The 60,948-nt window shown below is 47.1% G+C and overlaps 1 protein-coding gene and 1 long non-coding RNA gene across 2 annotated transcripts; one reads left to right on the top strand and one right to left on the bottom strand.

Annotated features, from left to right (window-relative positions):
* The first annotated feature begins 4,075 nt into the window (after positions 1–4,075).
* LOC112547379 (uncharacterized) lies at positions 4,076–33,863 on the top strand. The gene is made up of 3 exons (XR_003091118.3): positions 4,076–4,425; positions 5,235–5,368; positions 33,776–33,863. It is a non-coding gene; the product is annotated as an uncharacterized LOC112547379 (long non-coding RNA).
* NPBWR2 (neuropeptides B and W receptor 2) lies at positions 10,656–17,925 on the bottom strand. The gene is made up of 2 exons (XM_006132479.5): positions 15,438–17,925; positions 10,656–14,914 (listed from the first exon to the last, which is right to left on the bottom strand). Exon 2 carries the CDS (start codon positions 14,270–14,272, stop codon positions 13,274–13,276), a length of 999 nt encoding a protein of 332 aa, XP_006132541.2. The 5' UTR covers positions 14,273–14,914; positions 15,438–17,925; the 3' UTR covers positions 10,656–13,273.
* Positions 33,864–60,948: the final 27,085 nt, after the last annotated feature.

Genomic DNA, 60,948 nt, shown 5'->3' with positions numbered 1-60,948 from the left:
TTGAAATAATTACATTCAACTTAATAACTCCCAAAATAAGAAAATGAAAATCGCATGTCCCCACTACGGAAGAGCCTCAAAATGAGTCCGAGGCAGGCTCCGTTATTGTGGACACGCTACCTCAAGTTAGAGCCCCAGGAAGCACTGGGGAGTAATTCCTATGACTGACTCTGGCGAGTAGTTGTTTTGAAATAGCAGCAGCAGAATGTCCCCACGACGGCCATCTCGAAATAAGCGTTATTCCCCGAGGAAAGCAGGAGTACAGATTTCAAAATAACGCTGCTTATTATTTTAAAATAACGAGCTTAGTGTGGACACTCCTCTTATTATTTCAGAATAAGGGGGGTTATTTCAAAAGAACTCCCTTGTGTAGACCAGGGCCTGGTCACCCTACGTGTGGGTCTCAGTCACCCCTCCCATCTCTTCGTGCCACTATCTAAGTCCATGGGACACCTGCACCCAGAGTACTCTGTCCTGTTGTGGTTGGCACATCTCAAAGAGCAGATAGTGGACCTGGAAAAGATTCAGCGAAGGGCAGGGGCTTGGCACTGGGGGTCTACAGAGGCTCTCAGGGATTAACTGTTTAAATAATTATCAATGAACTGGACGAAAATACAGAATCCCGGCTGGTTCCACGTGTGGGTGACAAACTTCCAGCCAAGTAGGAAACAAGGCTGAGGCCAAGGCAGTGACGTGAAGCGAGCTGGGTCCCTTGGGAAGCTGGGCCCATGCGAACAAAACAGGTTTTCCCAGAGCCAAATGCAGGGTCCTACCTTAGCCCCAAAGCCTGCAGGCCACACCCCCGGGAGGGGGAACTGACCCCAGGCAAGCAGGGACTCTGAGAAGGATTTAGGGTCATGCTGGGCAAGCCGCTCAAGAGGATCCCCCAGGGGATGCTGTGGTGAATACGGCTACAGCCATCACTAGTCACACGACCAGAGGAGGGAGCAGGGCAGGCAGGTGTCTCAGAATCCGTGAGACTGAGACTGGACCCTGCAGCCTGCTCTTTTTCAAAAAGAGGTTGAAAAATTGGAGATGGGGCAGCAAAGAGCCCAGCGTTGTGAAGGCTGAGGAAAAACGCCTTCTTGTGCGCTATCAAGTGGAGCCCAGGTCTGTTTAGCTTCTATAAAGGGAAGCTGAGAGGTGACTTCATTGAAGTGTCTAAGTGTCTTCCTGGAGAGAAAATGTCATGTTAAAGGGCTGTTTAATGTTGCAGAAAAAGGCAGCACAAGGCCAGTGGTTGGAAGGTGAAAACAGACGCATTCATATTAGAAATAAAGCACAAATATTTCACAGTGAGAGTGACAGATTCTCCGTCTCTTGATGGCTTCCAATAAAGACGAGATGTCTCTCTGGTGTGTGCTTGGATCAAAACTTAGCTACTATGATCTACAGGAAGGCTGGGATGTGAAGGGGTCTGATTTCATGCTCTAATGGTCCCTTCTGGCCTTAAAGTCTACTAGTTAATGAAAAACTTAGTGTGGCCTAGGGCTCAGCCTCTGGAGTTTTAGGGTACATCTACACAGCAGCTAACTACCATGATTCCAAAATAACAGAGTGTGTATCTACACTACAAGCCTTTACAGGCAGTCCCCGGGTTACGTACAAGATAGGGACTGTAGGTTTGTTCTTAAGTTGAATCTGTATGTAAGTCGGAACTGGCGTCCAGATTCAGACACTGCTGAAACTGACCGCCAGTTCTGACTTACATACAGAATCAACTTAAGAACCCCAGGCGTCCCCAAGTCAGCTGCTGCTGAAACTGATCAGCAGCTGATTCCAGGAAGCCCGGGGCAGAGCAACTCTGCCTAGGGCTTCCTGTAGTCAGCGCTGGTCAGTTTCAGCAGAAGCTGACTTGGGGACGCCTGGGGAAGAGCAGCTGGGGTGCTGCTGGGTTGCTCCAGTAGCGCCGCTCCTGGGTGCTACTGGACCAACCTAGCAGCACCCCATCTGCTCTGCCCCAGGCGTCCTGATTCAGCCGCTGCTGAAACTGACCAGCAGCGGCTGAATCAGGACCTGGGGCAGAGCAGCTGGGGTGCTGCCGGTTGGTCCAGTAGTGCCCAGAGCGGGCGCTGCAGGACCAATCGGCAGCGCCCCAGCTGCTCTGCCCCAGAGTCCAAAACAAAAGCCTGGTCTGCTGGGGGGGGGGGGAGCACTCTAGCTGCCCCCCCCCCTCCCCAGCAGACCAGGGACACGGGGAGCAGAGCCTCTGAGGCTTTGCTCTGGCAAAGCCTCAGAGGCGAGGGACCCCGCCGCGGCTGCGGCTTCAGTCCGGGAGCCTGTGGTCTGCTGGGGACGGTCCCCAGCAGACCACAGGCACCCAGATTGAGGCGGCAGCAGCGGCGGTTCCCCGCGCCTCTGAGGCTTTGCTCTCGCAAAGCCTCAGAAGCGCGGGAACCCGCCCGGTGCCCCTGGTCTGTTGGATACGGTCTTCCGGGGCGAGAAAGCCCCGTTCGTAAGTGCGGATCCGACGTAAGTCGGATCCGCGTAAGTCGGGGACTGCCTGTATTTCATAATAATGTTGAGCTGGAGGATTTCTTACTCCAACTCCTGGTATCCCTCATTTCCAAGGCTCGACAAATTATACAATCTACTCGCTCGTGGCGAGTAGATTTTAACTCGGAAGAGCCGGGTTCCGGCAATCTGCGCATGCGTAGATCGCTGAACAGCGCGGCTGGCAAGCTGGGCTTACCGCGGTTCGGCGAGCCCTGCTCATTTCACTGGCGTAAGGGAAGACGGAGAAAGAGTGATCTTCCTTCGACTTCCTGCTGTGTAGACAGTGTCAAAAGCTGAGTTAAGCTAGTTTGACTTAAGCTACACAACTGACGTAGATGAAGTTGTGTAGCTTAATTCGACTTCAGCCCGGCTGTGTCAACGTGCCCTTACTGTGCAGCCAGCTTGATCCCCAGACTCAGCTGTCATGAACTGGGATGATCCCGGGGAAGCCGCTCAAACATCCAGAGAGGCGGACCAGGGTCAGGACACCAGCCTTCCGAGGGAGGGGTGGGTGTGGCAGTGACATCACAAAGGCCTGTTGCAGGACCTCAGCCAATTGGGGGACAGTGGTGGGGAGGCGCTGACCACATAGAGGGACCCTGACATCAGCCAGGCAGGACAGAGGGGCAAGGCAGGGGCAACCTCAGCGACTCCTATGGTTTTGCAACAGCAAGACCCCTTCTCAGGGTCTCTTCTTGGGGACTGAGAGACAATTAGTATGAAGAGCAACCTCATTGGGGTTTTATCCTCCTTTCCTACTACTGGTTTTGTAGTTCCTGTTTAGAAGGTAAGAGCCTCAGAACCTGTCCCATCTGGTCCACCTGGTGCCAGCTGAATTCTAGGCATAGAAAACACTAGGGTAAAGTGATTTGATTTCCTACCTAAAACTTTGTCCCACAGAATTGCTGGGGGCATTGGGGGTTTGTCCGTTTAGATTTCCCTTTTCCTCCTTCCATCCCTCTTTCTCTTCTTCTCTTGATTCTTTTCTCCCTTTTCCATTCTTCCCTGCCTCCACCAAGGAGAGGTGTGTGTATCAAGGTGGGGGGGGGGGGGGAGTTGCTGTCTCTGTGGGAGGCCTTCACAAAGAGGTGCAAGAGTACTCAGAGCCTGGAACCTGGGCCATCTTTTTGGACTTCTGCTGAGACTTCCCCACCTCCCAGGTCTCAGAATCTTGATGTTGATTGGCAGAGCAGTAGGTACTGACAGGGAAGACTCGGGTCCTTTTGTTCTCTTTAAGGCCAAGCAATCACTTTAAGTCACAAACAATCACATATTTGATCGTGCTGCTTCTCGGCCGTTATTGTCTGTGGGCAGTTGCTGATTCTCTCTATTGTTCCAGTTCTTCTCCAATACTTGCCTGAATATTGACGATGAGCAATGGTTGGTTTGCAGCTCATCTGAGAGCACTTTATTCTGATGAGTCAGTGAGTCCCAAAGGGCTGGCGAGGGCAGGACATCAGCCTTGTAGCAGAAGGGTGGGTGTGGTAGTGACATCACAAAGGCCTGTTACAGGACCACAGCCTATTGGAGGACAGTGGCGGGGAGGTGGTGACCTCACAGAGAGACCCTGACATCAGCCAGGCAGGACAGAGGTGACTTCAGAGATACCCCTTATGGCTTTGTAGGAGGCCGTCCCACATAGGTGGGGTGGAAGTGCTCTGAGACTGATCCCCTCTGGTGGTGACCTGGCCCATCCTTTGGGACATCTGCTGAGACCTCTCAGCCTCCCAGTTCTTAGAGTCTTGATGCTGATTGGCCAAGCAGGGGGCTTTTAACAGGAATCAGTTTTCCCAACTTCCCAACTGTGAGCCATGGCTGTTCCTGCCTTTGTGGGCTCTGCACAAGCCCTTGTCTGACCTCAGGCAGGCCAGGCTGGGGCACCTGTTGGCAGAGTCCTCAGACACAGGCAGGCTCTGCTACATCTTGGAAGTGAGCATGGTCAGGAGAGGCAGGAGCAGTTTTACCTTAGTGCTGGATGGGGGGACCTGGAAAGGGGAGACTGGAAACCCATTTTCTAGTCTGTCCTTCTAGCCTGCACCCCAGTGGGCCATCCTTGGTCAGAGCCATCGGGGTGTGTAGGGCTCTTCCTTCTTCAGGGACAGGGGAAGGAGATGGAATTTTGTCAGGGCCCTGGCTGGCTTGAGGAGTGAGAGTCTCAAATCCCCTGCCCAAACTTCCCCGCTGCCACCAGGGGGTCCAGGAGATGGAGACTCCTTCCGAGAGAACCAGGTGGGCCCGAAGGGAATCGGCTCTTCTACCAGCACTGAGACTGGGGGGGAGGATGGGGACTGTCCTCACAGTCATTCCCTTCTTCTGACCAAGGGCTTTTGAGCCAGTGAAGGGCGAGGGGTCTGTCAACATCCTGTTGAGCTTTCCCTGATGAGCCCCCCCCCTTCCCTTCCATTAGAGCTCAGCACCGTTCCCCAAACTAGGGAGCTTGGTGGCTTCACTGCAACTGTTCATCAGTGACTGAGCCATGGATACCGGCCGGCTGGCAGGGAGGGGATCTACTGGATCTACAAACAGCTGCTCCACCAGCAGTAAGGAAACCCCCTGGGACATGGGCCCCAATAGAAAAGTGACACTGACAGAAACCAGGCAATGGGACGATCCACCTCCCCTCTGAGACTGTCCCCCACTGGGTGATGGGAGCCCTCTTGAGACTCACCAAATACTCTGAGATTGGCCCCAGCTGGAGGATGAGTCTGTCTCTCTCCTTCTCCCCCTGCTCCATTTAGGATCAACCCCCCTCCCCAGGCACCAAGGACACTCCACCCACCCTAGAGAGCCCTGTTCTCTAGGATGCACCCCAATGGGAGTGGAAGAACACGGCCACCAACACCAGACCAAGCAATTGGACAGCGAGAAGCTGGTAAGGAACAGGTGTCATAGGGAGATGAGGGAATGGAGGCAGGGGCTCCTCCTAAGTGGGGTGTATGTGGGGGGGGGGGTCTGGCTCTGGAGGTTACTAGAGAGGAAGACGAATCCATCCCAGGGTGCCAGTTGCCTTTAATCCTTCCTGGTTCCTCGGGGCAGCCAAACCTTTGACCCGCCCTTGTTCTCGTGAGACAGGAGGACGTCAGGGCCCCAGTGATGCGCCAGCTCCGCTCCATCTCATCCTGTCAGCAGGTGTCCGAGGCTCTGCAGGGGCTGCCCCTTTTAGGGTGCCTCTGGTGGGCTGTAGAGCCCCCCATGGAGCCAGGCGGGGTTAGGAAGCAGGCCTGCGCCACTGGGATCCTGCCCCGCTGCCCTTACAGAACCTGCTCCAGCTGGAGGAAGAGTTTCAAAGCGAGCCTTCCATGGAGCGTATCTGTCCACACGCTAGCTCAGAAACCAAAGGGTTAATCCAGGCACTGCCAGCCACTGCTGATTGGCCGGCTAACGGCAGCAGGGTGGACCAAAGGGCTGGGAATGCGACTGGCAGGGCTGCCGAAGAGGGGTGAGCAGGCAGGAGAAAGGAACTCCGGTCAGCAGCCTGCTAGAGCACTATCCCGGGATAGACCCCAGCAAGGGGCGAAGAGGCCAACAGACCAACCCCCTGACCGGCCTGAGCACACGGTGGGTCTCCAGATTCCTGGGCACGAGGAGCGGATTGACAGCCCCACTGAGCTGAGTGAGCCGGAGTCACGTCCTCCCCATTTTGGCCAGGGGATGCCCCATTGCACTGGCACCCTGCCCCGCCGAGCCAGACAGCTCTGAATGGGGAGACAGCAGAAAACCAGAGACTGGCCGGGGAAGATGCTGGAGAAGGTGCAGCAGGAGTCCCGGCTGCAGGAGAGGTTCTGCCAGCAGTAGCTGCCACAGGTCTGAGAGCAGGGCTGGCCTTTGCCTAAGAGCAGGGGCGGATGATAATTTTGCGGGGCCCAAGGCAGTTCTGCAGGACCCAGGGGCGCACAATTTCGCGCATGCGCCTCGGCAGCAGCTGACTGGAAATAGCGTTTCGCGCAGGCGCCTCGGCAGCAGCCAACCAGAAGTAGCGTTTCGCGCAGGCGCCTCGGCAGCAGCCAACCAGAAGTAGCGTTTCGCGCAGGCGCCTCGGCAGCAGCTGACCAGAAGTAGCGTGCGTGGGGCCTATTGAGGGCAGCCGCCCCGCTCGCTCTGCCCTATATCCGCCGCTGCCTAAGAGTATGGACCCCTTTGTTCTGACAGCTGGAGGATCCTGGGGGAGGCATGTGCCCAGTGGAGAGGGAGGACCCAGGCTCTTACACTAACCACCCATTTCATGGGGGGATCCAGGACCCTTTCCCCTCCATGGGGGAGGAGGAGCGGGCAGAGGTGTGATAAGCCCTGAGCCATTCACAGGAACCAGAGGGGGCTGCAGGCCCTTCCCTCTGTGGGGACACTGGGGATGGCGCATTGTGTTGCACTCTGTGAATCTGCAATTCAATTGGTGAACCAGCCAGAAGGCCAAAGCCTCAGATCCCCATCACCCAGCCTGGTTTATCCCTTGCTGCCCCTTTCCCCCGTTCTATGAGAGGCAGCCCCACATGAGCCTCGATCTCCTCTGCAAGGCATGGGAGGAGCCAGGTCAAGGAACAACCAACATGGTACAGTCCAAGTCCTGTCAAAGGGAAAACGTGGAGCCCCCACAGGGTTTTGTTGTGGGAGAACGCGCTGACATCTCAGAATCAGGAACAGGCTGACAACAAAGGGACAGAATGTAAAACTTGAAGCCCAGGGAGAGGGTTGATTGATGCTGCCAACCTTGAAGTCAAAACTGCTGGCCAAGGGACGAGGATCATTCAAGGCTATCAACAGGGCAAGAGCAGTTGATGATGAAATCCACCATGCAGGGAAAAGAAACAAGACATAGGCCATCGCACACAGATCTGCTGAAGACTTGAAAAGACCAAGAGGGCCTCCTCCTCATGCTTTTTTCACCAGAGCTTGAGCTGCCGGCATCCTTAATCCATGCTGCTGGAAAGACAGAAACAGCACATGCCGTGGATTGAAGACCTCCCCTTGGAGTTCGTAGCATGGCCAGAACATTCTAAAGGAATCTACCATCAAGTGCAGATCATTATGGGGAAAAAGGTCCGTGAAGACCTGACAAGGGCCCTATCAATTTCACAGCTGTGAAAAAAGTGAAATCTGCCCTGCACCGTAAAATCCGATCTCCCCATACTGCTAGGAGCCTTGGGCACCCAGCTGCTAGTCTGGCCAGGCTGAGGAGAGACAGGAGTTGTCCTTCCCCTACACAGTCACTCTTGGTGGGGGAGATCAGTGAGGCCATGTCCAGACTCAGGGGTTTTTTCGGGAAAAGTAGCCTTTTCCCGAAAAAACTTCCCCTGCGTCCAGACTCAAGCCGCGTTCTTTCGAAATTATTTCGAAAGAACACGGCTTTTCTTTCGATGGCAGTAAACCTCAATTTACGAGGAAGAACGCCTTCTTTCGAAAGTTCCTCTTTCGAAAGAAGGCGTTCTTCAATGTAAAGAGGCTGTCTTCGAAAGAGAGCATCCAGACTCGCTGGGTGCTCTCTTTCGAAAAAGCGGATTTCTCTTTCGAAAGATCCGCCTGCAGTCTAGACGCGATCTTTTGAAAGAGGCTCTTTCGAAAGATGCTTTCGAAAGAACCTCTTTTGAAAGAAGCCTGTAGTCTAGACATAGCCTGAGAGGCAGTGTAGAAATGAGGATGGAACCTCATTTACACCTGTCCTGAGGGCTGCACAGAAGCGAAGGTGGCATTTTTGGGACCCCCTTTGCAAAACAACTTTGGAAACTTCTCACCCCCACCGCGCACAATCCTGTTTTGGATTAAGGTCCACATGGTTAGAATGTCATGACATTTCTGAGGCAAACTTCTGAAATTGTGGATTGTCCAATCTGGAAAACCTCTGGTGGTGAAACTGATGAGCATGCATGATGAATTTGGTAGAGCCCTACCTATTGAGTGGAAATCGCGGGAAATCGTTTACCAGAAACTTTTGGCTATGTTGGACCTCAGGGTTATTGGGGAGTACCCAAGTACAGCTTTTCTCCATCTGCGGGCTCCCAACTCAGAAAGGGGTCACAAGGTGAGTGTAGGGAGGTCATGAGTAGGATCACTAGCCACCCAGGTTTTCCCAGTCATGACCTCTTTTTTGGTCTTCAAATCTTCCTCTGAGCAGATTTTGGAAATATTAAAAAAAATCTGTGATTTTTCTGGTGTTCCAAACTGGATGTCTGAAAGAGGTCACATCCAGGAAAACCCAGATGCATGGTGTATGCCTGTCAAACATCAGCAATCTCACAAAGAAACTTGTTACTTACCGAGGGACAAAAATATTGTCTACATGCCACTTGTATCAACCAGAATGTATACAACCTTCTGCTAACTCCGTAGCCTCCTGCCACCTGCTGCCTCCTCCTTAATTTCCTGGAATAACAAAAATGAAACTTAGTCTCCCAGCAATGATATGTCAGTGCAAAATTCTTTGTCCTGGGAACACGGCCAACCTCAGGTGCACCAGCATCAGGAGACAAATAAAAAAAATCATGAGACTGGCTTAAAATAATGAGTTGAAAAAGAAATACATAATTTATTTTTGGGTCTTTTATGTGTCTTTGCTTTCTGAGCCTAGAGGATGCACTCAGGTCATGTTTTTAGCTCTTTCTCTGCAAACCTGAGGACTTGAAATGCTTTTCATATGAAAGGTGAGGGTGCATCTTCACTCCAGAGACTATGTTGACACAGCTGTGCCAGCATAGTCCTCTAGCTTAGATGCAGCCCACACACAAAGTCATTTTTCTGTTGGCATAACAACACAACCTCCCCAAACAAAGCCCTCTTAGACTCATAGCTTGAGCAGTCATGCCTAGCAGTCAGAGCAGTGGCAGTGCGAGACCAGGAGATGGGTTGCTTCACCGAACCTCATCCATCCACTCCTGTAATAGACACACAGTTTCTGTTTGAGTTGAAACCAGCAAGTGACCCATGCTCCAGGCTTCAGAAGAAGGCAACCTTGCCCACCCAACCCCCAAGACCGCTGCAAATCTGACCCATCAAAAATTCCTTCCCGACCCCAAACGTGGGGTCAGTCAGACCATGAGTATTTTGGCAAAACCCACCAGCCAGTCACCTGAGAAAAAATTCTCTGCTCTCTAATGATTCATGCCTAGCACAACACTTAGTTATCTTGGATTAAAGTAGTGTTTCTCAAACTGTGGGTCCCGACCCCCAGGGGGGTCGCGAGTGACTTAGAGGGGGATCACAAACAAATTAGAGGGGGGTCGCGAGCAACTGAGAGGTATCACAAGTTTGAGAACCCCTGGATTAAGGTTTGAGCCCTTTCCTGTAATTAGTGCAGCATGAGGATCAGCTCAGCTAAGGATTCAACATCTGTTTTGTGAGACAACTTGCTAATTAGAGCTGGTCAAAATTTTCCCACTGGAAAAGTGTTGAAATTGACATTTTGCACAGAAAACATGTTTTGGATATTTTTTTTCAGTTTTCTGCCTGTAAGAACTAAGAACTGAAATGACAAACGTCACTAACACATCAAATCAATTTGTTTTGACGGCAATGTCTACATTTTCTGTTTCAGTATCTCTGATTTAAAACCTTTTCGAATTTTTCAGTTTGCACATTTTTTTTTTGTCATCTCAACTTTTCATTCCCATGCAAAATGGGATCTGGTTTGGGAATGTGGAAATTTCCCACAACATGTCATTTTTCTGCCACCAGAGCTAGGAGTTAGGGTGGGATTGTTAGCAATGCTGTGCACCAACCCCAAACCACGGTACTCTGCACTTAAACACTGCCTTCCATGCAGGGGAGGGAAGATAGAGATGTGCAGGCTGAACCTCTCTAGTCTGGCACCCTCGGGACCTGACCGATGCCGAATCACAGAATTTGCCAGATCAGAGGAAGGCAATATTGTCTAGCAACATTACCAACACTTGCACAGCTTACTGGGCTCTTAGAAGACATTATGGGCACATTACAGATAATAATGTGTCTAGACTGGCATGATTTTCTGGAAATGCTTTTAATGGAAAAGTTTTCCGTTAAAAGCATTTGCGGAAAAGAGTGTCTAGATTGGCACGGACGCTTTTCTGCAAAAGCACTTTTTCGGAAAAGCGTCCGTGCCAATCTAGATGCGCTTTTCCGCAAAAAAGCCCCGATCGCCATTTTCACCATCAGGGCTTTTTTGCGGAAAACAAATCTGAGCTGTCTACACTGGCCCTTTTGCGCAAAATTTTTGCGCAATAGGACTTTTGCCTGAACGGGAGCAGCATAGTATTTCTGCAAGAAGCACTGATTTCAGACAGTAGGAAGTCAGTGCTTTTGCGGAAATTCAAGCGGCCAGTGTAGACAGCTGGCAAGTTTTTCCGGAAAAGCGGCTGATTTTCCGGAAAAACTGGCCAGTCTAGACACAGCCTGAGAGCCAGGACTGGTGGCTGTAAACAAACTTTACCGGACTGCAGGAAACTTGGCTACATTCGAGTGAAGTGGACAACCCCCAACTAAAATCATGCCAGACCACGGATGTTGCTGGACCAGAGAGTGCCGGACTAGAGAGTTTCAACATATAAGAACAGCAATAATGGGTCAGACCAAAGGTCCATCCAGCCCAGTATCCTGTCTGCCAACAGTGGCCAATACCAGATTCCCCAGAGGGAGGGAACACAACAGTTAAACCTCACATGATCCGTCTCCTGTCACAGAGGCTAGGAACACTATTCCTACCCATCCTGGCTAATAGCCATTGATGGACCTAACCTCCATGAATCTATCTAGCTCTTTTTTGAGCCCTGTTAAAGTCCTAGTCTTCACCACATCCTCTGGCAAGGAGTTCCACAGGTTGACTGTGCACTGAGTGAATAATGAAAGGTGTAGAGAACCAACAGGTATCCCAATTGAGCCAATCCCATGACACTAGCACAAAGGAAAACTCAATGAAACTGATCAGCAACAGATTTTTCTCACTGGGCTTTCTTAAGCTATGCCGATGCTTGCGCTGCAGCATGGAAAGGCTCTGCTAGGGGGAGGCAGCTGGGAAAGGATCCGGCCATGGCAGCAGGATACCACACTGCTAAAAATAACCATGTCACTATGGGAGGCGTAGTGTAGGGCACATAAACGGGTCAGGGGGTATGCTGGGCACTCTGCTTGTCTAAGCAATGCTTCTCTGTCTACACTGCTGCTCCTATCCATGCCAGCTGGGCATGCTGTGTTCACGTCTGCATGCCCACAGAAGGGTAGACCTATCCAGCATCCTAGTGTCATGCTGCCAGGCAGAACCAAACCTGGGCTCTCTGGAGCTTTGCGTATGAGCGTCTACAGCCTGAGCTAAAAGCCAGCTGTAGAGCAGACTCATTCTCTCTCTCTGTCTCTCTGTAAGTGGTCTAAATGCCACTACATGGGACAGTGAACCATGCCCAGCCAGGTGTGTGGGTTACACTAGCACTAAAACATGCTCGAGTTATGTTGCTCTTAGCTTTTGATTGCCTCCTGGACTGCATCAGGGCACCTCAGACGGGGACCTGCAGAAAGGTTCTAATAACCACTCTTCATCCACAGAGCTCAGAGCACTTTACTTGGGTGCTGAAGTGTCACCAGCCTAGTTTTAGAAGGGGGAAGCTCTTTTACTGGCAATTCTTTTACTACCTGAAATCGATCTTCCTTTCTCCCTGAGATATTGATGATACAGTGCCTACCACAGCAGGGCCGTGGCTCATGACAAAGACTCCTAAGCACTACAATAATACAAATAATAAATATGAATATTAACAGATCAACTCACCTGTTTCAAGTTAAGCATTTGCTGGGTGGAATGAAAGTCTCTCGGTGACACTTTTTCTAGGGCTGTTCTTGTGATATGTAGCATGTCTTTGCTCTGTTATAAGAAACAATGCAGGGTTATAAATCAGGTGACATGACATTTACATGGCAGCGATGATTGGGATGAGTAAGGTAACCATGTTTCCTAAAAAATGTTGCTTCTAGTAGAAAGACCAGACACTTTTTCAAGGTCATTTATTTCATCACACACTTGAACGTAGATTATCTTTCTAAACATTAAAAAAGAAAAGAAACTTCTTGGCATTGCTACTACACAAATTATCACCACAATATTTGTATATTGTTTAGTTCAGATATTGCAACTTTCAGACACTTCTTTTTACTTTGTTTCACGTGAGCAGATGAGGTAAGGCGAAATCTTAGGGGAAAACAGACTCTCCTCTGAAATCAAATTATGTCCAACACACACACACACACACACACACACACACACACACACACACACACACACACACACAGATGCAGGTTTCTTCATATGCACCATTTTATCTCATCATTAAAGTCCATTTTTATAATGTGGAAATGTATCTGGCAACTCCTCCTACAGCATTATAACAATTTGGCCTACAGCAGGTAGATTAATAACAAAAAGCTAAGCACACCTTTAAAAGGCTGATCTTTTTAGCGTGATAGCTTCAGCCCTTTGAGCGACCCGGTTCTTCTGCGATTGTACAGCAGGTGGCAACACAAGACCATGAGATGGCAAGAGTACATTTTCTAAAAAGGTTGCCTTCAGTATTTCAGAATGTGCCCCCTAAACAAGACAACAACCTCCCCCCACTTTGATTGTGAGAGTCATACAAAGAAGATGAAACTTTATTATTAGTTATGAAAATGCAAAAGAAACAGCACAGACATACATAGTCATTCAACAAAAAGCCTAACGAAACAAGACGTATAGCTTGTCTATTTTTCAGCCAGACACGGAAAAGTTTGCGAGGTCGCCCCTGCAAAGCCACGAGAGGGAAGGGAACAGAGTGGCACGGCCCATCTTTTAAGCCGCTCTGCATTCCAGCATCTTTCTAAAACTTTTCCGGAAACTGTCATCCAGGAAAGCGTACAAGAAAGGATTCAAGCATGAATTGGCATAGCTCAAACTGGTGATGAAGTAGGCGATCCCAATGACCAGGGAGGTTTGAGTTAAGTCAGTGGTCAAAGCCACGATGGTGGACAGGTGGAAGGGGGTCCAGCAGAAGAGACACACGGCCAGGACGATGAAGACCATGATGGTGACCTTTTTCTTGGCTTTGTCCAGGGCTTTCGCGTTTGAATTCAAGTGCATATTCCTCAGTTTGTACAGCATCATGGTGTACAGAATGCAGATGGTGGACACGGGAATGGCAAAGCCAAGGATAAGGGTGTAGATCCTGCTGGCTTTGAACCAAAACTTCTCGGGTTTGGGGAAGTTTAGACCACAGCTCTTGATCTGTAGGTTATCTACATAGACGTTGGCAAAGATGAAGAAAGGGAGAATGATGATGGTAACCAAGGCCCAGATGCATAGGCTGACAATTCGTGCTGCGCGGTAGGTGCGATGGGGCATCCTTTTGGATTGGACGGTGGCCAAGACCACCAGGTACCTGTCTATGCTCATCACCGTGAGGAAATAGATGCTGGAGAAGATGTTGTAGTGGTCTATGGACAGGATGATCTTGCAGAGGATTTCTCCAAAGGGCCAGTAGTGCAAAAGGTGCTCAGCAATGTTAATGGGCAGAACCAAAGTGAACAAGTCATCGGCTATCGCCAGGTTCAGAATGAACATATTGGTGACAGTCTTCATCTTCGGGGCCTTGAGGATCACGTAGATGACGGCGGTGTTGCCCGTGAGCCCCACTGCACAGATCACAGAGTAAATGATGGGGAGGACAACATAAAAATCAGTAGACTGGTCATGGAAGGTGAAGTTGGACCTCGTGCCATTGTCCAGATCCCTGCAGTCATTCGTATCATTGCAGGGGCTGGTCAGATTGCTTTCCCGGGAGTGATTTCCCATGCCTGCTTCCTCGGATCAGGAACGGCGTTCTGGTTTCATTGCAGAGCTTGGCAGGCAGAGCTCCTTGTTGCTGGTGGAGCGAGGTTCACAGTTCATCGGGAGAGCAGGGACTTTCTGAAGGAAGGCGGGAACCTGCGTGTCTAGTCACCTTGTAAAATTTGAAATGTTTAGCTCAGCCGCGGGGGGGAACAAAACGCCATTAAAAGAAGCCCTGCTGGTAAAACTGGGGCTTCCTCACACCAAGCAAGCAAGGGAAATAAAAAACCCACAAAAGCTCTTCAGTCTTGCGCACCTCAGTCTGTGTGGTTGCTGGGCGGTGCTCAAGAGGTCTGGCTGTTCAGGATGAATCAGCTGGAGCAAAGATCCCTCTTGGGTGGGAGGGAAGCCAACCCAGGCAAGCTTTGTGCCCCGCAAACGATTTACGAGCGGGGGATTCACAGGAAGTCTGCTGCCGTTACTTACACTGCTGCCACTTGCTTTTCTGCCCCGGCCAGTGGGAAGACTTTAGTGTTTAGTGCGTCTGTTCCTCTGGGTCAAGGGGCTTCCACAATCTTTTTACCTCCAGTGAATGGGGATTCTGCTTTCCAGCCCAATCCAGTGGGAATCTGGCCACTGCAGGCAACCCGGTCGCTTCCTAAAGCCCTGCGAAAAGAAAAAAACAAAACAAAAAAACAAAAGCTGTGATTGAATGGGCTTGTCTGAAAAGAAAAGAACTCTCAAGTACAGCTAACTTTAGCCCCAGACCTTATTCAGTAGCAAAAACATCCCTAAGACAATAAAAGTGTAATAGTATGTGAGACTCGGCACACACACAACGGTGCCACCGGTCCCAAAAGTTCAATATTTATACAGGAAAAAAAGGAGGAAAAGATGCTCCTGCAAACAAACACAGGTGTAGAATAACTGCGGGAGCAGTTCCCGTCTATTTACATCTTTCTGTCTGATGCTTTCTTTGTGGCTATTATTTTCCCCAGGCACTTTCCAAAATTCCTCTGCAGGGAAACAAATCCACAAAGGGCAAAGGTTTCCCAACTCCTCTGCAGGCTTTGCAAAGGGAAAAAAAAGTCCAAGACAGCAGCAGCATTTTGCCAGTACACAACAATAATCAAAGGCATACCCAAGCTAGAATCTTTCACACAAAGCTAAAGCTGTCTGTTCCTCTTACCTGCAAAAGCCGGGGGGAGCTTGTTGTGTTCTCCAGCACTTTGCTGCCTTCCGCTGTTCAGTCTCTTCTCTCTTTAATCTGAGTTGGAGGGAGGGTCTCAAGCTATGCTGACGTTACCAGTCAGTCCTGACAATTGGCTCTATCTGCCGCTGTTGATGTTGGTGCAGATCTGATCAGAAACCAAGCACCACTTTGGAAAATCAAGGTGATGGCTGCACTTCGCTATTTCAATAGCAAACAATCTTCATGCTGAAAAAACAACATCAGATGAGACACTTCAGGAATGAAGGGGACGTTGAAATGCACAAGCAGCACCAGAGCTGTGAGGCTGAGACTGTTCAAATGTGGAAGCTTTCCACTCACGTGGAAGCTGTCACTTGGCTGTTCTGCCTGGTGTAAGGCATCCAGGTATGAGCGCAAAAGACAATGGTACAGATTGTTCAGTGAGACACTTTGCTTGACGGTCAGCTGCTAAGACAGGACGTCAGTGGATCTTAGTGGATTGACACCCCTTAGAGATCTGGCCCTGGCATGAAACACAGCAAAAGTCTTCATCAGAGAGAGATGCTGTCCAATGCAAAATGAAGGAGACTCATTTAGGAGGAACGAAACTCATCACAACTATCCCCCCCCTCAATGTAAACATATTTGTCCTCTTTACTTGCACAGGTCTGTGTAAAAAGCAACGACGGGACCCACTCTTCTTCGATTGATTTTATTCTGGTGTAACACTGTTCATGTGCATGCTATTGCCTCAGATTTACACCATCAAGAGTGAAAAAGGTCTCTAGTCTATTAACAATGGACCAGCTAGGCCCAAATTGCCTGCCTTTTTGTTCTGATGCCAGTTAAAAGAGTATTTTAATCACCGGTCAAAATACCATTTGATTCTCCAAGGCAAGGTGTTTGCCAATACTGTTGGGCCGTGAGATGAAGCCACCGTTTCTTGCAGAATGGGGTTCAATTCAGCGTTTCCTGTAAGCTGTGAGCTTTCACGGCCACTCAGGAGATATTAAAATGCTGCCCAGCTGACTGGCAGAGCTCCCACTGGTAGGTTTTGTGTTTCTATTGATCATGCACATTTCACATGCCTCAGTGCACATAAAAATGTATTCTGCACATGGATGAAAAGGATTAGAGGGAACATTGGTTCACACCAATGTCTCGTGTTAACATGAGCTAGGAACTGTCCCACATATCGGAGAGCAGGTTTGATCCCAGTCGGGTGGCTATTTGGAGGGCATGTTCCTGATATTTGTATTTTCCCGGACACAACAAAGTTTGGATGCATTCCAGTAACTGAGCAGGAATGGAGTCACGCCTGTGCATAGCGGTGTTTTATAGTGGACATGAAGGTAACATCTTAAGGTCATGCAGGGTAATTGGCTATGTGGTGGATATTGGAGTTCCATTCACTGTATAGAAATCCTGAAGGTAACTTTGTATTTCTCTGCTGAACACAGATGCTCTCTGTCATGAAGAAAAGAATAAAGAGTACACTGAGGGGAGCAATGATTCTTTCCTGACAGCCATCTAGGCAGCTGCCGAGACTGAATTAAATGGGGAAGGGTTCAGAGAAGAGTCGTGAGAATGATTAAAGACTCGAAAACATGCCTTCCAGTAAGACTCCAGAAAGTCAGTCTATTTAGTTTCTCAAAGAGGAGGTTAAGGATGCTGGATCACAGTCTATAAGGGCATGTCTACAGTGCAGGACAAAAGTTGAATTAAACTATGCAACTTCAGCTACTTCAATTGCGTAGCTGAATTCCAAATAGATTAATTCGGCTTTTGGCACTGTCTACACAGGAATAAGTCGAAGGAAGAACACTCGTCCTTCGACGTCCCTTACTCCTCATGAAACAAGGGTTACAGAAACTGGAGTAAGAAGTCCTCCATCTTGACATTATTTCAAACTAACGGCTTGCTGTGTAGATGCACACTATGTTATTTCAAAATTACGCCAGTTATTCCGAAATAACACTGCTGTGTAGACGTACCCGAAGAGCATACATGGGGAATGATTTATCTACACTGGTGCAAATGTGCTTAACATAGACAAGATTGGGTATAATGGGCTTGGAGTGGCCACATGAAACATCTACCTCCAAATGAGTGCTCTGTGTAAATCACAAACTTGACTAGTCAGTGGGCAGTCAAACATCCTACGATTAGGAAGATCATCAGAATACCCTGGAAAAATGTCATAAGAAGAAATTGACCATCCCAGCCCCAAGGAAGAGAAGTGGGCAAGAAGATGATGTTGATTTATTTTTTTGGTTTACAATAGTACCTAGGAGCTCCCAGCTATGGAGCAGGAACCCACTGTGCTAGGCACGGTCCCAAAAGACTAAAATCTTGATCCCTGCCCCAACTAAACCATCTTGAGGTTTTCAAGTGGTAGAAAAAGGAAGAGAAACAGAGCCTTGAGACCCGATTCTCCTCTCAGAATCTGTGTACACGGGGAAAGATCATATGAATTAACCAAAAGTGTGACTTTGAAGTGAATTAGTTAAATCACATTAAATTCTGTTATTCAGAATTAGTAGCCTTAATTAGATATAACTTATTTCACTTTGGGAGAGAATTAAAGTGAACTGAATTAATGCCTCTTTAATTCCGAATGAGGGTATTGCCATGTAGGTTTAAGTCAGTTCAACTAATCCACTTCAAATTCACATATTTGGTTAATTTGGATTAACTTTCCAACGTGTTCCTGTGTAGACAAGACCTCATTCACACCAATGGGATTCCATTCACTTCAGTGGAGTCATTCAGTTTATTTACAAGATGAGAGATCAAAAATCAGGGACCACTTAATCAGGGGTCCTTAGTTCGTATCTCCTCTTCTTCCATTTATATGATCTCCCCTTTCTTTCCCCCTCCCTCAGTTAAAATTTAGACAAAAAAGTACCATCGTTACTTGCAAAACCATGAAAATAATATTAGGTATAGTATTCACTATCTGCAGCGGTGTTCATTTTTGGCAACAGACTTGCTATCCACAGTCCAGTTAGAAACATGGGCTTGGATTCAGGCAATATATTATGTGATTCAAATGGCACAGTGAAAATGCAGAATTTGGGAACTATTTTCTAGATCTGACCTAGAGAAACAGAATTGGAGCAGAAGGCATATTTCAAAATATACCACTGAATTTACTGTTCAAAGGGTCAGTTTCCTATGGGGAAAAAACCATATCTAAGGAGTGGTGAAATGTGAATAGCCAAGATAAACCTCCAAAATCCGAACTTTGCACATGCAAATGGACAACAGTAATGCATACTAGTACTTTTGCACACCGCTTCCCGACTACAGGGACAACAGAACTGCACACAAATTTTTCAGCAGCAATTTAGACTCACACGCTTAAAAAAAATTAATCCATTTGGCTATATTTATCCTTAGTGTCGCTTCATTAACCTGAATGGAAAGCCACCAAGGATGAATTTGGATCCCTGTCCAAATGACACAACTCTCTGTCTCGTCATGGAAGTTGACTTCATACCCTTGGAATTAGTCGTCTGTCCTGGTCCCTCCGACAGGATCATGTTATTTTCTGGGGCTATGGACAGAAGTTGAATTCTTGAAGCTTCTCCAGTCTGGTTCATATCACTGTTTTCTCTCCAAATACATGTGCCTTATCAGTGAAGGCAGTAGAGAACCTGATTGGCTGTTTCTGAAAGGCAGAGGAGAGTTTGAAGGCTGACGGGTAAACAGTTCGCTGTGGGTGACCACAGTCTGAGCTGTCCATTGTCATTTGAATTGGTGTCCTGTGATGCTGGTGCCTTCATCACGGAGGAAAACAGTCTGCCTAAGAGGCGCCTGAAGTGTACCGGGCCCTGCTGTTTTATCAAATAAGAACTGTCTAAGTCTTCCTGTGTGAGCCGGTTAAATGTTCTCTTTCTCGTTGTGTGTCTGTAAAGACAGGCGGGCAGCGTGTGGAGAAGCACTGTGGAGGCAGATACTTCTCGTGTGTGCATTCTGCACGTTTCCTGCCACCTTCCCGATCACTGGAGAGCGCTGCATTAACACGAGCTCTCTCTTTCCTAAGGACTCGTTTGATCTAGGGCAGTGGTCAGGGCCGGCCCACAGCACTTTGACACCTGTGGTGGGGAGCTCAAATGATGCCCCCATGCTCCCTCGCTTGGGCCAAAATTTGCAAGGTCTCAATTCTGCCTTCTTCCTGTTCTACTCCTCTCATGGGACTGCTCTGCTACCTACCCCAATAAAGAACTAACAACTTAAAATGCCTTGTTCAAAAAATAAAAGTAACACGTAACTCTGGGACCTAGTGGCTCCCTCCCCGCCCCCCTCCTCCCCCCCAGTCTGGCACCTGAGGCGGCTGCCTCAGTTCACCTCATGGGAAGGCCAGCCCTGGAAGTGGTCACCAACCAGTCGATCGGGATCTACCGGTAGATCTTGGAGCCTCTGACAGATGATCCTGACTGGTTTGGCCTTGAGGCGATCAAGCACAGCACTTCAGCTGCCCTTTCCCCTACTGCTGCACATCTCCTGCCCTTTGCCTTGGAGCTGCTTCACCCCCAGAAGCCTCCTGCATGAGATACAGAGCAGGGAAGGGAGAGGAGAAGGGGGCTGATGTCAGGGTGCCCCTCTCCCACCCTATATTCTATCTCCACAGACTGCGGGGGAGGGGGCACAACAGGACCTGGGATGGAAGGAGTTTGCTGGCTGCTTTGGAGAGCGGTGCAGGGCCAGGGCAGGGGTGAACCTGCCTTAGCCCCACTGCACCACCACCCCAGAGCCCCCTGTGGTAAGCAGTGCCCAGCTGGAGCCAGCTCCGAACCCCAGCCCCAATCATGTACCCCCTCTACACCCCACACCCCTGCCCTAGCTCTGAGCCCCCTGGACCCAAACTCCCTTAGGGTATGTCTACACTATCCCCCTAGTTCGAACTAGGGGGGTTAATGTAGTCACCCGCAGTTGCAAATGAAGCCCGGGATTTGAATTTCCCGGGCTTCATTTGCATGATCCCGACCGGCGCCATTTTTAAATGCCGGCTAGTTCGGACTGCGTGCCGCGCGGCTACACGCGGCACGAACTAGCTAGTTGGGATTAGGCTTCCTAATCCAAACCTCGTGGTGTACAGCTAGTTCGGATTAGGAAGCCTAATCCAAACTAGCTAGTTCGTGCCGCGTGTAGCCGCGCGGCACGCAGTCTGAACTAGCCAGCATTTAAAAATGGCGCCGGCTGGGATCATGCAAATGAAGCCCGAGAAATTCAAATCCCGGGCTTCATTTGCAGCTCTGTATGACTACATTAACCCCCCTAGTTCGAACTAGGGGGGTAGTGTAGACATACCCTTAGAGACCCTGAACCCCAGCTCCCTTCCCCAGGCTCAGCTCAGAGCCCCCCTCACACTCCATATTCCTTAACCCAAGACCAGAGCCTGTACCCCAACCCTCTGCCCCTGCCTGGTGAAAGGGAGGGAGATGGGAGGATGGAGTGAGCAGGGGCAGGGCCTCAGAAGAGGCACGAAGGAGGTGGGGCCAAGATATTTGGGTTTGAGGTAGATCCTGGGTTGCATTTAAATTCAGAAAGTGACTGTGTGCTTCAAAAGGTTGGGGACCACTGCTCTAGCGACACGGAGCACTGTCGATGTTGCTCGTTGCCCCCAGAGGTCCTGGGACAGCACTATCAATAGTAGCACTGCCCCGAAAAGCCCTCCGGCCTATCCCTATCCCGTAGGCACCACCAAGCTGAGTCCAGGTATAGAAACGAAATGCTCCTGTTTGCCCATTGTCCTGTGTCCACCCTTCCGCTCAGATGGACACCCCAGTGGATTGGATGGCACTGAGTTAGAGAATATAACGGATGGAAGAGACCCTCAGGAGGTCACCTAGGCCAGCGGTTTTCAAACGTTTTTTCTCATGACCCAGTTGAAGGAAATGCTCGATGCCGTGACCCACCATCATGTGACTGGAGTGTGGGCTCTGGGGAGGGGCTGAGGAGGAGAGGTTTGGGGGGTCTGACTTGGGGGGGCTCAGGGCTGGGGCAGGAGGGGCTCACCTTGAGCCAATGGGAGTGTGGAGCTAGTGCGTGGAGCAGGGGCAGTGCATGGAGCCCTGTGTGCCCCATCCCCCACATAGGAGCCAGGCCTGCTGCTGGCCGCTTCTGGGGCACAGCACAGTCTGTGGTGCCAAGACAAGCAGGGAGCTGCCTTAGGCCCTCCTCCCCCCACCCCACTGGTCACCTGACCCCCCTGCAGCAAGGAGACCCAGCGCCCGACATCCCACCACCCGGGTAGAGACCTGTAGTTTGAAAACAGCTGAAGTCCCATTTGCTCTTCATACAAGGACCAATCCCAACTAAACCATCCCAGCCAGGGCTTTGTCAAGCTGAGGCTTGAAAACTTCTAAGGATGGAGATTCCACCCCCCAGGCTTGCTAACCGGAAGGGGAGGCAAAGGGTGAAATTGCCCTGAGACCCAGCAATTCAGCAGGGATAGCAGCTGGAAGCCCAGGCCTATTAAATCGCAGCTGGAGTGCCAAAAAGTGTGCTCCAGGCAGCTGTGAGGGTTGTCAGCAGGGGGCGCACACCAAGTAGAGTTGAGGGCTGGCTACCTCTAGCCCCACCCCTTCCACCCAAGGCCCCGCCCCTCCCTGGAGAGTGAAGCTGCCCTCCCACCTTATCTGGAGCCCAGTCCTGCTGTCATCCCCTCTCTAGGGAACCCTTCCAGTGCTTCACCACCTTCTAGGGACATAGTTTTTCCTAATATCCAACCTAGACTTCCCCCGCTGCAACTTGAGACGATTGCTCCGCGTTCTCCCATCTCTCACCCCTGAGAACAGCCTCTCTCCATCCTCTTTGGATCCCCCCTTCAGGGAGTTGAAGGCTGCTCTCAAATCCCCCCCTCACTCTTCTCTTCTACAGACTAAATAAGTCCAGTTGCCTCCGCCTCTCCTCAGAAATCATGTCACTGAAATTAAATGTTTAAATCTCGACTAAACCTTGGGCAACTTCAATTTGCCCTTCCTGTGTGTGTGCATTATGACATAGGCAGGGGCAGATGACCGTTTTGCGGGGCCCAGGGCAGCATAATCTTGCAGGGCCCCCCTTTGTCACAGCGCATGCGCGGGGCTTTTTGAAGCGCAGGGCCTGGGGCGGCCGCCCCGCTCGTCCTGCCATATATCCGCCCCTGGACACAGGCGTTGATCACATGATCCTGGTTTTTGCACTGAGCCCAGACCTGACTGGGTGCCGAAAGTGGACCTGCTCTAGGGAAGAATTCGGAGTGTCTCATGAAGGAGGCTTTGTACAGATTGTTTTATTGTACAGATTTTAAGTGATTTAACACTGTTCTGACCCATTCTTTAGAATGCCCCCGATCACTGTTGTGACACAAGTTACAATAAAAGTGTGACACGAGTTTTATCCTGGGGAAATCCTTTGTCAGAGCCAGGTTTTATTTCCAGCAACCCACACTAGTCCAGCCTGGCTTTTTTCAGGTTAAGGAACAAAACTGAATTGTTTAAGGAAGAGGAAAGAGATTCACATGCTAAAATCAATTGCATTTTGTCACCTTCAAACTCCTGGCGTTTGCTATTGACGCCCATCGAGCACTCCAGTCCAGACAGACAGACAGACACAAAGGCTATGTCTACACTGGCGCTATCTTGCACCAGAGCTATGCAAATGAGGCTAAGCGTGGAATATCGCCGAGCCTCATTTGCATATTTAATAAGCTGCCTTTTTTGCAGAAGAGGCTCTTGTGCCAGAAGGAGTGTCTACACTGCCCCTTCTTGCGCAAGAAAAACCCTCTTGCGCAATGCCGTTATGCCTGAAAATAATCAGCGTAACAGCAGTGCGCAAGAGGGTTTTTCTTGCTCAAGAAGGGGCAGTGTAGACAGCCCCTTCTGGCGCAAGAGCCTCTTCCGCAAAAATAGCGGCTCATTAGATATGCAAATGAGGCTCAGCAATATTCCACGCTTAGCCTCATTTGCATAGCTCTGGCGCAAGATCATGCCAGTGTAGACATAGCCAAAGAGTTCTGCTTGCAGTGCTGGCTGGCAAGGAGACAGCCGGACACTGAGACAGACGATCAGACATAAACTCCACAGCAATAACACAGACATCGTTAGAGCAGAGAGATCAGTGTGCACAGGAAGGGTTAAGGTTTCATTACAAAGGGAGGTTTGCAAACTTTTTCCAGGGACTTCAGCCCTGCTTTGGGGGAACTGATTCACTGATTTATCCTTCCCACCAAGGGGGTGAGAAACTACAGGATAGACCTCTCCAGTCCGGCACACTCTGATCCGGCAACATCTGTGGTCCGGAATGATTGTAGTTAGCTGGATGTCCACTTAGCATGGGTGCAGACACGTTTCCTGCAGTTGCATAACATGTTTATGGCTACCAGTCCTGGCTCTCACTGCTCTGTGCTGTTATTTAGCTCTAATGGACCCCTAAGTGTCTTCTCAGAGCCCAGCAAGCAGTGGAAGTGTTGGTCATACTGCTAGACAATATTGACTTCCCGTGGTTTGGCAAATTCTCTGGTTCAGCACCGGTCAGGCCCCGAGGATGCCAGACTTGAGAGATTCAGCTTGTCACTAGTTCTGATGGTGTTGTCCTGTAAACGTGAGGGCTGTGTTTAGACTGGCAAGTTTTTCCGCAAAATCATCTGCTTTTGCGGAAAAACTTGCCAGCTGTCTACACTGGCCGCTTGAATTTCCGCAGAAGCACTGATGATCTCATGTAAGATTGTCAGTGCTTTTGCGGAAATACTATGCTGCTCCCGTTCGGGCAAAAGTCTTTTTCTGAAAGACTTTTGCGCAAAGGGCCAGTGTAGACAGCAGAGATTTCTTTTCCACAAAAAAGCCCCGATCGCGAAAATGGTGATCGGGGCTTTTTTGCGGAAAAGCGCGTCTAGATTGGCCACGGATGCTTTTCTGCAAAAAGTGCTTTTGTGGAAAAGCGTCCTGCCAATCTAAACGTGATTTTCCGAAAATGCTTTAATGGAAAACTTTCCCGTTAAAAGCATTTCTGGAAAATCATGCCAGTGTAGACGTAGCCGAGGTTTATTCAAAGCCAAAACTCATTGCCAAGCTTTAGAGCTGCAAGTCCGGGTCAAAGTTGACTCAAGACTCACAATTTTCGTAGGCCACTCTGTTTTATTAGCAAAGCGCTTTGCTAATACAACCAGAAAAATGAGACCCTATCCCAAACCCAAGCCACCTTATTTATACAGATAAAAAGATTGAACAGACAAAAGATTGAAAAAGGGCAGGAATTGACAAAGTTACCTGGGGTCAGTCAAGTATCTCATTTCCTTATCAACTCTCACCAATCTCTTGTTAATGTCTCACTGTCACCCTTAAGTGGAATATTTGTCCTCTGCCTCAACACCCTTCTTCCTGCTTACACACAAACACCTTTACCTTAACATCTCTCTTCCTGCTAGAGGAACACACAACATTTCTTTAATTCATTCTACTTTTACAATATATTTTAGTCTACTTTCACATCCCGCACAGGTCAAAAGCAAAGGAAATGTTTGCAAGCCCCCTTGGGACTTGAGACCATCGGTGTCTACCTGGCTCCCCTGCCAGTCAACAGCTCAGGGAGAAATGGAGTTTTTGAAGGGCTACAATTTCCAAAGACTGCCCCGGGAACAAGCCACACCTGCCCACAGGACAAAGGGTTTTATTCTAGCAAAATCGATTGTCAGCACAAATAGCTGTCTGACTTGTGCTTGCAGTTTAAGTTGGCAGAGGCACAATTCATCTGATTGGTGCCTGCATTTAAACGGTGTGTGGAAATTGTATCGGAAATAGGCAGAATGTAGAAAATTGCAATTCCATTCACTGCTCCTTTTTTTACTGTCCATTTTACTCTCTCTCCTGCTCCCCATTTTCCTCTCCTTTCAACCTCTGTTTCCCTCCCTCCGCCTTCTTTCAACTAATGGGATTTATTCTTTGACAGGCCTGGCAGGGCACTAGCTCTTGTGATTGGTGGCAACGCAGGCATGCCAATAAAAGTCGGACAGTGCAGCTGATGTTTATCAGCTCTTTTGCTGACAAAATACTTCCACCCTCAATGAACAGCATTCTCATTGTCAGCAGGAGAGCGCTCCTGCACACCACACGCTGATCACACTGGTACCTGCTGCCGCAAAACTTTTGTCTTGGGAGGCGAGGGGTAACACCTCTGAAGGACATACGCTGTGTCGTTCAGTGGCCAGTGTAGACACAGCCAAGCCCGCTGATAGACAACTCAGCTGTAGCAGCCTGAAAATTGCAGCTTTTCAGAACCTTGCGTGCACGCTCTGACAATAACCAAATCACATGCACCTGAGACATCACTGGGCCAATTCATGCCCAGTATTTAGAAAAATGTCTTCAGTGTATAGTTAAAGATGCTATCCTAACCTGATATATCCCCAGCTGGGGAGAACTATCTATTATCAGTGTGCATCTATGGTTAATCCATCGGGTGTTCTAAAGGAACAGGCAGACTCACATTGATGCTACATTAACATAGTATTTCTTTGACTTACTATAGCTATAAAGGAAGGTGGAATGTGTCTTCTGGACTGTATTGGGAAGAGCAGTGAGAAGTCCTGTGGCACCTTATAGACTAACTGAAGTGTTGGAGCATAAGCTTTTGTGGGCAAAGACCCACTTCGTCAGATGCATGTAGTGGGAATTTCCAGAGGCAGGTATAAATATTCAGGCCAGAATCAGGCTAGAAATGACGAGGTGGATCCAATCAGGGAGGATGAGGCCCACTTCTAGTAGCTGATTGTATCGGGAAGAGTTACCAGAACTGGGTACTATTAATGACACCCATGTAATTTACGGAAGAACCACAAGAAGCTTACAGCAAGCTGGTAAATGATATTTGTACCAGTACTGGGAGATGAAGAATGCATTTAACAACAGTTTTAGTTACATTTAGTACTAAAAATTTCACTGCTGGTCATTTCACAGAGAGCACCACGCAAGTAATCATTTCAGATGAATATTGTTGAGGAAGAATACAAAGGAAGAGTTGCCCAACCTTCCTCCAACTTGCGTTGTTAGGCTATGTCTAAACTATGGGTTTTTTCAAAAGTCGATATGCAAATTCTGTGGGAATTTGCATATCTTCTTCCAATCGCTTTTTCAAAAGCGGCTCTTTCGAAAGCAAAAGTAGTCTGGATGCATTTTTTTTGGAAAAAAACCCTTTTCGAAAAACTGTGTGAACCTCTTTTTTTTAGGATGAGCGGGGTTTTTTTTTCGAAAAAGGGTTTTTTCCAGGAAAAAAAATGTCCAGCCTACTTTCACTTTTGAAAGACCCACCTTCGAAAAAATGATCGGAGGAAGATATGCAAATTCCCATGGACCAGGGCTTTGATTTGTACAATATTGAAGACTGTTTAGATTTTCCATATTCCACTGCTTATGATTACGATGGCAAATCGCTTTTTCCTTCCATCTTTAAAGATTCTTTTATTTCAGTACAAATATGGGAGAACAAAGTCTAATATCAAGTGCATTAAGCATACCACCAAGAGCTGTAAAAACCCTACATTTTAGTCTTCAAGGACAGTTCAAAACAGAGTGATTCCATTTCTAATGAAGACATTTACAGAGTAAGCCCCAAAACTAGAGCTGTAGTAAAATAGCTCCCAAAAGGTTATTTTGTGGGCATCTGTTCTTTTTTTAAAAGAAGGGTAAATATTTATTCACCTACCTGTGTTCTCACTAGTGCTGATTCACCGCTGTGTGAGAGCAGAATCGGTCACACTCGAGACTGAAGAAATGCTGATTTTCCTCTCACTTGATCTGATTCTGTTTTTTCTACCCCCCACCCCCGTGTTTGAGCCACAGAGCCCCAGCCCCGGACCAGTTGCCTGCCTGCCACATGGCCACTGCCTGAAGCCCTGGGCAGCAACCTTCCCGTTGCCTCAACCCCCAGTGGCAGCACCATGCTCACCTGTAGCCCCAAACCTCAGCAGAGGCCGCCTGTGTGCCCTCCTGCAGCCCCAAACCCCAGCAGCAGCCACCTGCCCACAGCCCAAACCTCAGCGACAGACACCCTCTGGCTCGCCACGTGGCTGCAAACCGCAGCAGCAGCTGGAACAGCCGTCTGCCAACACAGCCCCAGACGCCAGAGTAGCAGCCCCCGGCCCCGCCCGCCACGCGGCCCCAGCTGTGGGAGCAGCCATGCCACTCACCTTCCTGAGCCAGCAGGAAGGTGAGTGCTTCTGTGTGGCTGTGTGAAGGAGGTGGGTGGACTTAGACATTTTTGTGCGCGGTTGCTCAGGCGTGCACCTCCGAGGGCACACTGGTGGGTAAGCTTGAATGGCTGCTCTTCACTGCTCTGTCCTGTGATGGACGAGAAGTATTGGTCCCACGCCTTTTACCCGGACGTAAAGACAAAACAATCCTACAGCCACGCCTGGCGTGATTTTGTGGCTGTTACAATGAGAGGGAAGGAGAGTTCAGTGGTTTGAGCATTGAGGTGCTAAACCCAGGGTTGAGAGTTCAATTCTTGCATGGCCCATTTAGGGATCTGGGGCAAATTTATCAGGGATGGTACTGTTATAAGTATTGGGGACTAGACTTGATGACCTTGCAAGGTCCCTTCCAGTTCTATGAAATAGATATATCTCTATATATTCTTATTATATTTATGTCAGGGCTTCCTATCTCCTGCCAATATAACTTGTCACTTTCACCTGGAGGGGCAACAGGCTGTGATGCAGGACAGTAAATGGGTACTATCCTCATTACCAGACACCTAAAGCATGCTGTGTGGGGCACCTGGCTCTAATGCAGAGTGTGCAGACAACAGAACACCCCATGACACATAGCTCCTGCCTCACTGCACATCCACCAGGTGTCCCTTCTTTTTATCACAAGCAGGGGTGTGATGAGATGGGCTAGGCCCAAAGCCCCCTGCTGGAGGCTGGTGGCTTTGCCACATTCTGCTCCAGGAAAAAGAGCAGAGGAGAGGTCCTCCAAGCAAGCTAGAGTGGCTGCTTTTGCCTCAGCCAATCAGGGCCCAGAAAGCCAGTATAAAGAAGCTGCTGGGCCAGGGTGTGGCAGTTCCTCTTTGGAGCTCAAGTCAGGCAGACCCAGGGACAGTTTGGGAAGCGGCGGCCCCTTGGATAGTTCCGAATGTGGGCTGGATTGCAGACCTGGCTGAAGGTCCAGAGGCTGAAGACTGGCTGTGGTGAACTATGGCAAATTGCAGAACCCTGGACAGGGTGATGTGAGGCCTTTCTCTTAAAGCCTTGAAGGAGTGGGTGGATGGAGAAGCTTCTTGGGGGAGTGGCCCAGTGGGCGAGTAATGACACTTAGTGGACAACTGTTATTTACAGAGTCCCTGGGCCAGGACCCAGAGGAGTGGGCAGGCCTGGCCCCGCCCCATGTCCTAGTAGCTACACAAGGGGGTAAGAAGAACCCTGTTTCCAGGCAACCAAGAAGAAAGGGCATCTGGGATACCTCCCCTCCCAGAGCCAGTTGGAGCAGAGGAGCTTGTGGACACACGTCCTCAGCACCAAAGGGGCACTCGAGAGTGGATGAGCTCTTCACGGGCGGAGGGGAGGGGCACACTGTACTTTGAAGCAGCTAGTAAGCAAAAGCCGGCAGAAGCTGAGATACACTCTCCAATGGTAACGAGTCAGATCGTTAAAGGGACAACAGAAAAATCAGTAATCGGCTAGCTCCGCGCCGCTCGGCAGTGTATCAGGGAAATGCCAGCACGGAGCTGCAGGAAGCAAGTGGGGATTTAATAGCTCCCCCACGTATTTTCCCCTTCAAGTGGTAACAAGCTGTCCTCCAGTTCCCCCTGAGTGGCTCCTCATTACAGAGCTCATCAGGGTTTTCTCTGTCAGTGGAATAGTGTAGCGTTCGAAGGACAGGCTCTGTCAAGGGAGAGAACCACAAGCAGGCTCCACAGAGCCACCCGTCTCTGCTCTTCAGAGCGCTTGTTCCCCACTTGAGAGAGAGAGGTGCCTTTTTGCCTTCCTTCAGGCACTGATGAGATGCCCCAAAAAGCGTCAAAGAAAGCAACATGGCTCCCTCTCTGATGAAGGGGTCGGTACCAGAGAGTCTCCCTTTGGAGCTAGCTGTGGAGAGAGGAGCAGACTGGTTTTCCACCAAAGGATTTGGCAGTCGTAATTTTGTCATGCCACACCTCCGCTTTTCCACGTTTGGCTTTGCTCTTTGGGGCGTGTGTGTATGAGCACCGCTCGGCTCTTCCTCAGAGCAGCGCTTCTGATTTCGGAGCAGATCGGAGGGGGTAGGGGGAAGATAGCAGGCACTAATCAGGGCTTCATGACAGTAAGGCATGGTTGCATGGTGGTGTTCTGTGTAATCACATGGGCTGTGTCTAGACTGCATCCCTTTTCCGTAAAAGGGATGCAAATTAGACACAGCGCAATTGCAAATGAAGCAGGGATTTAAGTCCCCCCGCCTCATTTGCATAAACATGGCTGCCGCTTTTTTCCGGCTCAGAGCTTTGCTGGAAAAAAGCGCCAGTCTAGACGGGGATCTTTCGGAAAATAAAGCCTTTTCTGAAAGATCCCTTATTCCTCTTAAAAGACTGGTGCTTTTTTCCGCCAAAGCTCTGAGCCGGAAAAAAGCGGCAGCCATGTTTATGCAAATGAAGCGGGGGGGATTTAAATCTCCGCTTCGTTTGCAATTGCGCTGTGTCTAATTTGCATCCCTTTTACGGAAAAGGGATGCAGTCTAGACACAGGCACATAGTCCACATATCAGAGGCCTCTCTAGGCCCTTGGGCTGCTTCTTTCTCTCCTGGATTATACACAGAGGCTCCGTCTACGCCGCAGAGTTTTTGTACAAGAAGCCTTTTGCGGAAGAGACTTTCTGCAAAAACTTATTGCACAAAAGCGCATCCAGACCTCAAGGTGCATTGCAAAAGTGATGTGCTGTTGCTCAAGAGAGCGCTTCAAAGACCTTTTAAGGCTTCACTTCAAAGAGAATCCTCTGAACTGTCATTCATGCTTAAATTCGACACTTTACACTCAAATTTGAATAAAGACCCTAATTATCTTACCCATTACAAAGATAGCTTCCCCAATTATCACCTCTAATATCATTAGCTCACAGACATTTACCTCCTTTCCTTCTCCCCCCCGATCCCCTTTCTGTTCTGAAATTTGATTTGTCCTTTTCATATGTGTTCATTTTTTTAATTGTATCCTTTGGTATATATGGTTGTGACAATTTTCTTCCACTATTTGATCTGAGGAAGTGGGGCTGGCCCACAAAAGCTCATCACCTAATAAACCATCTTGTTAGTCTTTAAAGTGCTACATAGTCCTGTTTTTTGTTTCAGCTGCACCAGACTAACACAACTACATTTCTACCACACTGCATGGACACTCTTGCGCAAGAAAGCTCTGATGGCCATTCACAGCTCTGTACCACCCAAACCCTTCTCTTCTGCCCATTTACTTGCGCAAAAGCACACTTGAGGTGTGGGCGCTCCACTGGTTTTTGCACAGAAAGGGTCAGTTTTGCCCAAAAACCTTGTAGTGTAGATGTAGCCAGAGAGTTTAACCTTAGCGACATGATGCATTATAGGATTCCCCTCCTGCTTTGTTCCCCCAGTCTTGGAGGAGACACGTGCAGTTCCCAAGACCAGGGAGTCAACTCCACTCTCTCAGCCAATCTAAGCACTCCTAGCCCCAAAGAAGTCCATGTCACTGGTCCAATCCATGATTTGGAAATCCAAGTGTTAGTCAGAAAGGGAGATTTGCAACTGGCTGCTCTTTGAGGAGTGCAGTGTCGACACAAACATCCTGCAGGTAATGAACGAGGAGGGAGAATCCTAGCATATTTGGCTGTTATTGACGTCAAAGAGCAGAGCTCATTTCAAGACACGCACTCAACACACACTTCTCCCTGGACATAATGTACCTCCAGGGCTCTTCTGGCATCACAGACCAGCTGGGCAATTTATTTCTAGATGTCCAGGCTTGTCAATAGCCACCTTTATGTGGAGTGTTTAATGTCCAGAACTGAGCAAACGGACTGCAAATGTTACCTCCTGAAAAACTGAATAAAAGGTCCCAGTCTGGCTGGTAAAGCCATTCGCTTTTCATTAGCAATGTGGCCCCTGCTTTAGTGAGTGATTTATTCCTGGACCAGCGCTGGTTCCTGCCTGTGGATTTAGAAGCACTTGCCAAAAGTTTCACCCAAACCTTTGGTTTGTGTTTTGGCCATAAATGTGGCCCCCGGCTTGCCAGGATCCAGCCCCTTGAGGCTCAGTGTTCTCCCCTCCCTCCACATCAGGGAGCCATTGCTGGAACTCCCGCCCCCCCAAGACTGGAGCACCAGCGCTGGCTCAGGGGGAAGAGCCCCGAACCCTGGGGCTGGATCCAACTCGTGGGCTCTGCCAGGCTGGGGAGGAAGTGAAGCCATGAACTGCTGTACCCTCTCCAGCGAGAGGCTTTCCCTCCGCCGCTCTGATTAGGTGCAATTGAGACCAATAGGAGCAGCAGGGGGCGGTGCCTGGGAGCAGCATGGGACACAGAGCTATGTGCATACCCGGGGAACAGCACCAGATAAGCACCCTCGCCCCCCAGATGCTCCTGCACCCCCAGGCCATTCCTGCACCCTACCACCATCCCAAACCCCACAGTCCTCTTCCCGGCAGCCGCCTCCCACACAGTGAACTCCTCATTTTTGTGCCCCACCTCAGAGCATGAGGAGGCCCACAAAATCTACTACCCTGGGTCCCCTAAGCTCTGATGTGTAAGGGGAATGTGAGGAGGGTCTTTGTGTGGCCCTGACTGATTTTTCTGTGGGTGAGCAGCCCCCCAAAAGCTCAAAACCCCAAAAAAGTTCCCCATTCCTGCGATATGCCCTATGGTGGATAGGGATTAGCTGTCTGGATTTAGCCATGGAGCTGTTTTATATTCTTACCACCAGGTGAAGGGAAGAGAGAGGAGATGAAAGGCAAGAGGGGGCTTATCATACATGGGTTTGATCAAAACAGGGTTTATACCCACCTTCTACAGAGCCTCACCTTCCCTGGGCCCAGTTTGCTCCCTGTGTGGGCCCATGTCCTGCCTGCTCCCCACAGGGAAGTGCACAAGTGGGGAGAGCTTCTCTCCGCCCCACACAGCCTCACTGGGCCCCAAGCTGTGGGGGGGAAGAGCCAGTGCCTCTGGCCATGAGGAGAAGGGGTGGTGGAGGAAAGCCAGCTCTCCCAGGGTGTGTCCAGACTCCATGCTTCCGTCGACGGAGGCATGTAGATTAGCCAGATCGGAAGAGGGAAATGAAGCCGCGATTAAAATAATCGCGGCTTCATTTAAATTTAAATGGCTGCCCCGATCTGCCGATCAGCTGTTTGTCGGCAGATCGGGAGAGTCTGGACGCGATGCCCCGACAAAGAAGCCTTTCTTCATCGACACAGGTAAGCCTCGTGAAACCAGGTTTACCTGTGTCGATGAAGAAAGGCTTCTTTGTCGGGGCATCGCGTCCAGACTCTCCCGATCTGCCGACAAAGAAGCCTTTCTTCATCGACACAGGTAAACCTGGTTTCACGAGGCTTACCTGTGTCGATGAAGAAAGGCTTCTTTGTCGGGGCATCGCGTCCAGACTCTCCCGATCTGCCGACAAACAGCTGATCGGCAGATCGGGGCAGCCATTTAAATTTAAATGAAGCCGCGATTATTTTAATCGCGGCTTCATTTCCCTCTTCCGATCTCGCTAATCTACATGCCTCCGTCGACGGAGGCATGGAGTCTGGACACAGCCCCAGTGGTGGTGGGGTGGGAGGAGGAAAAAGCTAGCTTCATCGGCCGTGGCAGGGGAGGAGGCGGTGGGGGGAGAGCCAGCTTCTCCAGCCCCGGGGGGGCATAGAAAAGCTCTTCCAAAAAAGGCCACATTTTGATTCCTGTGCATGCCCTAGCCTGCCTGCATTTTCTGCTCACAGCTGCACTGCTTGTGGTTTGGGAGGGAATGCCTAGCTCTATGCAGCAGCTGTTACCCAAAGGAGGCGGGGCTGTGACAGACCCCACCCACCCTTTTTGACCAATGAAGATGTCTGGGAGCAAGGGGCTGCTTGTTTCCTTAGCGGCTCTTGGAAGTCATAGGTTTTCCTGGGGCATATGCCTCCCACAGCTTTCCGCAGGGCTCTTTGTTTCTACATCGCTGTAGCATATTGGGAATTAAACCCAACAAGAACAAAACGCTGCTAGATTACGCACTATTTCAGGAGAGGATTTTGGCTTCATGCTTAATGCAGCCACTGATGAACAATCCCCGGGGGGTGAAAAAAAATGCTTCCAGATGGAAAAGTTGTGTGTAATGGACTAGCAGCTCATAACACAATCAATCATTCTGTATTGAAATCCCCAGCTGATGTGGACAAGGCTGGATTGGAGGCGCTTTAAAGGAATGCAGAAACATTGAGCATACACATTTGTCTGTAGCTATGGCTGGGGGTAAGTTTTCAGACAACACTGCTTTTTTGTGCCCTCCCCCTCTAAAATGCAGATTCTAGTAAAAGAAAACATTTCCTGAAATTGCATCAAACTTGCAGAACTGTTTTGGTTAAAAAAAATTAGACCAAGTGGAATTAATAATGGAGATTGCCTATCTCCTAGAACTGGAAGGGACCTTGAAAGGTCATCGAGTCCAGTCGCCTGCCTTCACAGCAGGAGCACGTACCATCCCTGACAAATGTTTGCCCCAAATCCAGGTGCATTTGCTTTTTCAAGCTGAAGTGACTTTTTCACTTCTAACTTAGTTTTGGTTGTATTTGTAAACAAAGATACAAAAAAGTCCTCCAAAGTGAAATGTAACCTGTCTTTTCACTCCAAACAGAATATTTCATTTGCTCCAAATCTATTGTTTGAAAAATTGTTTTGTTTGTCAAAATACGTGTAACAATTTTGTTTCAGGTGGATGCGAAATGATGGAGTTGATTGACCTTATACTTCGGGCACTGACCCGAAAAATCGGTTAGTTGCACTGCGATGAATCCCCCAGGCTGCAACCTCCAATTGGGATACCACTGAGGTCTCTGACTTGCCAGCCTCAGTTCCCTCTTGCACTCTGCTGCTATTATAACTCACATACGGAGGCTACGTCTACACTGCAGGCTGAGTGGCCTGAGAAGTACCTTGCTCTGTCAAATGTTGATTACCATTCAGCTGCCTGCACAAGCTCCCTCTGTGCACTGCCCCAGCATAGCAAACTCTGAGAAAACCGCAGTGGCCACAAAATCAGATAAGGTACAAAGGCCAAATGCAGCACAGTCTCCGGCTCCCTGAATCCGATGTCTGCAGCGCTGCTAGTATGTGAATGCCCCCAGTAATGGACCAGCTCAATCGTCAGCAATTTCCACGCCCCCAGGCTGGACAGAGACAGCTCCTCGCAGCTACATCTATATACACATAAGTTACGCGTCACTCCTGTTGTACCTGGGTGCCACCCAATACCTTCTACATGCTGGTTTGATCAAAACATCCCTATCCACCCTGCTGTCATGCTGACCTTACCCTGAGGATGGGTCATTATGCTCTTGTTCTCTATAGGAAGTGTGCTTGTACCAAGAGCTTTCCTAACAGGGTTTTCAGGTGCTATTGTAACTGCCACCAGGTGCATTTGAACCTGGGACCTCTAGAGCTTAGTGTCAGAGCCTCTACAGCTTGAGATATAAAATCAACTGGCTCCCAGCTTAGGCTGTAGAGCTCCCTTGTTCTTATCTCTCGCTGTAAGTGGTCTAAGTGTCACAACATGGGACAGTGAACCACACTAGGGCTATGTCTACACTCGCGGCTTCTTGCGCAAGTAATATGCAAATGAGGCTAAGCGTGGCATATCGCCGAGCCTCATTTGCATACCTAATGAGCCACCATTTTTTTCAGAAGAGGCTCATGCTCAAGAAGGAGTGTCTACACTGTCCCTTCTTGCGCAAGAAAAACCCTCTTGCGCAATGCCGTTACACCTATTACTTTTCAGGAAGAACGGCGTTGCGCAAGAGGGATTTTCTTGTGCAAGAAGGGGCAGTTTAGACGCTCCTTGTTGCACAAGAGCCTCTTCTGAAAAAAATGGTGGCTCATTAGGTATGCGAATGAGGCTTGGCGATATTTCACGCTTAGCCTCATTTGCGTACTACTCGCGCGAGAAGCCGCGAGTGTAGACATAGCCTGGGTGTGTGGGTTACACTATCCTAGAGTGTGTTTACATGATTTGTGCCTAGTACCCTGAGGTGTGTTTCTGAAATATCAGCCCTAGTCTGGCCAGATTCTGTGATCAGGGTCTGCCTCCTGCTCACAGCTCAACTTCGCTTGATATTAGCTTGACTACTTTTGCTTAGGCCTCAGGCCTCACAGTAGGCCTGTGATGCATGGGCTTATGTTTCAGGCCCTCTTCTTACGACAACTTCCACCAGCATTCACAGAGGCGTGAACACAGCCGGCTGTACTTACGTGCAGACTCTGGCCAGCCACTGCATGAACCAGCAGTAGAGAAACTGCAGCCCCAAATACATCCAGCTCCAGTGTTCCCTGTCAGCTGGGTGCTCGTGCAGCTGTTCAGAAGAAATTCAAATGCCTCCCAGCTGATTAGCAGAGTGCCCATAGCCTGGTTTTCTTGATTCTATTGGTGGTGCACGTTCACCCATGTCTTGGTTGACATCAAAGGCATTTGTTGACCACCCCGGTAAACCTCATCCCATAAGGCATTACGGGGCGGTTGACAAATGCCTTTGATGTCGACTGCGGAGCGTCCAGACTAGCGCTGATCGGCTCAGTGCGGCAGCCATTTTAATTTAAATGAAGCAGCGATTATTTAAATTGCCGCTTCATTTGGGTCTGTCTAGTAAACTAATCTACATGGGTCTGGCGACAGAGCCATGTAGTCTAGACATACCCTTAGGGTATGTCTACACTACCACCCTAGTTCAAACTAGGGTGGTTAATGTAGTCAATCGAAGTTGCAAATGAAGCCCGGGATTTAAATATCCCGGGCTTCATTTGCATCTTGCTGGGCGCCGCCATTTTTAAATCCCCACTAGTTCGGACTCCGTGCCCGCGGCTACACAAGGCACAGAGTAGGTAGTTCGAATTAGGCTTTCTAATTTGAACTACCGTTACACCTTGTTCCACGAGGAGTAGCGGTAGTTCAAATTAGAAAGCCTAATTCGAACTACCTACTCCATGCCGTGTGTAGCCGCGGGCACGGAGTCCGAACTAGTGGGGATTTAAAAATGGCGGCGCCCAGCAAGATGCAAATGAAGCCCGGGATATTTAAATCCCGGGCTTCATTTGCAACTTCGATTGACTACATTAACCACCCTAGTTTGAACTAAGGTGGTAGTGTAGACATACCCTTAGAGTGATAGCTCACAAGGCCAGCTTTGTACAAAATCTATGATTACATCACCAGGCTAAATATGGGGTGCTAGGTTGCGGTTTGGGGCACAGAGTGTCACATACATGCAACTCGCTTCATGCATGAGTCAAACAAATGATTCTGCCAGAGCAGACCTCCTTGCCTGCTGCAAACAAACAATGAAGAGAACTGCTGTCTTTCTCTCTGGTCTGTATTTCGTCCCAGCAATGTTTGAAAATAAGTTACAGTGAAACCTGTGTTATCCTACACGCTCGGGGATTAGGGCGTTCTGGTTATCTAAAAATTCCGGTTATCTGAGGGTCTCATCAACCTAGGAAAAACCATTGGACAATAATAGTAAATCTCAAGTTTTTAATATTGGTAGTTTTGTAGTGTGAGGCAGTTTGTCTCACATTTCTATTCTGAGTTAAAGATGATTAGTACTTCTTAAATAAAAAATTGTTAAGCCAATCATGGTACATCAAGCCAGGCCTGTGCGCCTGAAGACGTGACAGTATTGTGGCTGGGGGCAATGCTGGTTAACAAAGTTTTCTGGTTAACAGAGTGCTGGATAACAAAGCTTTCACTGTATATAGGTAAGTATTGGCTGGCTATGTTTGCTTTTTCTTTTGATACAAACACCTCTGCATCCAATATTGTGACTTCGTTGAGACAGGACAGACTCCTATCTATTTGCGCTCTTCAAAGAGCTGAATCCTCCATGTCGTTCTTTTGAGAAAACGACGTGTTTATTGATATCACCAGAAACAGATTCCTTTCTTTATTCTGTTTTATTTAGCTGCAGCACAATCCATCCAAGACCTGGAAGGGCTTGCTAATAACATGTGCAGCAAAGAGATGGGCTTTGAATTCTATAGGGTGTCTCTGGGATTAAAAGGGAACAGATAATCACAATGATGCTATATCATTTTTCTAATCCCGGGTCCAACATTTGTCATGCAGAAATCTAGACTCGATAATGCTGGGTGTTCCACTTCATTTGGTTGCTATTAGAAGCCATCTGGAGCTCAACGACGAAGAAGTGTTGTCAGAAATATTTCACGTCAAGCAGAAAATGTTGTTATTAATTAATTGAGCTCTGTAAATGTACCTAGTAATTTACATAAAAGACACGGTCTTTACTTCAAAGAGTTGCCAATCTAGGTACAGTCTAAAAATATACTTATGATTAAAAGGGTGCAGTCAAAAATACGCTTTTCATAGTTCTTCAGACAACCACCTGGAAGAAGTCAATTAAACTCTGTTACCTCTCTGACGTGTATTCTGCTCTGCTTTTTTCATGCTCACACCCAAGGCTCCTTATAAATAAACAGGGACCAGAAGGGAGGCAGTGTAGTCTAATGGATAAAGCACTGGGCTGGGCAGCTAGAGAGCTGGTATTTCTAGCTCTGCCACTGATCTGTTGGTTGGCCTTAAGCAAGTCACTTCATCCTCCCGTGCTTCTGTTTCCCTTCTCACCTGAAACTTTCAGGTCTATTTAGATTGCAGGGACTTTCTCTCACTAAGTGTTTGTACAGTACCGAGCACAACGGGACCTCATCACTGAGGCGTCTCGATGCTACTGCAAAGTCATTCTGAAATTGCTATGGCAGTGACTCAATCTGCTTTTAGAGCCTTTAAGTTTTCACTTGAAAAATTGTGTTTCTAGCCCTGAGGGTTTAGACATTAATCTTGCACACCATCATGTCCCTGGTGACCAACAAGAGGCAGGAGTCAGTTGCAGCAAACTCAACTAGAGTATTTTATTTAGCATGCTGGGTACAAGTAATGTGAGTTGACAGTGTTCCCACAGCAGCTCTGCTTAAATCTTGGCCTGGATTACTCACTCATGGAATGGGTTGAAGTCCACAGTTCACTAATGTGGCATAAATAACTATATTGACATGAATAACCAGTCCTAAACACTCAAAAATCATGTGTCAGGCTCCCAGATAACCCAAGCCTGGCTTCAAAATCTTGAGATTTTAGAAATGAATGTGTCTATCTGTGGCTCTTTGTATTCAGCTTCTGGTTTTTGAGCTTTTGTGGATCATACTTTAAAGACGTTTCTTGCAACTACAAGGGTCAGAAGCGCAACTTTAAAGAAAGAAAGTTGAGGTTCTCCTATAATCACATGACTCCAGGAGCTGGGACTATAAGAAAAACTCCAGATACTGTGAGACTTGTGATGAAAAAACGTGTGTTGTGAATACTGTAACATTCTTCTCTGATTGACTGACTTGCTTGAGACTTCAAGCAATAGCTCCATAGTTAACTCTGGAACCTAATGATTCCACTACCAACTAGGTCACTGCCTCTTGATTGTGATTGGATGAAGTTAGAAATGAAAGAGAGGAAGTTTGATGAACAGGATTCAAATACAATGCCCACTCACACCAAATTCTTATTGAATTTGCTTATAACCCCACAGATAGACACGCTATCTATTATTAAAGGGTTGTCTGTGACTTTTGCGTCGCCCACATTGGCGATACTACTGTTGCTCATGAGTACTGGGTTTCTCATGTGGGTTACAACCAATAGGATTTTTTTTTCACAAGGAGTCATTTTATAGCCTGGATTGACTTGTTTTGAACAATATAGAGACTTTGCAAGCAACCACAGCGAAATAGACTAAATAGGCCCCCTGATAAACAGCACACAGAGTTCCTGGGAGGACTGCCAGGGAACAGATTCAACACAATATACTTAAATGTCTCTAAGCAACAGATAAATGGATCACCTAGCCTGTTTAAGTGGCACAAGTGGGGTGGTACATAAGCCTTATAATCATGGCAGGGTAAGGTAAGTGTGAATTGCTTAATGAATTTGCCAGTTTGATACACTTTATTCACTCCGGATTCTTCCCGGCTCTGTTATGACAGCCGGATGACTCACATTTGCCTGAAGTACATGTTTTAGAAAATGTTTTAATACTTAGAATTGTAGAAATGTCAGGTGGGAGGGGACCCCGAGTGATCACCAAGTCAAACTCCTTGTGCTGTGGCAGGACTGAGGAAAACTAGCCCAATCCTGAAAGAGATTGGTCCAGTCTTTTTTCTTAAAAACTTCCAGTGACGAGGATTTGAACCTACATCTCCCGTACTGCCAACGAAGCCCATGACTTCTACTTTCACTGAAGAGGGACAAGAGCCCTTAACACAGTTGAAGACGGTTCTCAAGTCCCTCCTCAGTCTTCTTTTCTCAAGACACAGTGGCTGCGTCTCCACAGTGGCGCGTACCTCGAAATAAGCAATGCAATTTGTGCCACACACGTTGTGGAGCTTATTTCATAGAATCATAGAACCTTAGAGCTGGAAGAGACCTCAGAAGGTCGTCAAGTCCAGCCCCCTGATCTAGGCAGGACCTCTGGAAATTCTATTGGAAATTTGGCGCCATCTACACAATTTTCAAATACAGCGCTATTCCGGCGTCTTCCTTAATCCTCGTGCAATGAGGCTTACAGGAAGCTGGAAGAAGAAGCCCGTTTCGAATGTATTTTGAAATTATGGGTGTGCTGTTAAGATGCGCAGGACGCTATTTCAGGATAACGGATGTTATCCCGAAACAGTGCCGCTGTGTAGATGTACCCGGTGTGGCCAGTTTTTTGTAAACCATTCCGTATAGGTCAGGTATTCTAAACCTAACATAGCATGTTTGTAGTTCTCCTCGGGACTCTTTTCAGTTTGGCCACATTTTGCCCAAAGTGTTGACCCCAGAACTGGACACAGGACTCTATCTGAAGCCTCGCCAGCCCTGGAGAGAAACCTCTTGTGTCTGACATAAGATACTCCTGTGACTATTTCCCAGGAAGATATTAGCCTTTTCTGCAGCAACTGCATGACAGACCGTTGCAATGTTCCCTGTTAAAGAAACTCATCAAAATCTGTCTCCTGCCGCAATGGGTTCCAGGAACAGAAAGCAGGATCATCAGCTTCTTGGCATAGTCTTCACGCCAAGGGGGATGGCTGATTAGGACAATTGTATGGTACAGAAGAAAGAATTGGACTCGGTCAAGTATTGGATTAACCAAGCCTTACCGTGTAGCGTTCCAACAGAATACATTTATTATCGCTCATGCTTGGAGCCCAGGCCTGCCAAAAATGTTGGCCAAAGAACTTCTGTTCGGTGACTCCTCATAGAGCCACAGTGTCCATATTCTAATTCTCAGTATAGAGCAATGGGGCAAACCATGGACGCACATTGAAACACAAGGCAATATGGCAGAAAAGGCCTCTATTGAACATGATGCTGTGTATTCAGAGTCATCAGCTCTCTCTTCACATGGCAAAGGACACGGGGAATACACAGCTCTGAGCATCTATACAATGCAAGGAATTTGGTGTGAGCCACAGGGAATGACTGAGGGGCTATGTCTAGACTACAGAGGGTTTTTTTAAAAAAGTGGCCTTTTTTTTTTTCTAAAAAACTTCACTTGCATCTAGACTGCTGTCACATTCTTTCGAAATTAAATCAAAAGAACGCGGTGGTTTTTTCGACAGCGGTAAACCTCATTTTATGAGGAAGAGTGCCTTTTTTCAAAAAAGCTCTCTTGAAAAAAGGCGTTCTTGACCGCAAACAGGGCTTTTTCGAAAGAGAGCGTCCAGATTGTCTTGTGGCTGTCTAGATGAGCTCTTCCGAAAGAGGCTTTTCTGAAAGAGCTCTTTTGAAAAAGCTTCTTTTGAAAGAGACTTGTGGTCTAGTCATCCCCAGAGGTAGGAGAACTAGACTTACTAGGAAAGACGACAGGCCCAATTGCTTCTGCGGGCATCCGTTGCAAAACTCCCATTCAACAGATCACCAGAGCCGAATAACTAACAGCATTGGGGTCGCTGGTTGCTGTTTTCAAAGGCGCCGACCAAATGGGGTCTCCGACTGCCCTAAACTTGTTTGGACATCCCAGCCACTATGCGTCAATATCCAAAGGGTGTAAACAACCAGGATTGGGAGGAGGCGTTCCAAGAGCAGAAATTGAATGAATGGGAGAAGCGAGGGAAAAGAAAGTGTAGGCTGCCTATCCGGTAACCTAGACTCACCAGCCAGTGCAAGAGCCTCTAATCAGGTGTCTAATTTCTACGAGGAAGATAAAGCCGGAGACAATGTCATGCATGGAGAAAGCCTGCCTCGTCTTGAAGGGCCAGCATATGATGAACTATTCCTTTGCGTCTCTATTGTCAGAGATTCTAAGTTCGATAATGGAATGCCATTTTATCAGTTGGAAACACACTTGGCGTCTCGGCTAAGAATTCTGTGTCAGCATGTTTTTCAATTTCAGCAGACGGGAGATGAGCATAATTTTCTTGTAAGTGGAGCCATGCCAAGAAGCTGATTTTGATAATGGGAATTATTGCTTTCTCTTTGTAAGTGCTGTGCAACTGGTTTCTCTTCCTTGGATGCATAAATGGCACCGCCATGCTCTCTACCTGGGTTGATAAGCCTTTCGTTTTCCTCTGTAAAGTAGTCCGAAATTGCGGCCTAGTTACACGTCCCTGCAACTTGCTTGGCAGTTAATTACACACACAGCCACAAATAATCACAATGTTATTTTGAGGATAGGTGTAATCAACTCCTTCCCCTGCAGTTAGGCATTAGGGGTACTCATGCTGTGAGTCCCATCACTGTCTAGGGTGAACCAAATTATTAGGCATTGACAATTGGGACACATGCCAGCTGTCAGGATGGGGGCAATGGAAAACGCTGTAGCAGAAACACAGCATCTAGACTGGCAAGTTTTTCTGCAAAAACAGCTGCTTTTGTGGAAAAACTTGCCAGCTGTCTACACTGGCCGTTGAATTTCCACAAGAACATTGACTTCCTACTGTCTGAAATCAGTGCTTCTTGCGGAAATAATATACTGCTCCCGTTTGAGCAAAAGTCCTTTTGCGCAAAGCTTTTGCGCAAAAGGGCCAGTGTAGACAGATCAGATTTGTTTTGCGCCAAAAAGCCCCGATCACGAAAATGGCAAAAGTGTTTTTGAGGAAAAGCGTCCGTGCCAATCTAGATGCTCTTTTCCGCAAATGCTTTTAATGGAAAAGTTTTCCGTTAAAAGCATTTGCGGACAATCATGCCAGTCTAGACGTAGCCAAGGTCTTGATCCTGCGTATCAGAGCTTGAGTGTCAGGGCAAAACACAGTGTGAGATGAGACCACCTGATCAGTGGTAACTAGCACGTATCTTTCGAGCCCATGTATCCATGGATATCTGCTTCATATTGTGGATATCCAAGGATAGTGGAGGGATACCCACACAGGGCTCTCCTCTCTGCCCGGCTGCCTGGCGGCGGGGTGTGTGTGGGGGGTGGGCACCAAGGCAGGCCCCTGCACGCTAGCAAGGAAAAGGTGCATGAAGCTCCATCCTAAATCTCCCTGAAGGAGGGTCCAAATGTTGACCCTGCTCCCCCCCTCTCCCCTCTCCCCTGGTGAACACTGATCTCCGGAGCCCGGCCCTGGGTTCCTGCTGCCCCTCACCCCTGGTCCTTGCTTTCATACTGCCTGCTGCTTCTCTGCATGCCCCTGCCCCTCCTCACTTCTGTGTGCTCCCTCCCCATCTCCCCTCCAGATGGTTTGTTGTGTGGATGCAAGAAAAACCCGGATTTCGGATTGGACGATGAGTTGAGCTGGGCGGATGTGGCTCCACATTTTTGTATCCATGCATGGCTCTGTGTATCTCCCTGGCTCGCCTCTACCAAGAGCCATGGACACAGGGTATGGACTCGGGGTGCCTAGGCTCTCCCACCATTTTCTCTGCTGCAGTAACACTGTATTGTCAGGGCACTAAGTGAAGGCAGATGTCTTCGGGCTTCCATCTACACCTGCAGCTTGGCTGCCCTTGTCCCTGCTCCCATCCACACACGAAACTCTCTGGTTGGAGTTAAGTGGTGCTTGCCTGCCTGGGAATGGGTGTGGGGGGGGGGCGGATGAGAACTCAGGGTTCCACTTTCACTTGGGCTGATTCCCCTCCCCCACACTTTGTGGCGGGCCCCTGCTCCACGCCTCTGGGAGGGGCGGGGCCTCAGGAGGAAGGGGTGGGACCTTGTGAGGAAGGGGCGGGACTGAAGCTAGACAGCCCCCAGGATGCCCAGAATGCACTGCACAACACTCCAGGAGCTATTTAAAGGGCCCGATGCTCCGGCCACAGCCACTGCCCCAGTAGCGGCGGCAGCGACCAGGCGTTTGGAATAGCTGAGTCTGGGGCAGTTGCCCCTCTGCTCCCCCCCATGTGGGTGGGTCTGATTCCATGTGATAACTGTGGAAGGTTCAGAATCTTTCAGTCTGCATTGGAGTAAAACCAGAACCCCTCACAAAACCAGCATTGTGTTGAAAGAAGCCTCCATTTTCAGTTCGGGAAGAGGAGTAAAAATGTCAGCAAGGTCTTCAGTGTCATCCCGCCATTCCTCCAGGGGTGCCCTAGAAGGCAGGCAAACTCTCCTATAATTCCCTGCCAGTCAGAGAGTCGCCCCACTTACTGCAGAGTGAATCACCGGGGCATGTGCCTCCCAAAGTCCTCATGACACACGCAGGTGAGTGCACAAGTACACACTAGTGATTGCACAAGTACTTAAGTAATGCTTTGCAGGGTGGCTGCTCCCACTACAATTAGATTACCCAGGATGCTGGGCACCAGGGCTAACTTTGCAGTGAAGATACTAGCAACTTAACCTTCTGGAAGATGAGGTTCTGTTACGTTGCATATGCCTAGAGCTCTGTGCAGATAAAAATCGGTATCTTCATTGCAAAAATGACACAGATTATATGATGATGATTAATGATTACACCTCTGGGGATATCTGGAAATTTGCAAGGCTCTATATGCAAAATTGTATCTGCATCCATGCCCGTATCTGCAAAAATGAGCCACAGATACCCACGGATATAAGTGGATAGCCGTGGATTTGCAGGTCTCAACCTGTCTTCTTCCAGCATTGATCATTTGGAAGTCTCATGCACAAAAGATCAAGGGACCTTTTGCATATTTATTAGTGGGACTATTGTGATTGTCAATTTCCAGGTGTCCCCGGGAATTCGCTCAGCTACAGAACAAGGGGGAATAAGTGATATTTAAAATATCCCAGAGAGCTGGAGGCAATCCAGGCCCCTCTGAGGTCAATAATAGTCTTGCCATTGATTTTGAGGAGTCTTGGGGTCAGCCTTTGTATTTATGGATTGTAATTTCCCACTTGATTTTCTCCCCATTGTGAAGCGATTTCTGTCTCACCTCCACATTCACTTGGGAACTTTATGGAGAGAAGGATTTTCATGTCCAAGCAATTGACCTGCTTTTAGCAAAAATAACACAAGCACAATGGAGACACACTATTAGCAGGCCCACCAAGCCAGGATCTCATCCAGCTAGTGGAACATAGGATGAACATAATGGGGTGAGTAAGAGAACGGCTGGAAAACTGAGCATTTTCATTCTTACGGATGGCACAGTAACTCATCAGGATTGACTGACCTAACCCACACAGTGCATAGAAAGAAACTAATTCTTTAGAAAGCTCCTTAAAATGTGTCCTGTTGTTTCCCTCCCTGCTTTGCTCTGCAGTTTCCTAGCATTTTAAATCTTTCAAGCTGCCCAGTATTTTTCAGGCAACACAGTTTCAACCAAGTGAGGAAAAAAAAGAAGCTAGAATAGCGACATATACTTGCTAGTTGATTTCAGGCGACTCCAATACACACAAAGTTTCAGGTGGCAGTCAAGAGGATGAGATTTTCTGAATGATTATTCTTCACTTTTCATAATCAGAGGCCAGGAAGAAAGAAAAATCAATGTTTTCTGTCTTCATGCATTTCAAACAGTACTCAGAAGCAAGGTCTGGCATAGCTCTCTGTGGCTTGGTCTACACTGCAGCAGAAGGTCGATTTAAAATATGCAACTCCTGCTATGTTAATTATTTAGCTGGAGTGGATGTATCTTAAGTTGCGTTTCCACGCCATCCACATTGTGGGAGATCTCTTTTTCTCCTCACGAGGAGCAGGAGTACCGGTGCCAACGGGGGCACCCTCTGAGTTTGATTTAGCGGTCCTTCACTAGACCAACTAAATCGAACCCCCGAAGATCAATGCAGCAGCATTGATCTTCTGCATAATGTAGACATGGCCTGTGTGTTTTCAAGGTTCTTTCTTCCTGGCAGACTGTGGGACATTTGGAGGTTGGGAGGTTAGTGGGTAGAAATGAGTTGCACGTGTGATTGTAAGTTTATAGCATGAGCAGAGCTTGGCCCAATAATTGTAATGAGAGGATTGCAAGGGAGCAAGCGATAGAAGATGAGCAGACCATTTACTTGATTGCCACATTGCTACAGAAAACAGAAATACATTTGGAGTATACACAAAACAGGAATGATGTACAAAACCAAATACCAGTCCTCAGCTAATGTAAACTGGCATAGCTCCATTGTCTCTAATGGAGCCATGGTAATTTAGACCATCTGGCCATTGGAGCCATTATACCTGTCTTTTCCTGTGTGTAAATGGATTCTGTTACAGCCAACTGTGACTCGGAGGATGTTATTTATGTTTCAATTTCACAACCAATTCTTAGGAAACTGGCTGGTCTTTTGAACTCCATTGATCATTCCCTGCTATCATGTAAGTTAAGTCGACGTTTCAATGACTGATGTGTGCATCGTGCCTGTAGCTTATATTGGTTTACACTTGTCTTTTTACTCCCATCCTGTTGGTTGGCAACAGAACTATTTGCTGTCTGCACTGCAGCCACTACAAGCACATTTCATGATGTGTCTACGCTGTGATAAAACCTGGCAGCACCAAACCTCATAGCCTGGCTCAGCTGGTGTAGAGCAAAAAAAAAAAAAAAAAAAAAAGGCAGCATAGACATTTCTACATGGGCTCTGAGACCCACTCCCCCTGCCAGGTTTCAGATCCCAAGCTCCATCCAGAACAGAAATGTTTACATTGCTCTTTGGAGCCCCGTAGCATGAACCAAGTCAGCTGAACCAGTCTCTGATATTTGAGGCCCCAGGTTTTTATGGAAATGTAGAAGTAGTCTGATTAGTAGGTAGATTAATCCTATAATAGAATACTCCAGTGGCTAGAGTCATGGACTGTGACTTGGAAGAATGGGGTCTTTTTCTGGCTCCCCTTGACTATGATGGAACTAATCCAAAGCCCAGTGAAAACAGTGGAAAAGTTCCAAATGACATAAACTAGCTTTAGATCAGGCCCTCTGTGGTTATCCTATTTACAAGCGTCGGCTGCCACTTACATGTGCAAGTAGGCAGGCGAATGGGTATTTACCCAAAATGCATTCTTCAAAAGGCCACCTGGCAACAGAAAATGTAAATCCAACCATGCTGCTTAGAAAGAATTCAGAGGAAAATATCCCCCATCTCTTCCTTTCTCCTCATAAATCGGGGGCCTCTTCCGATTCAATTCCACCGGCAGGAAATCAATTGTAAAAAGGAGTTGCTGCAGGAGGACTATGCTTTATGAGATTTACTCTGGGCCAGGGAGAGAGGCCGATGGGGGAGTTGTAAATCAGAGCTCAGTGCTCCTCATCTCAGGTGTTTAATCGTTTGCAATGACGTCCCAAGCAGCGATAAACAGGGAATTGGATCATTCCCTTCGCTACACGGCGCAGCATTTTATTAGATATTCTAAAGCCCATGTTGGAAATGTCTTCAGTTTCATTTTCCTTCTTTACGGTCATGTTCCCACTGACTTCCAGGGGCTTCAGCTCAGTTCCTGTGCTAAAGAGCTGGAAACAAAATGCTCCATGGAATGACCCAGTTTGTGGCAAACAAGTATCCTGCCAACTTCCAAAGGCAGCTCGGACAAAACAGCTCCCTCTTGATCTGCCCTCCTCCGTCATATAGTTCATCCCATGCCCTCAGTGATAGGCTGTAGCAGCATTGCCGGGCTGGCATTATGGCTCTCTAGGGTGGTGAAACAATGGTTCTTAGTGAGTCCATGTCTCCACTTACTGGAGGAGTGACACTCAGCGTGCTGATTGATGCTCTGGGATTTGATTTAGAGGGTCTTTACAAGACCTGCTAACTCGAATGCTGAGGGCACCTCGGTTGGCACAGGTATTCCTCACTGTCGTGAGGAGTACGGGAAGTCAACAGCAGAAATGCTCCCATCAACCTCCTTCTGAGGGGCCGCCACAGAAAATCAGTGCAAGGTACGGCGACTCCAGCTACGTAATTCACATAGCTGGAGTTGTGGGTCTTGCATCAATTTCTGTCTGTTTGTATAGATCTGGCTTGAGTTTGGGGAAATGTCTAGACTATCTGAGATGATACCATGTAGTTCGTTGCTGTTGCAATTTTACTTAGTGCTTATTAAAGGACATGGATTAGCAGCTGGAAGGACTGATGTCTTCTCTTTACCCAGCAAGCTGTATTGTCTCTGTACCAGGATTAGGTGAATCCCAGATCATCCACATACTGCCCCAGGCAACTACAAGCTGACACTGCTGCATATGAAGCAGATACATGTTATTTTCTTGTCACAGATTCACCAATTTCAAGATCAGCAGGGACCATTATGATCATCCAGTCCAATCTTCTGCAAAACACAGATTAAGGCAATTCACCCAGCAGTTCCTGCATCAGACCCATCAGCAGAGGGATAGACAATTTTCCAACAAACTTTTTTTCAGACACGGGGGCAGAGAAAAGGCTGATTTTGAGGAATCTCCTGCTTCTAAAGAATTTGGGAAAACAAGTTTTGAAATGATCCAAATGACCAGCTTGAACATTTTACTTTTTTTTTTAATGTTTTTTGGTTCAAAATGATGTTCTTTTTGAAATGTTAGTTAATTTATACAAAAGAATGGTTCTAAAAGGGCAGCCATAGAAATCAAGCATTTTGAAAAGATCAAACTGAAACAATTTTAGGTTAGGTTGGACATTAGGAAAAACTTTCTAACTGTCAGGGTGGTTAAATGCTGGAATAAATTGCCTAGGGAGGTTGTGGAATCTCTATCATTGGAGATATTTAAGAACAGATTGGATAGACATCTGTCAAGGTTGATCTGACAGTTCTTGATTCTACTGTGAGGGCAGGGGATTGGACTCAATGACCTCTCAAGGTCCAGTTCTAGTGTTCTATGATTCTATGAATTTTGAAGGACCCAAAATGCTGGGGGGGGGGGGGGGGGGGTTGGCTTTGGCTTTTCAGTTGTGAAGATTGTTGAAATATTGACTTTTTATCATGTTCAGGATGAGAACATTTTTCAGAATCATAGATCTCAGCCATTTCCTGCCCATCTCTACCCATCGTTTCTTGCACAATTATTATTAGGCATCTTCTCCTTCTCTAATCTTTTATTCACAGCTGATGGGTTTCATTTTCATGTTGCCTTTCAAATGTTTTGGCTAGAAAGAGGGTGGGTTTTTTTTTTGACTGAACAGCAATTTTCATAGAAAATAAAGTTACTTCTTTAAAAAAAAAATCCATCATGTTGGTGTTGAAAACCCTAAAACTCCACCATATAAAATAAACTTTCAGCAACCCAAAAATCGTGAAGAAAAATGTTGCTGGTAAAAAGAATATTGTTGTCTAAACTTTTCCCTGGTGTGTGTGTGTGTGTGTGTGTGTGCGTGAGTGTGTGCGTGCGTGCGTGTCAACCCTAGAAATGAATCCCTAAAACTTTGCCTGTGTGTGTGTGTGTGTGTGTGTGTGTCAACCCTAGAAATGAATCCTTTGCCTGTGTGTGTGTGTGTGTGTGTGTGTGTGTGTGTGTGTGTGTGTGTGTGTGTGTGTGTCAACCCTAGAAATGAATCCCTAAAACTTTGCCTGGACTTATTCTTAGTTGTTATAGCAGATTGGAACATGCAGTGGACCTGGTTTTGCAGCAGCCATATGTCTGTTGGGGAAACAGCCTGGAAGAATAGGGGATGATCTAGCATCCCCATTATCTGCTAATATTAAGGGACCCACACAGCCCAACTATACTGATCTTCATCCGATCATCTCTCTTATCTTTGCTTCCCAAGATGCCTCATGTATGGAGACTAAAGCGTAACAAACCAGGAGGCTGTCAAAGTCACCTAAGAAACAGTCCACCTTTTGCTTTTCTCCTGTAAAACAGGCCCATCTTTAAACCACAAGAACGGAGAACAAGCAGTTCTTAGCTGTTCTGCTTTTACAAGATGCCCAGTTGAAATTCCACATTTAAAGGCATCTTCTTCTAACTCTTTCTGCACAATAAGGAATTTTGCTCCAATCCTTTGAAAGGGCAAGAGAGAGAGAAAAGAAATTCACATTCTCCAAAACAAGTTTTGCCAAACTCTTCAAAATACTAAGGAGAAATCAAGACAATAAAAACAACGATCATATTAATAAAAATAGAGATAAGGTTAAAAATGATGGTAGTTTTGGTAGCATTCTTCTTTGGAAATGTTTCTCTCAAACTGATTGTAACAGGGCGACAGCTATTCATTCATTCCTCATCCCCACTCAAGCAATAATTTGTAGAGTTCCTATGTCCTTCTTGGTGCATATCTTTGCTATTGATCTGAATCTAGTACGGAATCCAAAGGATCTAGGTCCTTCTCCTCACCTTGCTTCATCCAAACTTATGGATTGGCAGCTGGGATTGGAACACTTGGCTTGACTCTTGGGCTATGTCTGCACTGGTGGGTTATTGCGCAAGAACGGCCGTTCTTCCGCAGAGCATCCACACTGCCCACCCGCTCTTGCACAAGAAGCTTTACAGTACGGCGTGGTAAGAAAGGGCTTCATGCGCAAGAGCTATGCTCTTTTCTAACAGGTGTAAGCTTTCTTGTGCAAGAGGGCAGTGTGGACGCAGGGCGGGGGTTTCTTACGCAAGAAAGCCCTATGGCTAAAATGGCCATCAGAGCTTTCTTGCACAAGAGAGCATCCACACTACCATGGATTCTCTTGCGCTAAAGCACATCTCCCACATGACAGTGTGGACATGTTCTTGTGCAAGACTTCTTGAACAATAACCCTTGTGCAAGATGTTCTTGCGCAAGAAGCTGCCAGTGTAGACATAGCCTTGGAGTTTTGGGATATCTCTAGATTTTGTGAAAGATGCTTCTTGTTCCAGGCTCTGCCAGATATACTTATCCCTAGATATAACCATAATTTCTGAAGGCAAGTTGACCTACAACATATTTCCCTAATACAAGTTGAACCTCTCTAGTCCGGCACTTTTAGGACTTGACTGGTGCTGAGCCAGAGAATTTGCCAAACCATGGGATATTAATATTGTCTAGCAGCATTACCATCACGTCCACTGCTTACTGGGCTCTTAGGCTGTATCTGCACAGCACCGTAAGGTGAAATAAGATACACAATTTGAGTGACACAAATTGCATATCTTATTTTGATGCTACTTCAAAATAGCTTGTTTTGTCATTTGGCACTGGCAACACAGCACCAAATTTCAAAATAAAGTGCCATTCCAAAATGTCCCTTACTCCTCGTAGAATGAGGGTTACAGGGACATTGGAATAGCGAGTCTGAAATAACGAGTTTGCTGGGAAGACTCGGGATACTCCAGTATCCCGAAATAGCATTTCAGTATAGACATAGCCTTAGAAAACATTTAGGGCTAAATGAGGGTATGTCTACACTACCCCGCTAGTTCGAACTAGCGGGGTAATGTAGGCATACCGAACTTGCAAATGAAGCCCGGGATTTGAATTTCCCGGGCTTCATTTTCATAAGCGGGGAGCCGCCATTTTTAAAACCCCGCTGGTTTGAACCCCGTGCAGCGCGGCTACACGGGGCACGAACTAGGTAGTTCGAACTAGGATTCCTATTCCGAACTACCCGTACACCTCGTGAAATGAGGAGTAACGGTAGTTCGAACTAGGAGGGTAGTGTAGACATACCCTTAGAGCTAAATAACAGCACAGAACGCTGAGAACCAGGAGTGGTGGCTTTTAGCAAACTTTATGGGACTATGGGAAACTTGGCAACACCCATGATCAGTGGATATCTGTCTAAATAAACTTATGCTGGACCATGTATAGTGCCTGACCAGAGAATTTCAACCTGTATATATAAAACAGTGCTGGACAAAGATTAAACAACCTTGTTGGAAGAAAGTTCTTGCTCTATTGCTGGCAATTAAAATCAAGTACCATGCAGCAGCCCAGGTCTTGAGATTTCTGAAAGCTGAAATGAACTTGAACCTCAAATATCTTTGACCTGAGTTCTAATTCTTAGAGTATCTGATTGTTGACTGGGTTCTCAGCTTAGCAAATTATTCCATCCCTACTTGGGGGGCTTGCTGCGGCTGATTTTCTTTAGTTTATTAGACAGTTTATCATATGCCAGGTAGTCCCAGATCCACAAAAGTATTTAGATGCCTAATTCCCATTGGAATGAGAGGGAGCTAGACACCTAAACACCTCTGAAGCAGTGGGTTGTAGCAAATTAGGAACAAATCCCTCTTCCCTCTGTTATAACCATATGACTTCTCCAGTACTAAGTCGGAGTCATGCCAGCTGTTGACCTTCTCCATCATTAATGTGCTTCACATGCACAGAGAGCGGGAGTTAAATTAGAAAGCTTTCAGTGAACAGTATTATGAATATACATACGCTACCCCAATGGAGAGATTAATTTAGATGCTCTTGAGAGGAAGAAAATAAATGCAGATTCACACCTAATGGATTGGAGATAGCTGACTTACTATCAGGCTTCTTAGAAATCCAGCTGTCCAAACCACAATGAGCAAATCCTGCCTTTTGTTCCCGGCAGTGCCCGGAAGAAGATACAAGTGGGCTTTCAATTAGGTGCTATGTAACTGAAAAGGGAGAGTGGAGGTATATGCCTATATACATCAGGGGGATCGGCAGGCACGGAATCTCTCTGTCAGTATGTGAGAGATGGCAGGACAGCACTCGAATACCATAAACTCTTGCCTCCAGATTTGTTTGTGCTAACAGATCTCGGAGAGTTGATCAATAGACGGGGACATGTTCCCATGCTGGGAGACATTTGTCACTTCTGCGCTACTCTGGAGTACCAGTAATGAACATAAGTACCATGTAAGGAAGCTATTGATTTTGTTTTATAACAGCACTGCTTTCAAATCCCATTGTGCTAGGAGCTGTATATATATAGTGAGAGACAGACCCTCCCCCTTGGAGTGTGCTGTCCACTCACAAAGACAGACAAAATCTGTGGGATTGAAAAGATCCACTATATATTTCCGAGAGTTTTCTGTTTGTCTGTCTTTTTGGTCAAGAACTCTTCCTAAATGGTAAGAACTAGGACCACCAAATTTGGCAAACAGCTTCCTCTTATCACAACTTAAAACAAGGTCAGGGGTCGGCTGGGCAAGGGAAATGGGATGTGCCTGGAATAGGAGTGCTTTTCATAAAACCAAATAGAAAAGAGACCGAATTTCCAAATCAAGCACAGTCCTCAAAACTGACATAACAGAGCGAACATTGAAAGAGGTGGAACCAAGATGAGCCAGAAAAACAGGATGAAGCTGGAATAGGATTGCATCTCAATAAACCTTACAGAAGAGAGACTAAACAGAGAATTTTGGAGTTGTGCTCTGTTTTGGTACAGCTAAATCACTGCAGATGGTTTGAAAGCTAGAAGAAAATGCTGTTGGGAGCCAAATTGACTCTAGCCCTATTTTGTTAAAACATAGCAAATGATAAGAGTTCATAGGGATGAAGAAAAAAATATACTTGATAGAATTCCCATTTAAGACATTTATTGAAAAAATTCAATGGAAAAAATTTAACAATCCCTTTTTTAATAGAGCCGAAATAAAAAATAAACTTAATATAAATAACACTGTATTTTTGGAAAATGCTATTATTTAATTGCAGAATGTACATTTTCCTTTTATTTAAAAAAACCTCCAACCACCCTTAATTCAGTTAGGGTATGTCTACACTAGAGCGTTATTTCAAAATATCTTATTTTGAAATAAGCGTCTACACAGCGCTTATTTCGAAACAGCAGTTCTGAAATTGGCACTATTCCTCATGGAATGAGGTTTACCAATTTCGAAATAAGCCCTCCGCAGTTGGCTTGTGTAGATGCTAGGAAAGTTATTTCGAAATAACTTTGCTGTGTAGACATATCGTTAAGGACCCAAGCAATGCCAGGAAAATCTGCTACATAGACATATCAGGAAAGAATATAGGAGCTTGCATAAGGGAACAGAAATGTGAAGGGGGCATGTCTTGAAAGGGTGTTTGGCATTGAATAGGTGGAGTGATGCATATATGGCATTTCAACCCTCTTGGTGCCTATGTATAGACTTTGAAGTCCCAAATACCTGTGGGTTACACAAACTCTCCTTTGCTGCTACAGAAAAAGAGCTGAAGGAGTCAATAGACATTAGCACGTTGTTTGGTGGATGATTTAATTCCTGAAGATAAAACAAGTATGAATGTATGCAAATACAGGTTGAACCTCTCTAGTCCGGAACCCTCCGACCAGTGCCGAACCAGAGAATTTGGCCAACCACGGGAGGTAAATATCTAGCAGCATTACCAATACTTCCACTGCGTACTGGTCTCTGAGAGGCATTTCAGGGTCAATTAGAGCTAAATAACAGCACAGAACACTGAGAGCCAGGACTGGTGGCTGTAAACAAACTTTATGGGACTGCAGGAAACTTGGTGACACACATGATAAGTGGACATCCAGCTAATTAAAATCCTGCTGGACCACAGATGTTGCCAGGTCAGAGAGTGCCAGACTAGAGAGGATTAACTTGTATATACAAGCAGCTAGGGAGAAAAATCTATTTCTAGGTATGCAAGTTGGTTATAAAAGAAATCATTTGGTGGGGATGAGGAAACGAGAGCTAAAAGTATCAGCGAGAGCATCAGCTACAGTAAACTGATGTCACTTTATTGACCTCAATGGCATGCTGCAAATGTACCGCAGTGGAGAATCTGGCCTGGTGCTTAGTGGAATTATAGACCATAAACATGACGTTCTTTGCATACTTACCCACTCGTCTGATTACCTTCCTTTGCTCCAGACCACGTGGATGGTTTTCTAATGTGGCATCCTGCTTCCTCTTTTCACGGACGAGATCATTAATTCTCACTGCTTTGAGGAACACTTGTTCGTCATCCTTGGCTTAGCTCTAGGCAACGCTCCAGATGTGACAGTCAGCTCAGCTACTCAGCCTCTGCTTTTGGCTTTTTTGAACTCTCCATCAGTTTGCCAACATGCCCCATGGCCAGGCTTAACACTTGCTGATTTATCAAGCAGCTGACTGCAGTTCATAAACCAAGCACCCCTCCTTCCCCCCGTCATGCTAGCTAGGCTCCTGTTGTGTCTTCCCTCATCTGATCTGCTTTAAATATGACCATGTCAGGGATAAGTGTAAATGAACACAGTTGGCTCATTTGCACCCTGGCTCCATTTGGAGAAGATTGATTAGTCAGTCACTTCCTAGCTGTTCCTCTTTATGCTCTGAAACAAGGCAAAATGTGAAAGTAAATTGGTGATTCAACCTTTCTATAGGGTAAGAAAATGGACTTTTCTTTATATTTCCCACATGATTTACCATGAAAATGTAGGGAAACCAGTCCCAAGCGTGTTCCTCAGTAAGAGCAGTGATTGAAACACGAAGTCTAGGGAGAATCAATGACACATTTGTGGAGACATCTCAAGAGGTGGAAATAGATTGCTTGTGATAGTTCCTCCTATTTGCACTTGCAAATTAGCTTCTGCACGTGCAAAACAGGTAGCTGTGTGGCTAAGACTCTGTCTGCATTTACCTGATTTGTACATCCTGTTGAAGGATTTTGCAGGTGCAAGGATGTATGCCTTTTGCAGATGCATCCATTTTACCCACAATGGACATCTAGTCCTTCCTTAATGGAAAAGAACAAGTGAAAAGAAACAAGAGCAGGAAGAAAAGTGGAATAAACAACTAATGCTAGATCCATGGTTAATTACCACTGAGAGAAGGGCTTCAATTAACCTCTGCCCAAATAATGCCAGCAAGTGCAGGTGGGCATCCACATAAGAACAGCCAGACTGGGTCAGACCAAAGGTCCATCTAGCCCTGTATCCTGTCTGCTGACAGTGGGCAATGCCACATGCCCCAAAAGGAGTGAACAGAACAAGTAATCATCACATGATCCCTCTCCTGTCTTCAATTTCCAGACAAACAGAGGCTAGGGACACCATTCCTACCCATCCTGGTTAATAGCCATTGATGGACCTAACCTCCATGGATCCATCAAACTCTTTTTTGAACCTGTTAAAGTCCTAGTCTTCACTACGTCCTCTGGCAAGGAGTTCCACAAGTTGACTGTGCGCTACATGAAAAAAAAAACCTTCCTTTTGTTGGTTTATCTAATTTGTTGCAAAATTTGGCATTGAACTTCTTGTTGGAGTAATTTTAGTGGCAGTATCTCCAAGGTCGTGCTCCATTACCAGTCAGTCAGATAGATGTGAGGATGTGCAAGACATAAGCTATGGAGACCTAACAATAGGAGACACGTTTGCCTGATAGTCAAGACCACAGATGGGAGCTGGGGACTTTAGGGCTGAGTCTTAGGGTGGGAGGGAGGGCATTTTGATTCTCTGGCACTGTGCACAGCTCGCTGAAGTTGCTTGCATTGCTCCCGTTTCTAAGTTCTGTGAAACAACACTGTAAATAGGCAGCAAAGTAAGTGTTTGCTTAGCTATGGTTTGGCACCTGTTGAAATCACAGAAATCAGCTGTTTCAACCTTCCCTCGATCATTCCCTGCACTTTGAACACAAGTGCAAGGAGGAATGTGATTGAGTGAGGAAGTAGACTTCCTCATTAATTGATGCTCAGTCAGTTTTGCTTAGCATGTCTCTGAGACCGTATAAAGCCAGCTGTGTTACCACTAACAAAATGCAAGCCCTTTCCACTCTACCCAGACAAGGCAAAAAGGACTAATTTTTAAACACACTTACAAGAGGGGAAGCAGAAAATGTTCCACCGGGTTTTTTTCGATTACTGCAACTGCTCTGGATCACATACTTAGGATTCCGCCTGTAATCATACATGTAATTTTGAACATGCCTTGAATGCACAGACATTTTACACGTGCAGTTCAGGGCACACTGCACATCTTTCTACACATCCGTCTTTTCATTTTGAAAAGGCAGATTTTCAAGTTTCAGCCCATTTCCCTGGTGCATACAGATATGCAAATCCGGATGTGGATATCTGTGGACTATGTTTGCAGATGAATGCAGATCTAAATTTTATCTCTAGAGCCCTGTTGATCTACCAATATCCACCTTAGCTGAGCAGATATCTGCAGACCATATTTGCGCATTATGGATCAGATGCCTAGAGCCCTGCAAATCCATGGATATCCGCAGCTCATTTTTGCAGCTGTGGATGCAAATGTCGTTACACATTTTGTTCCCTGCAAATTTGCAGATATCTATTCCACATCCCCAGGTATCCGCATTTGCAAATCTCCATGTAGATATCTGCAGCTCGTTGTTGTGTGGACAGATGCAGAGGCAGACACAAATTTTGTAGCTGCTCAGGGCTCTACCAAATTTGTAACAAGACGATGCCTTGACTTCAAATTCATCCTCACACGTCTTTGGGGGCACTGTTCTCTTCAACAATGCACCTGTCTAAATGGAGTTCTAATTGTGATTTCTCAGAAGCTTAAGCCAGGAGCAAACCTATAGAGTTCAGTGGAGTTTTGAAACCAGTGAAACCAGGGTGCTGGATATCAGAATATAGCCACAGGTGCCACATGTATTTCAGCACCACAGACAGCACCACAGAGGTCCGCTTCTCACGGGCACAAGTTTCCTGATATGCAGGGCTCTACAGATTGGAACTAATGGTGCATTTTAAAAAATGTCCTAATTTACATGAGACTCACTTGGAGAAAACTAATTTTTCTGTTGAATCAAAGTGTTGGGTAAAGTTTTAGACATTCAGAAATGGATCCGCAAATGATGCAGCCCAGGAAATAAACATTAAATCCCTGTGAAATCCAGGCTGGGAAGCTTTTTAGTGCAGGCAGTGGTGTCACTTTTAATTGATGGCACCTGTGACATACACTTTTTCTTGGATAGATTTTTGAACAACCTTTTTATTAATCAATATTCCTGAACAAGATCATTTGTAGATCAGAGGTTCTGAGTCAATTGTCATTTATTCTGTCTCTCTGTGCCAGTCTCTCTAATTCTTTGTTTTTAAGCTGTCTCTCTTAGATATGTTAACAGGATAAAAGGAGCAATAGCTATTGAGCTGTTTCCTTGGGGATGTATATGACGCTCCGCAAGAAACCTTGAATTCTGATAACTCTTGAGCTCTTCCATGAAATTCTTCCAGGATCATTGATTGCTCTTCCTAAAGATTGTTTGACAGTCGGAGCAACCTACTTCTGGTCTGCAAAATATCTGCGTGGACAAAGCCATCTATCAGAGCATTGACCCAACTGGTAGGTCCTAGCAATGAGACCATAGAAAGGAGCTGAAAGGGGCTCAAAGAGTCTCTATTATTATTTGTAGGTCAAAAGCACCCAGGAGTCCCAGTCAGGGAGCAGAATCACAATTGCCAGGTGTACAAACACATCACAAAAATATACAACAGGGCTGATAGATTCCTTCATTTTGAGTCCCAATTCAGAGACAACCACGTCAATCAAGAATAGAAATAAGGGGGGAGACATTTGTGTAGCAACAGGTACCATTTTATTGTCATAGGCTTATAGTATGCTATTTGTGTCCTGTAATTAGAGATCACTAGAAACTTGTGTTGCTCTCCTTACAATCTGCCCCAGCTGGCAAGCAGAAGAGCTAATTTTCAGTTATTGATAGACACTGACCGTGATGGCTCAGTACACCCGGCAACACAAACAGCAATCATTACTGGGTAGAAATAAGAACCCAAATCTGCAAAAGCATTCAAATTTCCCACTGAGTTACTACCATCCAGGAAATATGGTGCATCACATACAAAAAAAGGAGGGAGGTTTTCTCAGTCCTACAGTGGCTCTGCAGCATTTTATATTCTAAAGAAGAAAACTTTTTTTGGTCTCACACTGGCAGGTAAATACAAAAGTACATTGAAAAGCTCTAAGGATGGCTACCCAATATAGAAACTCAGCTTTTCAAGAATGTCAAGCAATAGGAAAACCTCAAGAGTGGAATTTTTCCTTCCTTCTTGCTGGATTCTTTTTTCCAATTTTTTTTCCTAAATTTTCAGATTCATAACTTTTAAGGCCAAACAAGATTATTAGGATCCTCTAGTCTGACTCCGTCATAACACTAGGTCAAAAAACTCACCCAGTAATATCAAACCTAAAAAAGCAGGGGGAGTCTACTAAATTGTGTCTGAATAGTCAGATTTCAAAAAGGGCTCAGTTCCCAGGTCCAAACCTAAATATACTAGAGGTTGGACCTCCCTGGTCTGGAACCCTCGGGACCTGACTGGTCCTGGATGAGGGATTTTGCTGGACCAGGGAGGTCATTTCTGGCCTCTCTGCTGCTGCCTCCCCCGCCCTGCAGCCCCCACACACTGGCTTCCGGACCCACCTCCAACCAAGCTGAGGCATCCAGACCACCCCCACTCAGCTCAGTTAAGCCACATGCCAGCTCCTAGACCTCTCCCTCAACCCAGATGAGCTGTGCACTGGGCTTCCCAGCTCCTCCCCCTAGCCCAGATGAGCTGTGCAAGGCCCGCTCCCATTGCACCGGACTCCAGGCCTCCCCACCCCTCACAGTGTACTGGGACTATCTGATCCTGGAACATCCGAGGTCCTGCCAGACCACAGATGTTGCCAGACCAGAGAGTTCCGGTTTATAGAGGTGCAATTGGGAGCTCGACACGGAGCAGCTTCCATTGAGAACAGCAGAGACTCCTCACCTGGAGAACACGCGTCCTGAGTTGTATTGAAAATAGGTCTCCCAAATATTGAATCCACTTGGTCAGACTCTGATCCAAGTTGCATCGCTGTAAACCCATTGATTTCAGTGGGTGGGCTGGGTCTAACAGAGAGCTCAGCTTAGTTGACTGGAGTTGCAGGAATGTGACCGAGAGCCCATAGCTGTCCACCATGCAGGATTTGCTGATACGGAGTCCCCAGCAGAAGTAACCCAGTGGAGATGAAGCTATCCCCAGCTGCCATGATGAGACGGTTACAGAATTCTTCTTTGTCATTCGTTTCCTCTGTGCCACCTTCTCACAATACCCTGTGTTTGGAAAGAGTAAATAGAATCTTGTATCTCTGGGGATGGATGGCAAAAATGCTACATTTGTACCATCTGCAAGCCGAGGCACGGGTAGGCCATACCCATAATCCAGGGCATCAGCAGGACTCAAGTAAGATGGTCTCTTTTACAGCATTATACAACTGGACAAATGCATTATAGGGATATTTATCTTTCTCTGAAGCCTGAATATATTGGACACTGACAAGGCAGGCTGAATACTGGACTTGATAGACCAGTAGTCTGCTCCAAGTCTTGTTTTCATGTATTGTGGGGAAGTTTAAGAAATCTTGGGTGTTGTGAGCAAGACATGAGACGTCATTCTTCCATTCTACTCTGCGCTGATTAGGCCTCAGTTGGAGTATTGTGTCCAGATCTGGGCACCACATTTCAAGACAGATGTGGAGAAACTGGAGAAGGTTCAGAGAAGAGCAACAAAAATGATTAAAGATCTAGAAAAATATAACCTCTGAGGGAAGACTGAGAGAACTGGGGTTGTTTAGCTTGGAAAAGAGAAGACTGAAAGGGGACTTGATAGCAGTTTTCAAGTACCTAAAAGGGCATTACAAAGAGGAAGGAAAAAAATTGTTTTCCTTGGCCTCTGATCATAGGACAAGAGGCAATGGGCTTAAACTGCAGCAAGGGAGGTTTAGTTTGGACATTAGGAAAAACTTCCTAACTATCAGGGTAGTTAAACACTGTAATAAATTGCCTATGGAGGTTGTGGAATCTCCATCATTGCAAGACCCCTTGCATTTAACACGAGGGGGGTCAAATACACCACTTGTAGAACTTTGCTGAGTCAATGCTGTAGCTGTGGGGATAAATTTGGGGCTTCTACTCCTATTAAATTTGTTGGGCCAAATCCTTAGCTGGTGTAAAACTGCATAGCTCCACTGGGTTGCCCCACATTGGTCTGGCAGTGACCTTGGGGTATTTTGCCACCTTCTGCAGTTTAGGGCATGAATCGACTACCTGGATCAGCTGGGTGAATCTCACTTAATCAGTCCTTTGTCCTCCTTTTCTCTGCC

This window comes from Pelodiscus sinensis, chromosome 17 (genome assembly GCF_052426305.1).
Source record: "Pelodiscus sinensis isolate ZL-2025 chromosome 17, ASM5242630v1, whole genome shotgun sequence".
Classification (NCBI taxonomy): Eukaryota; Metazoa; Chordata; order Testudines; family Trionychidae; genus Pelodiscus; species Pelodiscus sinensis.
Note: the sequence above shows the minus strand (reverse complement) of the source record. Positions and strands in the feature narration are given on the sequence as shown.

Bases quoted from the DNA above. Each gene is read 5' to 3' on its own strand.
- NPBWR2 (XM_006132479.5), bottom strand. From the start codon at position 14,272: ATGGGAAATCACTCCCGGGAAAGCAATCTGACCAGCCCCTGCAATGAT.